The sequence below is a fragment of the Malaclemys terrapin genome, chromosome 4 (genome assembly GCF_027887155.1).
Source record: "Malaclemys terrapin pileata isolate rMalTer1 chromosome 4, rMalTer1.hap1, whole genome shotgun sequence".
NCBI lineage: Eukaryota > Metazoa > Chordata > Testudines > Emydidae > Malaclemys > Malaclemys terrapin.
This window is the reverse complement of record NC_071508.1, coordinates 3,604,322-3,674,422: the sequence shown is the minus strand read 5'-3', so window position 1 is coordinate 3,674,422 and position 70,101 is coordinate 3,604,322. Positions and strand designations below refer to the sequence as shown.

The 70,101-nt window shown below is 48.2% G+C and overlaps 4 protein-coding genes across 5 annotated transcripts; all 4 read right to left on the bottom strand.

Moving 5' to 3' along the window:
* Positions 1–10,271: 10,271 nt before the first annotated feature.
* FUS (FUS RNA binding protein) lies at positions 10,272–23,136 on the bottom strand. The gene is made up of 15 exons (XM_054027565.1): positions 23,072–23,136; positions 21,816–21,840; positions 20,643–20,797; positions 19,549–19,690; positions 18,967–19,163; positions 18,332–18,524; positions 16,688–16,722; positions 15,173–15,205; positions 14,750–14,859; positions 13,662–13,791; positions 12,386–12,487; positions 11,618–11,756; positions 11,437–11,525; positions 11,138–11,291; positions 10,272–10,500 (listed from the first exon to the last, which is right to left on the bottom strand). Exons 1-15 carry the CDS (start codon positions 23,082–23,084, stop codon positions 10,461–10,463), a joined length of 1,557 nt encoding a protein of 518 aa, XP_053883540.1. The 5' UTR covers positions 23,085–23,136; the 3' UTR covers positions 10,272–10,460.
* A 5,732-nt stretch (positions 23,137–28,868) lies between these two features.
* Positions 28,869–39,904, bottom strand: LOC128836492 (sulfotransferase 1C2-like). The gene is made up of 9 exons (XM_054026815.1): positions 39,859–39,904; positions 36,584–36,700; positions 35,094–35,363; positions 33,603–33,728; positions 33,436–33,533; positions 33,067–33,193; positions 32,464–32,558; positions 31,814–31,994; positions 28,869–31,164 (listed from the first exon to the last, which is right to left on the bottom strand). The coding sequence occupies exons 3-9, from the start codon at positions 35,260–35,262 to the stop codon at positions 31,052–31,054; spliced, it is 909 nt and encodes a 302-aa protein (XP_053882790.1). The 5' UTR covers positions 35,263–35,363; positions 36,584–36,700; positions 39,859–39,904; the 3' UTR covers positions 28,869–31,051.
* Positions 39,905–44,364: 4,460 nt separating this feature from the next.
* On the bottom strand, positions 44,365–49,242 carry LOC128835568 (up-regulator of cell proliferation-like). Its single transcript, XM_054025107.1, has 3 exons — positions 46,185–49,242; positions 45,878–45,947; positions 44,365–44,491 (listed from the first exon to the last, which is right to left on the bottom strand). Exons 1-3 carry the CDS (start codon positions 49,240–49,242, stop codon positions 44,365–44,367), a joined length of 3,255 nt encoding a protein of 1,084 aa, XP_053881082.1.
* Positions 49,243–54,058: 4,816 nt separating this feature from the next.
* On the bottom strand, positions 54,059–61,624 carry LOC128835659 (olfactory receptor 1052-like). Of its 2 annotated transcripts, none has more exons than XM_054025247.1 (2): positions 61,609–61,624; positions 54,059–55,015 (listed from the first exon to the last, which is right to left on the bottom strand). In XM_054025247.1, exon 2 carries the CDS (start codon positions 55,011–55,013, stop codon positions 54,075–54,077), a length of 939 nt encoding a protein of 312 aa, XP_053881222.1. In that variant the 5' UTR covers positions 55,014–55,015; positions 61,609–61,624; the 3' UTR covers positions 54,059–54,074. The 2 variants fall into 2 exon arrangements, with proteins under 2 accessions (XP_053881222.1, XP_053881221.1); XM_054025246.1 differs by lacking the exon at positions 61,609–61,624 and adding an exon at positions 59,846–59,857 and having other exon boundaries at positions 54,059–55,004.
* Positions 61,625–70,101: the final 8,477 nt, after the last annotated feature.

Sequence of the window (70,101 nt, the reverse complement as noted above, 5' to 3'; positions counted from 1 at the left end):
AAGCAGGACCAATCCCCAGACAGATTTTTACCCCAGTTCCCTAAATGACCCCTTCAAGGACTGAACTCACAACTTAGCAGACCAATGCTCAAACCACTGAGCTATCCCTATAACATGCCTGCAACCATTGCACTAGGGGCAACCCCATTGCGGTGGCATTTCTCCTCTAGACCTAAACAAGCTGCTAGTGTGATGAGCTGGGTGGGTTTGTCCTAGGCCAGGAAGGGCGTGGTGAGTGTGCTTGTGGTTTTTCCAGGGCGTCCAGTCAATTTGAAAGCCTACAAGGCAAAAGCACAGATTGGTGAGGGGATCTGGGGGAAAGCCAAGGAAATGTGGTGTTAAATGAGCTGTTGAAATCCCCCTCGCCTGAGATGAACACCTTGCAACTCAACTAATTGGACTCAGGGGTGTGTGTGAACTAGATAGGAGCTTTTCACTTTTAGGAAAGCCCTGTATCCTTCCCCACCCCGGCCTCCTGAACCCCGTCAGGGTTGACAAGCCTCCAGGATTGTCCTGACATCACCAGGAATCCAAGGTTAATCTTTCATTAACAATTCCGTCATGTGATGAAACCTCCAGGAATAAATTAGCAACCCTACCTCTGGGTCAGCCAAGCTCTGCACCCTGGGGCTAGATCACAGCCCGTGCTCCCTAGAGGAAAAAAACCCCATCTGCCATTCCCTGTCTTCCTGAACCAGCCAGTCCCCCCAGCCTAGGACTGGATTGGAGCCGGTGCCCCCTGAAGGGGAAAGGTCCCATGTCCCATTTCCCCACCCTGCAAAGCCAGCTGCTGCTGTCTTCCTCCACTCGGGGGCCTTATTGGACCCTGTCCCTAGGTTGAAGTCTCCGTTCTTATCTGCCTCCAAGCATAAAGTCTGGAACAGGTGAATAGGTAACTAGTTAGCGTCATTGGAGCCGGTTTAGCTGCCCTTGATAAGTGAGGCAGGAATGCGCTCAAGTGGCTTTTATCAGCAGTGATCTGTGAAGAATGTGACATTATCTAAGGGGGGGGGCGTGAATAGTTGCCAGGGAATGAGTACACACAGGTTCCTGCTGCACTTCTCACGGACAGGTGACACACAATGGCTGGGCACACACAGGGCCCCAGATCCTGGCCTCTCTCAGTTTCGGTGGCTGGAGTTTATGGGCTGGAAAAAACTGACCACGGATTTGGGGTTGGGGGCTGAAGAGGGCACCCCCGGAAAAACTCGCATGGCCGGGGCAGAGTGGAGTCAGGATGCCTGGGTTCTAGCCCTAGCCTTAGGAGGGAGTGAGGTCTAGTGGGGTGGATCAGGGTGGGGCTGGGAGTCAGGATTATCCCCAGCTCGGGGAGGGGAGCGGAATCTAGTGGGTTAGAGGCGCAGGGCTGGGGTTTCTGGAAGGGGATTGAGGTAGTGCAGGGGGAGCTGGAGGTACAGGACTCCTGGGTTCTTGCCCTGGCCCTAGAAGGGGAGTGGGATCTAGTGGATTAGAGCAGGGGAGGCTGGGAACCAGGACTCCTGGGTTCTACTTCCAGTTCTGTACATTTTATAATCTTCCTGTTACCTCTTATCACTAGTATCGGGGGCAAGGCCCTGCCTTCTCGAGTCATTTCCTTTTTAATTAATCTTTATAGCTTGATTTGTTTATTGGCGTCAGTGCAGAGAGCTGGGAAAGCCAGGGAAGAGAAAGAAAGACACAGCACTGGCATGGCAAGGACATTGCAGCCAGGTAGGGGGCAGTGGTGAATATCAACACAAATATGCCCAGCCAGTGCAGGAGGGGGCAGTGGACCCTCCCCCCCCCACAGCCACTAGGGGGCAGCGGGGACAGATATACACCCCACCACCACCACCTGCCCCAAAAGGAGCAGCTGCCCTATCTCAGCCCTGCTGGGAACTGACACCCACCCCAGCAGGGTAGCAATGTCCCAGTGACACTCTCCCATGACCAATGGCACCCACCCCCTCCCATTGTGTAACTGCTCACCATCACCAGCAGGAGGTGGTGGCAGCACCAGGACTGGCTCCCCAGACACACACCAAGCCAATGTATTGACTCCCACCCCCACCCCAGGGGCAGCCTATGTACAACAGCCCAGAGTGGTGCAGTGAAGGCTGCCGTACAGGGACGGCTCACCCTGTGTAGAGATGCAGCTGCCTCTGGGGAGGGACAGCTGGATAACGGCTGCACTGCAACACCAGGCACTCAGACGCAGCCGCCTGTGGAGCTGGGCAAGCTGACATCTCTCTGCCCCTGCCCTCCTGTCCCATCCATCCCCGCCCCCCAGTCACCTGCACTGCCTCACATCCCCGGGACTCGGCCCTTAGTCACCAGGGGACAGCTAAGGGAGGAGCAGGTGTCCCAGCTGCCAGCGTTGACGTGCGGGCAGGGAACACGTCTCTGCCTGCATCATGCGGCTACATAAACAGCCAGGCTATCGCTGGGTGAGTCCTCGGTCGCTGGGCGTGGATTCCCCAAGAGCAGGAAGTTTGTGATTACCCCAGGGCAGCGCATCCTCGCTGCCAATAATTGAAGGGTTAATGAGGCTGGTGGCTTAAGGGATCAGAAATGCAGTTGCCTCTGGGTGAGACAGCTGGGGGACAGCCGCGCCGCACGGGGATGGCTCACCTGGTGGTGAGCACATTTCAGCTGGGAGCACGTTTAAAATATGGAGTCACCTTAGAATTAGCCGCTTAGACGGGCAAGGCCCTGTGTCCCATTCCCCGCCCCAGAGCCAGCCCGTCCCTGCCCTGGATTTGGATTGGAGCTGGTGCCCTCTAGAGGGGAAAGGCCCCATGTCCCATCCCCTTGAGCCATCCAGCCACACAGCCAAAAAAAATTCATTTCCCCCCTAGGTCAGATTGGCAGAGACTCTGAAGGTTCTCGCCTTCCACTGCTGTTTCAAACTAGTGCAAATGGTGAATTCTTTGTAATTTGAAGTCTTTAAACCATGATTTGAGGACTTCAGAGACTCAGCCAGAGGTTAGGGGTCTATTAAAGAGGGGAGGGGGGATTAGGTTCTGTGGCCTGCAATGTGACTAGATCATGATGAAGAACAGGAGAACTTGTGGCACCTTAGAGACTAGGAGTTCTGGCCTTAAAGTCTACGCGTATGAGACAGCCTAGAAGCACACAGCACCCTCCCTTCCACCCTTTCTGTCATGCTGCCCCCTGCTGGCCTTTGAGTATATTGGTCACTTAAAGTATCTCGCTGGCCTTCTTCATTTATCCTACAAGCAGGTTGCTGTCTGGGTATGGGTAAGTCACAGCCCTGCAGAATCGTGCTCCAGAATCTCAGCTTGCCTTGGTTATAAAATTATGTCTCCCGCCCCCAAAATGGAAAGCGTGACCATTGTAGCAGCGGCTGCCCGAGTCTGCAGAGAGCCTGAGCCAATTACTCTACTGGGTGTGAACCACCCCTGTTCATCTGAATAGCATTGTTAACTCTGAAAACTAACGATGAGCTTTACAGTTTCAAGCTGAATAACACTTTACTCCAAAAGCAGTAGCTCTACTCCTTGTAAGTCAGGGCAGAGAATAAGGCACCAGGTGGTGCTTCCTAAAATAAAATCCAACTCCAAGACCTCTGCTTGCAACTGACACAGCCTGAAACCAACCAGGACTGCAGCTCGGAGGCAGGCGGGTTCAGGGACACGGTAGGCGAGCAGTGTGTGTGTGGAGAGGGGTGAAGCCCAGGTGTATTGGGGCAGCCTGAGCATAAATGTGAAGCCATGAGTGAGAGGAAGCAAATTGTCCCATGTATACAAATGCTGTTAACTCTGAAACCTAATGGTGGTGATTTAAATGTCAGCATTGCCATAAGGGGAAGTTAAGGCAGGGAAGAATGGTGGCAGTGGGGGGAAGGGGTGATCAACGGGGAGATGGGTGACACCCCACCAGGCAGTGCAGCAGAGGGATTTGGGGTTTCCACCTACTCCGCTGCCCTAGCTCCCATTTATGAAGTGCGCCCAACTCCCTGAGCCACTCCTTTGGCTGGCTAGAAGCAGCTGGAGCTATTGATGCCCATCTGGAGCCAGACTCCTCCATCGTGGTAGGCCAAAGGCTCCCATCGGCAGGGGAGTGGAGGGGAGAAAAAACAACGTGGCCCTGGTCTGGGGGGGAGGGGGGGGGAGAGAGAGAGAGAGAGAGAGAGAGAGAGAGAGAGAGAGAGTGTGTGTGTGTGAGAGATGATGACATAGTAACTCAGAAGTAAATGTCAAAACTGACATGGGAGGGGGCTGTCAGTCAAGACTCCTGGGTTCTATCTCCAGCCCTGAATGGGAAGTGCAGTACAGTGGGGTGGAACAGGGGCTTAGCAAGCAACAGCCTACTATCCCAGGCCTCAGCTACCCCCTTCCCCCACAAAATCTGCCAGTTCTCCTCAATCCCAGCCCCCCCATGCTACCCCGTCCTGGGCTCCCCACTCGTAACTCACACAGCCTTTGTCGCTACTCAAACTCCTCCCTCTTCAATCCCTTCATGCACACTCCTCAATTCACAGAACAGCCTATTTGCAACCATCATCCATAAGAACGGCCAGACTGGGTCAGACCAATGGTCCATCTAGCCCAGTATCCTGTTGGCCGACAGTGGCCAGTGCCAGGTGCTCCAGAGGGAGTGAACAGAACAGGGCAATTTAGGGTGTTCCATCCCGTCGTCCAGTCCCAGCTTCTGTCAGTCAGAGATTTAGGCCATGTCTACACTACAAACTTATGTCGACTTAGGCACACTGCCGCCGCACTTAGCTCCTGGTGTCGGCGGTGCGCATACTCACCAGGAGTGCTTGCACGGCCCTTCTCGCTGTCTGCCAGCTCTGACAGAAACCTGGAGCCTGCGCAGCTCTGCACTATTGTCATGAGTGTTGCAAGCACAGGATGCATGAGCCTGGAGTATTTGCAGAGCCACAAGAAGAACTGAACTAGTGGGGAACATGACGATTCCTTGGTAGACAGTTTGCTGTGGGATACAGGGACAACCAATTTAAGGTGGTTGGTGGTGTTCACAGAGCAACTGCAGATGGTGGAGCACCGGTTTTGGGCCCAAGAAACAAACACTGGGTGGTGGGATTGCATCGCAGTGTGGGCTTGGTATGACGAGCAGTGGCTGTAGAAATGTCAGAGGTGCAAGGCCACGTGCCTGGATCCGTGTGCATAGCTGCCCTCCAGCGCAGCAACCCCACAATGAGATCTGTACTGACAGAGGAGAGGTGAGTGGCGATTGAAATGTGGAAATGTGCCGTGCAGGATTGCTACTGGTCGGTCAGGAATCAATCTGGAGTCAGGAAATCCACCGCAGGGGCTGTTGTGGGGCAAGTGTGCAGGGCCATTAATCGCCTCCTTTGGTGGATCCCTGGGGATGCTTCACTGACATCAGTGTGGGCTGGTCAGGAAAGGTGCAGGATGCTCGCATCTTTAAACTCACAGGACTATTCTGAAAGCAGCAAGTAGGGACTTTCATTCCCAATCAGTGGATTACCATTGGGAACGTTGAAACGCCAATTGTGATCCTGGGGGATGCAGCCGACCCCTTGATCCCCTGGCTCATGAAGCTGTACAGGGACCACCTCGACGGCACCAAGGAATGATTCAACTACCAGATCAGCAGGTGCAGAATGACCGTTGAATACGCTTTTGGTTGATTGAAGGGTCGCTGGCATTGTTTACTCACAAGATTGGACCTCAGTAAAAAAAATATCCCAGTGGTTATAACTGCCTGCTGTGTCCCACATAATGTTCAGAAACTTTGGGCCAAGGATTGCAGAGTACCTCCATGGAAGTTCCAGCGAGATCTCTCAGGAGGGTTCCAGGGACCCTGCGTACGTAAACAAACTGCTCGGCTTGCCCTCGCTGCCTAACTCTGGAGAGGAAGGAAAAGTAGATAGTAGCCCTGGACCAGACCACAACCTCTTCTAGCACAAGTAAAATGAATGAAAATGTTGTAGAACGGAAAATCTACACACTTACCCGAGGTTCCTTTCCCTGTGTCAGGCTCGCCTGTGCTCCACTGGCTGGACTGCAGTGGTGTCAAAACCAGGTCCTGGCTGGCTACACCGCTAGATCCCCAGTTGCCCATCTCCCATACTCCTCTTTCTTGTCCACCACATTCTCCTCCTCGCTGTTCATAGCAGGGACTTGTGATTTGGTTCTGCAGAGGTATCTGCCGTGCTGTTAGGGGCAGTAGTGGGATGGCGTGCAGCTCTTTGGAAAAGTGGCAAGTCAGCGGCTCGGCACCAGATCACTTGTTGGCTTCCCTGGCCTTCTGGTAGGCCTGCCACAGCTCCTTGGCTTCACGCAGCACTGCTGCTGGTCCCTGTGGTACCCCTTCTCTTGCATCCCCCGAGCAATCTGCTCATAGACGTCAACATTTCTACAGATGGTTTGGAGCTGTGCCTGCACGGCCGCTTCTCCCCACAGGCCCTGGAAACCCAATACCTCCTGTATGCTCCGGGCAGGAGCACATCTGGCGCACATGTAGCCAGCATGCTCAGCTGGGCAATTGCACTAAACACCAGAGCTGCTAGATGTGCTCGCCAGGCCAGGTAACCAGGAAAGGGAATTTCAAAACTCCCCAGGGCTTTAAAGGGGAAGGCCAGTGGAATTCACCATGGTGACCAGAGCGGTCACGGTGGGGCCTTGTGGGATAGCTGTTTGAGTCAACGTAACTTATGCAGTGTCTACACTAGCACTGTGTCAAACTAAGTACATCGACTACGGCCCTACACCGCTTGGGGAGGTGGTGTCGCTGTGTCTGCATAACGGGGCACTTGCAGAGGTGGGAGACCCATTGCTGGACCTCCAGCGGGAGACGGTAGCCGTGAGCTCCTATGCACGACCACTGCGGAGACCATGGACCTGGCTGCCGAATCCAGGGCTGCCTGCAAGGAGGCCCTGGCTATGGCCTTCCCTTCCTCCATCAGTGAGAACTCCTGCCTGGACTCTTGGGGAAGCCACTCTCTGAACGTCCACATGGAGTGCCACACGTTGAAGTCATATCTGCCCAGCAACACCTGCTAGTTGGCGAGCCTGATATGTAGTCCCCCAGTCGAATAAACCTTTCTACTGAAAAAGGTCCAGTTTCTTGGGATCTTCTGCTTTAGGAGTCAGTTGCTCCTTGTAGGCCCTGCCCCTCCCTTTCATTGGCCGCAGAGACCACCAGGGAGTGGGCAGGAATGAGAATATAGGAACTCAATCCTGGGTGGGCACAAGGTGCTTCCTCTCAGCTCTTTTTGATGTGGGGGAAAGGGAGGTGAGGGTTTGCCACAGGGTTTTCACTGGGTCCATAATGGCCTCATTGAGAGGTAGAGCCACTTTCGATGGGCCCACAATGGCCAGGATGTTAACCAGGCTATGGGAGGATTCTTTCACTACCTCTTTGACTGCAAGCCTAAGTTTGAGGTCACCGTCTTCAGTGGCTCCTAGCAGACCTTAAAGTTGTCTTGAGGAGGCAACACATCCGGCCTGGTCACTGCCTCGTCCAGGGAGGAGGAGGTGAACTGCACCAGCCTCCTCTCCTTCTGCACCAATGGGATCCCACAGATGCAGCTCCTGGAGCCCAGTACTGGGCTCGGTTCCAGAATCCAGGTCGGGCGCTGCCCAGTGGAACAGAGGTTCCCTTCTCTCGGAGGCCACCGAGTAAGAGCATCTCAAATGGGACCCTGGCATCAGGGAGAACCCCCATGGGTTCCACAAGTGCCATTGCATTGGCATAGGCTATTGACCACGAGGCCCAGCACTCAGGGGTCCACGGCGGGGGGTAAGGATGACTGGAAGGATAACGAGGGTGAGTCCTCAGCTGAGAGAAGTACGACCCATCCTCAGAATCAGACGAGCTTTCCTCCAGGGACCATGGCGGTGTGGTTCCTTTCGGTGTCGGGGCAGGGAGGCTTGCACCAGGCCCAGCAAGGATGTCTTCCCTCTAGATGGTACTGCGGGGCCAGAACCGGATGGTAGCTGGGGACTACATGTTCCCTCCTGTCCACCGGCACCACCAACTCTTGTACGGCCAGCAACGGTGCCAAAAGCAGCGCCAGTAGCTCTCTGGCCACAGCAAACATCTCCAGCGTGGACAGCCCTGCTGTGGCACTTGTGCCATGCTGTCCCTCCAGTGCAGATGGCTCATTTGAGACCAGACTCAATAGCATCTGCATATGGGCTGCAGTCACGTGTGCCAGCCTGCAATGCGGAGGCAGAAGAGTGGCCTGATAGAAGTCACACTCTGCTCTACTCCGTGTCTAACCTTCAGAGTTGGGGAGCATCCCCCCTCCTGGCCAATCATGTCTTTCTCTGCACCAGGCATGGTGCAGTGCCAGGACTCCCATAGAGCAGGAGGCGTGCTCCACCCCGACGGTGTGGTATTCAGTGCCAAGTCGGACCATCTGAGCTCAGAGGAAGGTCTGAGCGCTGCCTCTATCAATAGGCACTTTAACCTGGCCTCCCAGTCCTTTGGCATGAGTCTGGAAAGAGACCTTTGTTGATCCTCTCTCCCAAGTGGTTTATGGCAGGTAACACAGCCACAACTGGTGCATTGCAATATTCTCAGCTCACACTCACTCTAGCATGGCTTAGCTGTACCTCAAAGCATTTCAAGCAATGTGTTTCACAATCACTTTTTTGTTTAAAGTGATTGGGGAGACAGATTGGAAGTCTGGGGCAGCTGGGTCTGAACTCTTGCTGCCTGGGACCCACACTTCAACTCCAATTGTACCTGTAAATATTTTTCAAACTGGATTCCACTGAGAACAAGGTGATGATTTCACCCTGTACCACATTTCTGCCAGCAGCACTGACCAGGCTATGAAAAGCTTTTGTAATAGGACCAGACTCACAAAGCAATCAATCATCCTGTTCTTGATTTTGACAGAGCAGCAGCTATGGGTTCCACACAGGTGGAGGTTAGTATAATGAAGTTTAGAGAGATCTCTTGCCTCAAGTTTCATGGTCTCCTTCCTTTAGAACTACACCACTAAAGTTTGTTGAAGCTTTTTACACATTCACGTTAAGGCTTTTCCTTCATACTACCCGTTTGCGGTTGTTTCACACCCGACCTGGATTTTTAAAGTCATGCAACATCTCACTACATCCTACACCTTCCATTTTGCTGTTTCTTATAGCTGAGCACAAGGAACTATCGCCTTGTTTACAAAGGCGTGAAGCTTCTGTGAAATCAAGAAACATTTGAACAGTGATACACATTTATAACCTGTGGTTGTTTTTTATTCAGCATGTTTCAAAGTTATTACATTCATACACACTGCAGTGCCAGCCATAAGATTGACCTGGACAATTTGCTCCCTTGGAATTTTCTACAACAGCACTTTAAGCGAAGTTTACCAGTCCCTGACAGATGTGTCCACCTTTTACCCATGCCCATTTTTGTGTAAGTGGACAACAATGCTGTCTGACCAATCCCTGGATAAGCTTTAACTGCTGGTAATATCCTTGCTTGTGTGGGTTTAAGCTTATGAACTGATTCTAGAAAAACAGGGATGCTTTTTGTTCACCTACTTGTGTAGCTCATCACCATAGCAGACTACTACTCCAAATTCACCCCAGCAAGGAAAAACAAACAACCTCTTGTACCTTAGGCCAAGGGATAAAATTTTGCAAACTAACAATTTTCATCAATTTCACCTGTGCAGCTCTAGTCTGCAATAGGATTGCATAGGTGTGCACATAATTTGCTTATCTACTGGAATTTAATAGTTCTACTAATTATGCATGAACAAAGTTTGTTGTACTTCTACATACCTGTGTTTAACACATTCAAGTTTGTGTAGATTAATGTCCCTGTAGTTTACATGAAGATAAATACACACATCTCATTTGTATTAGATCTTTATAGAATATCACTTTCTAATTCTGCAGCTACCACACTTTCCATGGGGTAGCACAAAAACCCAGAAACATGGTTTTCCATCCATTCCCCGCCCCCCCCAAAAAAACCCCAGCAAGCAAACTTTCTAGGTAGACACTGATAAGAGGCTCACACAATAATAATGTCCCTACTAAGCTGACCACTCCTATTGCTGGACAATGGTGCTTCAGGTAATAAAGATGAGAACTCAAATGTTCATGTACAAGTGTAAATCAAGAATTTCACATTTCAACCACAGATCAAGATGTCTTTCTCTGCTTATGTCTGCTCAATTACATGTTAATACTGTTCATAGCATAATGTATTTACGTATATTAAACACCCATGGCTAGCATTGGGGCATCCCCAGGTTTCTGGTATAAACTGAAGTTGCCTTTATTGAAGCCCTGGCCCCAAAAAAAGCTACACACCGCAACTAAAACAATGAGGGTTTTTTAATGTAGGGGATTCTTCCAGATACAGGGGGGAAAAAAAAAAATGGGTAAAATTGAGAGGGCAATACAAAGTTTTACACAAATGGAACGAGCTTTACACAGTCTGCAGCACGAAGTCTGACATACAAAATAAAAAAGTGTAAGTCACATGGTCTGGGAATTTGTACAGTCTTAATAGGGTCTGTCACGGCGGTCTTGTCTGTGGTCGCCCCTGTGGAGAGAGAGAGGAAGGGTTAGGACAGGTGTGGGACAGAATAAGGGAAGTATTTTAAGCTTCACCCACAAGCAGCTGAGTGATCCTTATAAACATAAACAAGTCAATAACTGTTTTAGATGTTGCGGCATTATCCACATTTTACAAGAGGGGAAGTGACTTGCCCAATTAATCTATGATAAGAAGGGACCATTATGATCCTCTAGTCTTGACCATCCAGTACAACACAGGCCAGAATCTCACCCAGCGATGCCAGCCTCCAGCCCATGATGTGTGGCAGAACTACAGCAGATATTCGAGAAAAGCACCAGGCTTGATTTAAAGACCCAAGTGACAGAGAATCATCACAACCACCCTTGTAAGTTGTGCCAATGGTTACTTTTGCAATTTAAACAAAAAATAACCCTGTGTCTGAATTTGTCTGCCTTCAGTTGCCAGCCCACTGAATTGTGTGCCTGTAGACTGATCAAGCCACCCCCTAACCTTCTCTGGGATCTACTGACTAGGCCGAGATTATCACCAGAGGGCAGGTTTTTCCAGACCTTGAGTCACACTTGCAGCTTTTACAGAACCAGGAGCAAACCCCAAGACAGAGATTATAGCATCATGCCCTTTCTGTGCCAGTCTGCTTTACCTGTTATCCATCTTTCCTGGCCCAAATCCACCGCCCCGATCTCCACCTCGGCCTCCTCGGAAGCCACCCCGATCGCCGCCTCGGCCTCCTCGGAAACCGCCACGGTCATAACCCCCTCTGCCTCCACGGCGCTCTTCCCCAAATCCTCCTCCTCCTGTGGAGGGAAAAACAAGCACAGGGAGTGAAATTGGTGCCAAGAATACCTCCAAGGCAATAGCATTCGGAGCATACACAATCTCACCCACCCATGAGGCCTGCCCCCTACTGGTGGGCAGGAGAAACAGAATGGTGTAAGTTACCCATGTGTGGTCCTCCAGGCCCATCTGGCTTTGGTGCCTTGCACTGGTTGCACTCGTTACGCCACGAGAAATTCATGTTCTCACAGGCTCTGGAAGATGCAATGTTTGAGGAGAGGCATTAGTATCAGGTAAACCCAAGAGTTAACGTTTGATTCCCCCGCTTGCCAGAGCCTCTACTTACGGGTTAGGGCACTTCCAGTCCCCTGCGCGTTGCTGGCCACCGCCTCCACTGGGGAAGCCACCTCGGTTACCTCCGCTGGAGCCACTGTTGCCACTGCCTCCTCCACCTCCACCACCAAATCCAGCACGACCCATGGGCCCTGCATTAAGGAGGGAGGTTGGAAAGGGGTCAGCCTCTCTGGAAGGGACATGGTTGTCTGCATCCACAACCCCCAGAGCGCTGATCCTTCGTGCAGGCCACTCCCCAGCTCAACCACAACAGCACCTGAGAGTTGGATTCAGCATTCATCTCTCTCGTTAGCAGCTTCTGCTTAACTTCCTACAACCAGATCACGACTTATTTCACTCTCAGCCACACCCCCTAACTCTGCTTACCCACTGGCCAGCCAACTCTGGGCAGCAAGGGATCCCACAATGCACTGTCCCATGTGTTGTGTTACATCTGGTCACTCATGCGGAGGCAGATTTTCCCAGCATGCACTGACACAGATAAAATTATGCCACAAATGAAAAGTGGATACAAAAATTATGGCTGACCCACAGGTGTATTGTGTACCTATAAACCCATAGGTAAGCACATGTGATAGGGAGGCACTTAACAGGGATGACCTTTGACTGATCAAATATTTAAAGTCTCTATGGCTGGGCCTTAGCCCATTCTCTGTTAATGGCTTCTAGACTTGGTTGTGTCCAGATCCTGAAAAACAGGCCACTCTCCTGATATGGTGGAGCTCCCATCCCCATCAGGAGCAAACACGTTTCAAAGTACCTCCACGGCCTCTGCCACCCCGTCCATTTCCACCGCCACGGTTGAAGTCCGCCCTCCGGGTAGCAAAGGAGACTTTGATGGCATTGCCGGAAAATTCCTTTCCTGATTGGAAGAAAGAAACCAGACATGTCAATTTCACCTTACACAGAGCTTTATGATTGGTGTTGTGATGGTCCAAAAGGAATATTCCCACCCCACTTTAACCCACAGCTGGTTGATTTTTTTTTTTTTTGTAAATAATTCCTATCCTGGGATAGAAATTTGGAGATTTGATTTTGTCCCACATTGGGATGAAAACTTAGGATCAATTTTTTTTTAAATTGGGAAGTTCTGATTAAAATAACCTGTTTCCATAACTGACCATTTTAAAATCAAGATTGGATGTTTTTCTACATGCTCCAGGAATTATTTTGGGGGGAAGCTCTCTGGCCTGGTGTCACACAGGATATCAGACTATATCACAGTGGTCCCTCTTCTGGCATTAGAATTGATGGAGATGCATCTCCAATGCACAATTCCACAGCTGTGTTTTGTTAGTCTGAGATGCAGTGCTTTCAGGGAGATGTAGTCTAGCCCAAGGATGAGCTCATGAGGCACCTGAACTACAATTCACATGACTGAGATTGTCATATTGATGCAGATGGATGTCCTGCCAACTAAAAATGGCTTTTTCCCTAATGGAAAACAAAATTCCAGCAGAACTGATATTCCCACAGAAAAAAAAACAACCCTCATTTCTAGGCACCGTGTTTTCCACTGAAAGAACACTGGCAGGATTCCTGACCAGCAGCACTTTAACCCCCTGGTCTATGAATCAAAGCAGGGCACTACAGCTAAGGGTTGTCCACACATGGAGCTATTCCGAAACAGCTACAACGTTTAAAATTCACTTCCCACTTTTAATTTGAATTAACTTCCAACTGTAGACGAGCCTTAAGACATGGCATGAAGAATGAATCCTACTCATGCTGATGTCAACTGAAACCCTGCCCTTGACCCGAATGACTGCAGCATCAGGTGCTGAAGTAGCCAAGTATTATGCAAGATGCAAGTATCATCCCCATTTCACAAAGAGAAAAATCGAAGATTCAGAAGGGAAGTAACTGAACAGATCACTACTAAAATTAGAACAACTCCTCCCCTGTTCTAACCCAGTAGAGTAGATCCCACTCCCATCCCTGAACCAGGGACAGAACCCAAGAGTCCTGGCTCCCAGCTCCACCTTTATGCTGCTTCTTCAGGAGCTCCTTGGCCCAGCTGGATGGAAGCAACTTACCATCAAACCAATCGATGGCTGCCTTGGCAGATGGGGGATCATCAAAAGACACAGTGGCTTCCCCCTTTAGCTTCCCGGTCTCACGGTCTGTGTACAGGTTAATCATGGGCTGCCCAGTTTTCTTGTTTGTCTGAAACACAAACAAGGGGTACATCTCATGAGTTTAGCTTCTAGAGATTAACCTATGGCTGAAGGCTACCCTGTACACCTCCCTTGTTGGGTGTACTGAAAAATGGAAGGAAATATTCTATTGCTTTAGACTAGGGACTATTTGAGAAATCAGCATATAAAGGATCTCCGAAAACCATCAACAATAAGCCATGAGTAAGGCTAAAATTGTGTCATGGTTATTTTTAGTAAAAAAGTCACGGACAGGTCACAGGCAATAAACAATTCCCAAAGCGAAAACAGGACACCCCACCCGCTGGTCCTAGGCATCCCCATCCCTCCGTGTGAGGCTGTCGCCCGTCGCTATAACCCTGAAGAGGGCCCCCTCAGGTGGCTGTCGCCTGTTGCTGGACCTTGTAGGGAGCGACATGAGGAGGCTGTCGCCTTTTCGCTGGAACCCTCCCAGGGCCCTGCTGGCTGCCAGCTCCAGTCCCACGGATTCCTGACTTCCATGACATAAACATAGCCTTAGTCACGAGGATTGGCAAGATGGTCACAGCAGGGACTACCTTTGTATCAGTCAGATCCACACTGGCGCTGCACCACAGTCTAAACATAAGGTACCAGTAATATCTGTATATTGCTTACTGAGCACCTTCCATCCAGATCATTCAAAGCTTTGTAACAAACTAAGCCTGGCTCATTAGAAGCGTATATCCCAGTTCTATGACGACAAAACAGGGAGTCCAATGCGGGAGTGCTGAGCTCCCATCTCATCTACCCTATCCCACAATACTTCCCCTTCCCTGAACCAGAAACACAGGACTCCTGACTCTCCGATTCTTAGCTAGTAGACAAACTCCCTCCACAGTAAGAGTGCTTGGATTGTACGTTAAGGGCAGGGGGTACAGGATGACAAAAGTGCCATTTCGCCATGCTGCTCTTGCAAACTCAGACTATTTAGTTCCCTGTGCTGGTACCTTAATGATTCCTATTTGCTTGAAGTAGTCAGCGACCGACTCGATGGTGACATTTTCACCGAGTCCCTGGACGAAAATGGTGTTGTTGTCAGAGTTATCCTGTTCAGAAGCTGCAAAGTAAGCGAGTGTCACTCAATTTCACACCCAAGGATCAAGAAAAAAAAAGTTACCCCACTGTAGATGCTACAGCAATGGCTGCGTAACAGCGTCACAAGACCACACCTTAGTAGGTACACAGGCTACACAAGAATTTCATGCAAACTTTCACAGTTTAAGCTGCTCTAAATTAGCTTTTCTTTTTGTGAAATGGGTATGATGCTTATGTCTTAGATCAACTTCAGATCATCTCCTTAACACAAAACACTCCCACAACATAAGAGATAATTGATGCTGTGAACCCACACTTTGGGAACAGTCACGTACCAGGATCATGGCGTGGTCCTTGGTCCCGGGGCCCTTTTGCACATGAAAATAAGGAGAGATCTAGTTAGTCGGTGGAAACACAGACTCATCTTCCACACATACTAAACATATTAAAGACAGCAGGCCAGTGTTGGTACATGTGCTCTGATGTTGAGCCTACGTTTACTTTACTTTAGCCAAAGGCAAAAATACTGTGAAGTCAGAGAACTTAAGGTACTTTGAAGACAGTGCTGCAAAACCAGTGACAACTCCTTTTTCAGATGTCATACTCTACACGGAAAACGTCTCTTTCCAACTCTACGTGGAGGGTCAACTACAAAAGCCCTCATAACACACGTTTAATTCTGCTTAGTATCACCTTCCGAAGTCTGTTTAAATCGAGACATTTGCGTATACAATTTAAGGAGCTGCTACCCAAAGAAATCTTTGTCCACATGTTTATATACACCTTTGTCATTCACATCTTTCAGTAACATCAGGTTGTAGCATCATACCACTTGCTACCCTGGTTAGCATCACAGTATATAACCACACAGTTAACAGCTTTAAAATTTATGCAGCGATATAGTGGCTTTAGCCCATGCCACACATTTAAAGTGAACTAACCTTGCATAAATATAGCTTTGTTTCACTTAAACCGTTATTTACCTATACAAACCATTTATGTTAGTATTTTTGCTATATTTAGACGTTTCACCCATTATACCTTTAATCACACCCAGATCAGATCAATAATTATCTTAATGAACCTAAAAGCATATGCCCAACACTGGTCTCTTAAAACTAAATTGACCTGGTCAAGAGATCATTCATGCCAAACCCTTTTCAGCAAACCCATGGGAACTCTCCTGGAAGTGTTTAGATATATTTTGTTTGGTATGTTTGAGTGCAAAAATACCTTTTTTCTTCTTAAGATATAAGTTTAAATATAAACCATCTTTCTTAAGGTATAAGCTTACAAAACCATGTATTGTAGTCAAAGGGAAGTTTACACAAGACCAAAAATTCATTCCAGTTTTTGGGGACTTCCCCCATTTTCTTGACCAGTAACCATAAAAAGGTACGTAAACTCTTTGCATCATTATCCTCAGGATTGCATGCAATTCCATTACCATGTTTTAACCCCCAAAATCACCAGCACTTAAAGCTTCTTGTGTGTTTTGTTTTTTAAAAAAAGGAACCACACACAGACCAGACACTTCTAGGAAGTAGCACTTTTGTTTTCTTTCTCCAAAGCACACTTTTGTGTGTGTGTCTTGTTGCAAAACATTCAACCAAGATGTATTGGCACCAAGAACTTTGGTCAAAGTAGAAGCCCAGTGGACGTAGAAATAAGTGACACCATATGTATCTCAAGAACTCATTTGGTATAGAGGGCTGCAGAGGGTGCTCCCATAGGTTATATCTGATAAATGGTGGCTTTTCCTAACGCATAAAGGTTCTGCATATGAAAGACAAGTCTCTGGAAAATATATATACTTTTTTTGGTTCAAGTTTTGAACTCTTTGGACTTACCACCAAACTTATTGAAGCCACCACGCTCACCACCGCTGAGGAGATAAGTTAGAAGATAATGAAGCTTTTTCCATGTCTAAAAGGTTCACTAAAACTACCAGATCTTAAAATCCTGACCAACACTTGTTTTTTCCAGTTCTTCCTGAAAGCCTAAAGAATGCTTCTTTCAACCTTGTTCTGTCCCTCAGCATATTTAGGCTTTTTATTTAAATACACCCTTTTTGTCTTGTAAAAGTGGAATGGACAAATCTAACACGAGTGCAACTTTGGCTTCCAACCTTCTCCTATTACTTCAGCCGTCGTGATGTACACTCGAGACAACGCTGACTCCTCGATGCAGTCCTAGCGTGGGTACGAATCCATGAACCGTATGTTACAACTTATTTGTACAGTGTATTCCCCCCACCCCGGTGTTGATACCACCTAAACATAGATACGTAGGATATTTGCTTTGAAAGCATATAAAAAAGCCAACCCAAGTTCCCTAGCATAGCATAATAAACTGATTGACCACTAAGCCTGGACCTAACATAAGCTCTCTCCCTTCCTCACCCTTAGCTAACATGTGGAAGGTGGAGAATTGATAAAGTTCATTGACTTTCATACCTGTAGCACATAAAACGCAGAGTTTGTTAACAGATAACATGTAGTGTTAACAGCAGATAAGTAACATCAACAATACTTTGATTCCCTCCCCCAATCTAATACTCACCTTTCTAAAAAACGTGATTTAAACTCCCAAACAACAGAGTTCACAATCAATATTATTTACCACCTGTTTCTCAACCTATCATTTCTTTTTAATAGACCACTGAGCAACCCTCTGCTGAGGGAGGATTGTTACACCAGGGCAGTTTAAGACACTGCTTTTCTGTGTGTATAGTGAGATAAACCAAAAGCAAGTCGTATATAAATGTGATCACAGCTGCTGAAGCTGCTAATTGGGTGCCCAAATACATCCTTTAACCCATGGAATATCTCCAGTGCGTGGATTGACCACAGAGTTAACCAAGTTTGCTACACAGGTTGTAAGCAACCAGGTTGGAAAGATGACACAACTTCTCCTCTGACTGAGGAGACTTACATCCCTTGTTTCTTACCAACATGACCCAGGTGCTTTCGTGAACAGATTATTGCACCAGATAAATTGCAAATAAACCCTTGATGTAGAGAGATTTATACGCCCTTTGAATAGCGATATTTATAAACCTTCAGTATATACCTAGACAGGGTAACATGAAAGTTCAGCAAGCACTTGGTATTCACATTGTGCATTCGATATGTGAAGACACATTTGATGTCAGACACACAACTCTGATAGTAACCACCAGTAGGGTAATTTTACCCCCATGCATAAATGGTCTACTGTAGATCTGAACCTACATTGGTTCTTAAGGTAGACAGTAGTGGGAGTCTGCCCCACACATACAAGAAAAGCTTTTATTGCCATTCAATCTCTACCCCCCATAAAACATTGCAACTCCCTTACCACACGCAGTATGAGGATATGGCATTCCACCCATACATACAGGAAGAGCTTCTACATAATGCAACACCCTCCCCAACATGTTAATTTCAGACAGTGCTAGAGACAGTAAAATTTAAACCCACTCCCTCTCCCACCACAAGCGTCTCGACACCTACCCCATGCCTCCACGACCGCCACGGCTGCCTCTTCCGCCACGATCAAAGCCACCCCGGCCATATCCTCCTCTGCCCCTGCCACCACGATCTTGCTGGCCACCTCCGTAGCTGCTCTGATCCTGGCTACCGTAGCCGCCACCGCCACTGCCACCACTACCGCTCATGGATGACTGGTCCTGGCCATAGCCGCTGGCTGGAGAGGAGAAGAACATGTGCTCAAAGTTACAAAAAAAGAGGACAAACTTAGTGGTCAGAGCAGGGGCACTCCTGGGTTTATCTGCAGCTCTGGAAGGGAAGTGGGGTCTAGTGGGTCAGAGCAGCATTGGGAGTTCATATTCCTGGGTTGTATTTTCAGAGCTGCCACCAACTTGCTGCATAACCTTGCAACAGTCTCTCAACAGCCAAGCCTGCAGGCTGGGGAGGAGAGGAAATAAACTCATGGGGTTAAAATTAAGATGTCTGCATGAATGTACCTTAAAAAGAGGGTAACATATCAGCTTTAAGACGTGTAATTCTCCTTTGAGAACTGTAGTGACTACAGTTCACCATCAGGTTGCACAAAGTTGGATTCCCCCTACATCAAGTTTCCCCGGCTTTCAACCCTGACACATGGAGTACAGTTAAGATCAACTCACATCCACTGCTGCCCCCGCCGCCGCCTCCGCTGCTGCTACTGCTGCTGTACTGGCTCTGCTGCCCGTAGCTTTGTGGAGGGTTGTAAGAAGGCTGCTGTCCATAGGAACTCTGTGGCTGGCTGCTATAGCTGGATTGCTGGCCATAGCCTCCACTTGGGGGCTGGCCATAGCTTGTGCTTTGGGAGCTGCTTCCATAACTACGGATTAAAAAAAGATCATTGCCCTTTAAAGACACATCAAGTCTCTTTGCAATCCAGGTATTTGGCTTGTAGGATACCTTGACCACTGAGGTAGCATGGTCTAACGGACAGAGCACCTGACTGATTCTTGGGTTCTATCCCCAGCTCTGGGAGGGGGAGCTGGGACTCCTGGGTTCTACACACAGCTCTGCCACTGACTGTGACCCTGAGCAAGTCCCCTCCCCCACAATCCCTAAAATGAGATTCAAACTTCACAGTAGGTGTTGTGATGCTAAATGCAGAAGTGTCTGCAAAGTGCTTTGAGATCCAGACACAGGATGCTAGAAAGAGAAGGGACACATGTAGGGAGAGCTATGGGAAGATTAGGACTCTTTAGCCGTACCTTCCAGTTGTCGAGCTGGCTGCCGGTGGCTGGGAGTAGCTAGGATAGGATGAGGGTTGCCCATAAGAGGTCTGAGAGGTCTGGCTGCTGCCGTATCCAGTTGTTCCATAAGCTGGGGGTGTTGACTGAGTGCTGTAGCCAGCTAGTAAAAAAACAAAACAAAACAAAGAGCTCCTTAAAACATGGTGAGGCTGGGTCCCTTCTACATCTGAGCTGCACTGAAACAACTGAGAGGCACCAGCATATCACTTCACGTCTCCACAGCTCCTTTGGGAAGGCAGTGTTACTTAGTGCGTCGAGAACTGGACTGCGACTCAGGAGATAAGTTCTATTCCCAACTCTGCCACCAGCCTGCTGGGTGCCCTTGGGCGGTCTCCTTGCTGCCCGGTGCCTCGGTTTCCCCATTTGTAAGACAGGGACAATGGGATAAGATTTACTGATTTAAAGCACTAGGTAAGAAATAAGTATTATCACCCTAAACCTCTACATATGGGGAATCCCTCTATCAGCCCTGAAATGCAGATACCTCTGGGGATGCGATACAGCAGATGGTTAAGAGATGCACAATTCACAGCTTAGGGGAGGAAGCCACACAGTGCAGCAAATTTTAGGCAATTTCTAACCCATACATACACCAGATGACGCAGAGACTCTCTGTCTCACCCATGTAGGATGGAAGGTGATACAGACGAGCCAGATTTTGTATTATGCAGCAGGGGTGAAAAGTGTTAAAGGCACTACTATGATCTATTCAGAAAGCTGGCAACAGAATAACGGTAGCCTTGATATCCAGGACCAAAGAGCATACATATGCTTGAGGCACATACCAGAGAATGGTTATACTGCGTTTATGATAGTTGCTGGGATAGGGACTGAACCAGCAATACAGCTGCATTAACAAATGGGTTCTTTGATGGGATTGGCCATCTGGAGAGCAGATTGAAGGGCAAATACTTGGCTCTATGTCACAGAAGAAATAATGCTTAGCACTGATAAAGTGATGGGACATGCTGGCAGTGAAAACCTGCTTCACTTTAGCCTGAATTGAGAAAATCTCCCACAGTGCACCTGGATCCAGAGACTCTGGCACTTACAGCTTTGATTCTGGCCGTAGGAAGAACTGTAACTGTTTTGTCCATATGTTGAGGTGTCTGCAGACTGGCCATAACCACTGTAGCTCTGTTGGCTGTAGGGCTGGCTGGTTTGCTGAGAATATCCCTGTCCCGGTGGTGCTGGGTAGGCCCCATAGCTGAGGGAGAATGATCAGAGAAATCCGTCAGTTTAGATATTCCGGATAGGAGGCAGCGACTCCACAGTTAAGGCTGCAACAGTTAGAGTTTTTCAAAGGTTCCATACACCTAGGCAGACGCATCTGGAAATTGCCATGACATCATGGCACCATGTTTGTTGCAATTTGGGAGCAACCACAGCATGTTAGGAGCCATGAATGCCGGGAGCAGCCACAAATCAATAGATTTGAACAGCAGGGACTGATCGGGTTTGTCAATTGATCTACAGGTCAGTAAGTAGAGAAGAGCTTTTTGCCATGTTCAAATAGTAACTGATTAATCCTCAAAACCCAAAATGAGACAAGTTAGAGCCTAAGACATGTGACTGAGCTGGATATTCCTAAGGATAATAAAAATATCCAGAGTTTAAGAGTACCCAGGAGTGCTGCAAGGGACATAAAAGTTTCCAGTCCTGCCAACTAGCAGTCAGTCATGAACCTTTGCAATATTGTACTAGGTAGAGTCTCCACCCCAAAAAGCTCACAAATCAAGGGGGTTAATTCTAGGAGGCGGCTCCCTTTATGGTCAGGTTATTGCTTAACTCTCTGAGGTAGTGGGCAACTTTTCTCTAAACCCGCTAATGTTGGCCACTGTTGGAAAACAGGAGCTGGGGTAGATAGGTGTGCTGATCCATCCAGGCCACAGGGAGTGAGAATGAATACCAGGCTAGATGGGCCCATAGGTCTAAATCCAGGGCAGCAGGGAGGGGTTGGGCTATGCAGGCCCACGGCTCTGATCCAGGGCAGGATACTGGGCTAGATAGTCCCACTGATCTAAGACACCAATGGAAGTGGGATGAAGGGAAAAGATTCCCAGGATGAATCCTCCCAATGTGCCAGTGATGAGCCAGCACTGCCCTCCTTTTGCAGAGCCGACTGACAGCTGGGCAGGAGTATCTAACACTCCCGTACTTCGCACCAGATACCAACACAAATCTATACCACGCCACTTCAGTAACAGAGAAGTGGGGACATTTACCTCTGGGTGGCCGGCTGGCTGTAATCTGCAAGAGACAACAGGAAGAGAAACAAATTAGACCCCAAACCAATGCCCAGCTCCTGAGAGGGGACACTAGATATGGAGGGGGGATTGCTACAGCCATCAGTCCCAGGTCCGTGTGCGCGCGCCCGCGCGGGGCAGTGGCATGGCTCCCCAGGGGCAATTCACCCTGGTACGGGTAGCACAGCCGTGGGGAGTGGGGGACATACCCTGTGCCCATGGCCACTGGGGGAGGGGTAGTTCCCCCTAGAGGAGCGCTAAGGCGGCATTAACCCCGTGGGGGGGGGGGGGGCACGACGGTCCAGGGGGGCTATTTGGTGCGCCACACACGGCGCTGGGCGGCCCCTTTAAAGGCAAAGGGGGGAGCGAGGGGGGCGACGGGTGGTTGGGCGGTTAGGGGCCAATGAGCCCGCGCCGCGCGCCAAACGCGATCAGGAGGGGCGGAGCGAGACGTACAATACCCGGATGGAAGACTGCGGCAAAAAAAAGGAACAGCACGCATGCGCCAACTCGCGCACGCGTACCCAGGGCGGCATCCCACCCCCCCCCGTCCCTGCGGCGCATGCGCACCTTCCGCTTTCCTAGCGGCGCGCAGACGCCTCTTCGCCAGACCGAGCATGCGTTACTCTGCGCAACGCCCTTCCTTTTCTCCCCCACCCCGCGCTCCCTGACCAGCCACCCGGCGCGCGCCCTCCCTGCTCTGGCGCGCAGGCGCAGTTGGCTCACGCGCGCCGGAGGGAAGCGGTCCCCCCCAACCACAAAATGGCGGCCAAGGGCCTTAGTGGCGCAGTTTAAAAAAAAAGGGGCCGACCCCCAAAGCGTAGAGGACGGGCCCGCTACAAAATGGCAGCCACGAGGGGCACAGCAGGGGACCCACGGCTGCCCCCACCCCTTTCCCACAATGCACCGGGCCCCCTACCCCCCTCCGGGAGTACGGCGATGCCCCCCAGGACTCCGCAGCCGGGGGGGGGTCACGCCCTGAGGGCGGGAGCGTCCCTCGCCCTCCGCAGCCCAGACCCACGTGCGGGGGGGGGGGGGGAGATGAGACTCGCCCCGCCCGGGGGCTGTTACCACGGGGCAATTTACCCCCATTTCCGGGGGGGGGGGGGGGCAGCACGGCACCCTCAGCCCCGCCCCCCAGGGGTCTGATCCCGCCCCGAGCCCCCAATGCACCGGCCCTTGCAGCGCTTCTCCCCCCGCCCAGCGGGCTCTGTAACCGCCCCCCCGCGCCTCACCGTTGGACGCCATCGCTGCTGCTGCCCCGAGTCCCCTCCACGCGCTGCTGCCGCTGGACTGAGCGTCCCGCCCCCACCCGGGCGCTACATATACTCTCCCCTCCCCCACCCCCTGCCGCCGGCCTGTACCAACTCACCGGCAGCAGGGGAGGATTGAGCGTGCCCGGTGCCGCTGCTGCTGCTGCTGGAGCCCCCCGAGGCCCCCCGCCGCCGGGCGCGTTGGTCTCCATGGGGCGGGGGCGGGCGGCTTTGCTCTGTGCACAAAAAGCCCCTGTTCGCCCCCCCCCCCCCGGGCAGGGGAATGGTACCGGCCACCCGGGGGCGGAGGAATGAGGTCATGGGGCAGGGTGGAAGGAACCAAAGTGGCTGAGGATCGGGGGGGGGGGCGGTTTTCGTGTGTTTTCTGTGTGGGCTTTTTTGGGGGGTGTCTCTTTTTGTGTGGCTGGATGCGTGTGAGGGGGAGGTTTGTGAGGTTTGTGTGCAGGGTCTGTGCTTAGGGCAGTGTGTGCATGTGGGGTCTGTGTGTGTGAGAGAGACAGAGCTCTTTGTGCGGGGGGATCATTGTGGGTCTGTGTGCAGGTGTGTGTATGTGTGAGAGAGAGAGAGATTTGTGGGTCTGTGCCCAGAGTGTGTGTGTGTGTGTGTGTGTGAGAGAGAGAGAGATTTGTGGGTCTGTGTCCAGGGGTGTGTGTGTGTGTGTGAGAGAGAGAGAGAGATGTTTGTGGGTCTGTGTGCAGAGGTGTGTGTGTGTGTGTGTGTGTGTGAGAGAGAGGTTTGTGTGTGTGTGTATGAGAGAGAGATGTTTGTAGGTCTGTGTGCAGAGGTGTGTGGGTGTGTGTGTGTGAGAGAGAGGTTTGTGTGTGTGTGTATGAGAGAGAGATGTTTGTAGGTCTGTGTGCAGGCAACACTTTTCTAGCTTGTTATACCAATAAGAGCTCATTGAATCGGTTGAAGAAGGTGGATTTGTCCAGTTGTTATGCTTTTAGGGCAGTGTGGAGTAGTGGCTAAAGCACTGGACCAATACTCAGGACTCCTGGGTTCTAGACCACTGGCCTGCTGCGTTATCTTGGGCAAGTCACTTCCCCGTGGTGTGCCTCAGTTTCCCTAACTAAACCAGTTAACTTCTTTGTAAAGCACTTGGAGATAGACAGACAAAAAGCACTAGATAAGAGCTAGGATATGTGTGTGTATATATGTGGGACTGAGTACAGAGGTTTATATAGATGGATAGGTACGTGTTTGTGTCTAAATGTGTGTGTGGATCCATGTTTGTCCAGGATCTGAATCATCCTGTCCATTTGTTTACGGTATTTCCAAAATCTGATTTAATCGGAATAATCCTGTGTTGACATGCAGTGTGTTCACGTCTCCAGTCTTGCTCTTGATTCGAGAAGGTAGACCAGTTCAATTGCTTAATAAAGCTTAGTGGGAACCCTGGCTGACCTTTATTCCCTTGCTTGCAAAGTTCACGTATCTAAATATTTATAACAACAGTTCAGCTGTTTACATTTCAGTTATTCTTAAAATTAAAAAGTTTCTATAAGCTTAAACACTTTTTTTTATTTGCTTATATATGGCGTGAATAAATACAGATCCTATAGCTTGCAAATGTATCGTCTTATATGACAGGGATAAATCATGCATGCAAATCGTGCATCAAAGTCGTGAAATGGGCTACATATGCAATAAAAAATAAGGTATTAAAAAGTTTAACAGATGGGGGAGGGAGAGGGCAAAGACACTCCTTGCCTGAGGCGACATTTGGTGCAGAGCCCCTAGACGCTATGATACCACAAATAATAATAATTATGTTGTACCCATCACCGGAGTATCTGATTCACAACTGGCACTGTAAAAACAACAAGGAGTCTGGTGGCAGCTTAAAGACTAACAAATTTATTTGGGCATAAGCTTTCGTGAGTAAAAACCTGCATCCGAAGAAGTGAGGTTTTTACTCACGAAAGCTTATGCCCAAATAAATCTGTTAGTCTTTAAGGTGCCACCAGACTCCTTGTTGTTTTTGTAGATACAGACTAACACGGCTACCCCCTGATAACTGGCACTGTAGGGGTTTTTTTAAAGAGCAGCATTTCTTTTAAAACCCCTCCGGATCACGGTCCATTCAGTGGCATAGAATTATTGCCGGGTGCAGAGTTTCTCTTCCTCGTGACAAAAAATGAATGCACGTTTAAGTTGACTGATTAAAAAAAAAAAAAAAATAAGCGTGAGAGGTGAGCCGAATTTGCAATTGAAAAAAAAGCCCATTAACAAAATGTAGGCCTGGATTCTGTGTCTTGGATTGGCTGTGCCAGGCGGTCAGATACTGCAGTGATGAGTGTGGTATAAGAACCTATATAGACCAGAAAAGGTTGGTCGGTGTCTTGGATCAGGATTCAGGAAGAAACTCGATTCTCCTCTCTGCCATCCCCCTCGTCTCTGCAGAATGGTTTCTTCCCCAATACAAGGCTTTCCTGTCTGTGTCCCTGAAACCGGTTCAATCCGGCTCAGAGGCCCATGAGCCATTTATGAATGGCCTTGCTGGGCGTTGGCAAGGCAACGTGGAAAGTAGGTCACTGGCTCAGTGCACGACAGGTTCACACGGATCCCTACCACAGAGTGCAGGCGTGTGCAGAGCCCTAGAGATCCACACACACAGAGATCCGCGCAGACCCACATATGGGTCAGCAGAAACATCCAATCCCACGCCAGTTCACACAGGCCCACACACAAGAATAATAATACCCAGCTCTCCTGTAGAGCGTCTCATCAGTCGCTCCCCAAAAGAGCTTTGCAAAGGAGATAAGTAGCATTGTACAGATGGGGAAACTGAGGCACGGGGAGGGGAAATGTCTTGCCTGGGGGCACCCAGCAGCTGAGATAGAAACAGAACCCAGGAGTCCTGGGTCTCACTCCAGTGCTCTGTCCGTTAGGCCAGCAAAAACAGCCAGCCCTAAATATTCCCCCTCACACATGGTCATACAGATACATGCGCGCGCACCTAGAATGAGAAACATCCAGCCCAAAGACAGATCACCAGGCCAACACACAGAGCCATACACGGCTCACCTGTACACACACACACAATGGGAAATTGAAAACCTTGCTGTTTTCCTCTGAGCTGTCACCTAGGGCAACCCTGTTTTAGCGCTACCTTTTCTTATTACAGGACCCAATTCCATTTCACTCTCGCTCTATTTTTTTTTTAAAGGGACAGCCTCACTTTTATATTTCATCAACGAAAAGCAGTCTCAGATCCAACAACTGCATACATCTCTCTCAGTATATTGAAAAAAAAGTCCAGTAACAAAATTTAAGCCTGGATTCTGTGTCTTGGATTGTCTGTGGCAGGGGGTCAGATACTGCAGTACTGTATATGGCGTTTCTCTTTAAGCCCCAGTTGCCCAAAGTTTAAGCCTAGAAGAGTCCATTAGATCATCTAATATGTATAGCACCGGCCATTCAATTACACCCAAATAAATACCCCTGTATTGAGCCCAATGACTTTAGTGAGACTTAGGGTAGGTCTTCACTACCGACGTTAAAGCGCTGCTGTGGTAGCATTTTAACGTGGCTGTGTGGCCAGGGAGCTCTCCCAGCGCTGTAAAAAAACACCCGCACGAGGGGCGTAGCTCCCAGCGCTGGGGCACTGTTTACCCTGGCACTTCACAGCGCTGAAACTTGCAGCGCTCAGGGGGGTGTTTTTTCAGCGCTGTGAAGTGGCTGTGTAGACGAGGCCTAGCATTCCAGTCATCAGAAGATTAACTGTTGTGTGCCCCAGGCAGAAAACAAGAGACACCGACATCCACTAGGCCACACTACCAAGGATATGATTTAAATGGCAGCACAAGGTGCAAGGCGGCAGAGAATCAGGGCCGGAGTAACTTGATTATCACAAAGTAGATAGACTGTCAGCTGGTGTAAATCATTGTCGCTCCACTGAAGGCAAGGGAGCTGGGAATCTGTGGAGGGGCCATTTAACCTCTCTGCACCGCATTGGTCACCCAGATGCTGGGTCCCAGTTCTGGTGGACACATTTTAAAAAGGAGGTTGAAAAACTGGACAGGGTGTAGAGAAGAGCTAAAAAAAATGATTGGCGGGCTGGAGAAAATGCCTGAGAGTGAAAGACTCGGTCTGTTTAGTTGATCAAAAAGATGGAGAGGTGACTTGATGCTCGTGTACAAGGACCTTTGTGGGACGAATATCCCAAGTATCCACAGACTCTTTAAACTAGTGGAGAAAGGTGGTAGGAGAACCAAGGGCTGGAAGTTAGAGCCAGATGAAATTCCAGTCAGAAATAAGGCACCAATTTTCAACAGTGAAGGTGATTAACCACAGGAACACCCCCCCCCAGGGCCATGGTGGATTCGCCATCTCTAGAAATTTTCAAAAACAGCCTGGATGCCTTTTTGAAAGACTCTTTGGTCTAACACAAGGTATTGGGCTCAAGACAGGAATGACTTCTGGGTGAAACTGTATTCCACCGGAATATGATCTAATCGACTGGTCCCTTCTGGCAACAAACTCTATGAATTTGGCCCTGTGTTTCTAGCCTGGTTACTTAATAGCCAGGTTTCTGAATGCCGCAGCACCGGGTCAGCTGGTCCTTTCCTAGCCTCCTTTCTTTAATGAAAGGATTTCTAGCAAGACTTTGTATTTGAAGATGCATAAAACACACCCACAGGCAAATTCACAAGCAGAGCCCTGTCTCCTTAAAGTAGACTCTAATAAGGCCCTTGAACAGCATAGCCATTGTTAACGATCTCATCCCTCAAGCCCTCTTTAGCATGGGAGCCAGGACTCCTGGGGTTTATTACCAGCTCTGGGAGGGGAGTGGGGGTTAATGGTTAGAGCAGGGGCTGGGCCTCAGGACTTCTGGGTTCTATCCCTGCCTCTGGAAGGGCAGTGGAGTCTAGTGGTTAGGGGAGGGGGGTGCTGAGAGTTGGGACTCCTGGGTTCCATTCCCAGCACAGAGATGATGCTGACAGTGTGGCACATAGCAGAGGTGGATTAGGAGTTTGTGGGGTCCTGGGCCAGAGCAAGTGCCCTCCCCCCAGCACTTCTGCCAGGGGAAATGGGGTCAGGGTGCAGGGACTTGCCCTGCCCCCCTGCACAGCACTCCTTCTGGGGAGCTGGTGTGGGGGCTTCCCCTGTCTGCCTGTTGTGCCTGCTGGGGAGTGGGGTTGGGGCATGGGCGTCCCCCTTTTTCCAGGGGTCCCCCAATTAGCCAGGGCTCCTGGGCACAGGCCCCATTGGCCCAGTGGTTAATCCGCCACTGCACACACAGAAAGAGATGGCATGGGGACATGCTAAGAATGCAAATGTCCTTAGCAATGAAAATGCTGGCAGTATAATGAGACGCACAGAGCAGCATTGTGGTCCTGTAGGTAAAGGAAGGGGAGGCTGGGAGCCAAGACTCCTGGCTTCCATTCCCAGCTCTAGGAGGGGGAGCAGGGTCTAGCTGGTTACAGCGGGGGTCTGGGAGCCCTGACTCCTAGATTTTATCCCCTAAGAGCTCGGATGCCCCACACCAGAGGTGGCTGCATCTCAGCCTGGGGCAAGCCATCCCTGTGCCGTGTTTCTGTGAGGCTTTTACCTACCTACCTTCCCCACCCCACTGTCAGATGCACCTCAGCACCGAATGAGTCAGTCATTAGTATACTGCCTGTGCAGGTGATCCCGAAGGATTCCAAGAACACCGTGTAGGGAGAAGGGAGGTGGTTTTAATCTGAAAACCATCTGTTTTTACCTAGGATTTGTCCAACAGCAGATCGGGAGCATAAACAGAACTAGAATGAGATTAAAGTAAGACCATTCGTATTTTATTAATTTCACACTTGATAGCAAAAAATAAATCACTTGCACTCAGATCACTTATTGTCACCACTAGTCCACCCAGTGTCAGTTACTTGTCTTGTGTGAGACACAGAGACTAACCGAGAGGAGAAGGTCAGGTTTTTAGGTTGATCAGCTGATATTTACCCAGACCTTCAAGGATTCTGGACCCAACTCACTTACTGGAAGAAGCGTGACTCGGTACCTCTTTATAAATTTTATTAAAGCCACTTCAACCCCCTCCCACCAAAGTTAAGCTTTTATTACTAACATAAAATCAAACTACAAATAAAAGCAATACAACTGGAGCTGGCTGGAAAACAGGATTTTCCATGGGAAGGTCCAACATTTTGACACTGAATTTTGTTGCAAATCCAGATAAGCAGTTACAGCTTTTCTGGAAAGGATATTTCAGAAGAAAATGCTTGATTCAGAAGCCTGCACACAACCTGATCAGAATGTTTTGATAACTCAATGATAAAGTTAGTACAACAATTAATATTTCACAATATAAGTTGACACGAAACAAGCAAGTCAAAACGAAATGCTCCATTTTGATTCAGAATTGTGTTGAGATTTTTTTCTGTCAAAAGCTTAGCTGATAACAAAACCTTTCAATTTGGATCAATACACCTTTGATGGAAAACTCTTCCATCAAGATTTTTTTGTGGAGGGGGCCAGCGTTAATTACAACTGCCAAATCAAAGTCAGATCAACAAATTAATCTCAACAGCTGATCATCAAAAAGAATTCTGGAGATAAAAAATTCTTTATCAATTCTAAAAGAGGATTCTAAAAGACATCAGCTGGCTGCAGGGTTAGAAACCCCAATGACAGAGTTCTGCCAGCTCACATGTATGATTTAGACCTGGGTAAGTGCTTAATACCAAATTATCCAATGTCTGACCCCAGCCATCCTTTGATCAGTCTCTTTCTGTTCCCTAAGAAAGCAGATCACCCTTAACTGCACTCCCAGCTCCTGTTCCATTACAGTCAACTGGATCAGACTTGTCAGCTGAGGTTAATGAAAGGGCAAGCGGCAGTTTTAAAAAAAGCAATCACTTTGTTCTGCACGGTTCAGTGGTGAGGAGAAATCTGGCCCCGTTTCCCCAGCCCAGCTGCGTGGGAGCCCACAGGGGAAGTAACAGTTGTTTCAGGAATTAACTGAGAAGTACATTTATGTTACTCCTTCGACCTTGGCAACTGAGATTACCTAAAAGGGGATTTAGAGCAGAGATGACGGGAGCAACAGTGGGCGAATGATGACAGCTGGCTTCAGCAGTGTTACTGAGCATGCTCAGTACAAGCCAAACAGCAAATTGGGGGGGGGGGGGGGCATGTGATCCTGCATGTACCCCCCCACGCATCACCTTGCTTTAGAGACATGAAATAGAGAGTATAGTGACTTAATTTCCCCTCTTTCCAATGGAGATCACAGTTAGGGAAAGTGGCTTGTCTAGGCTCAAACAGTGAGTTGGTGGAAGAGCTGAGGATAGAACCCAGGTGTCCTGACTCCCAGCCCACCACTGCACTAACCCAATAGACCCCACTCCCCTCCCCTCCCAGACCTAGGGATAGAACCTAGGAATCTGGACTCTCAGGCTACCTAACCAGCCTACATATCCCATGATGCACCATGGCCCAGAGTCCCATGATGCACTCAAGAAGAGCGGAGGACTATGGTCTATCATGGGAGATGTAGTCCAGCCAGGAAGTCTGACTCATATAGGAGAATGGGAGCATGAGGTACCCAAACCACAACTCCCATAAGGAAGCATTTCTAAATTAAAATTTTGTGGAATTCAGGTCCCCCCCTCCCCAGCCCAAATTGGCATTTTCCATGGGAGGAAATAGCTCCCATTTTCCAGACAGTTGTAAAGATGGGCCATGGTGGGTCAGGAGGAGGGAAGGAGTAGTAGGTGATAATGGGAAGGGAAGAAGAGGTAAAAATGGGACAGAGAGGGCAGAGTTATACAGTGGAAGAACTCTCAATGCCGCCCCACAGAAAAGCACTGGGGCTTGGCTGAGCCTGGGAGTGGTCCATGGCAGAAGGTCCGTCACCTTGGAAGAGACTGGTAGAGATTCAGGGGCCTGTAGGGGTGGCTGTGGCAGGCTGGGTGGATCCTGCCAGGCTCAGAGGCAGGGTCCTCAGAGCTGCATGCAGAAGGTCAGATTGGTCCCAGCCATCTTCTCCTCATAGTCCTCATCAAAGCGCTCATTCTGCGCCACGGTGAAGTGGTTCTTCCAGTCCCCGACAGTCCCTGCAGACAACAGAGACGCAGAGACAGGAGTCGCCATGAGCGGGGAAGAGCTTGGACTTTAGACACAGCCAGCATCTGCATCGGGCCTATCACAGCTGCCAAGGCACTGCTCTGGGGAAGCTCAGAGCTCTCAAGGCCTTGCTGAGCACTGCTGTGAGCCAAGCAAGGCAAGGCCCCAAACCTCTACAGACATTTAAATGCCCTTCTGAAGTGAGTTGGTGGAAGAGCTGAGGATAGAACCCAGGAGTTGGGACTAGGATCCCACTCCCCTCCCAGCCCTAGGGATAGAACCCAGGAATCCGGACTCTCAGGCTACCTATCCGGACTACATGTCCCATGATGCACCATGGCCCAGAATCCAATGATGCACTCAAGAAGAGGGGAGGACTGTGATCTATCATGGGAGATGTAGTCCAGCCAGGAAGCCTGACCCATATAGGAGAATGGGAGCATGAGGTACCCAAACCACAACTCCCCTTTTTAAATGCCCTTCTGAAGCTTAACAGCCAACCCAGGACCAGACAGGAACAGGGTGTGTACAGCCTGTCTCAGAAGTGTGTTACTTTTGGGGGGGGGGGGGTCACACACCAATCACCAGCAGGGGGCGCCCTGGAGCCCATCCCAGGGGCAGGTCTCAGGACTGTGTTACCTTTGCGCATGAACGGGGAGATGGACTGGTCCATGATGGACAGGGGGACGCCGGAGCGGTTAGCCATGGGATTGTCCTTCATGACGTCGAATGACGTGTGATAGACGATCTTCTCCAGAAGCTCCTGGTCCAGGTTCTTCCCCAGGAACCGGGCCACCTTCTGGATCTCACGCTTCAGGTCCTGTGGGGAAGGCACTGCTCTGAGGAAGCTCACAGCGCTACAACCCCTGCTAGGCAGTGTCAGAGCACTGCTCTGAGGAAGCTCACAGTACTAGGGTCCCTACTAGGCACTGACAGGACAGTGCTCTGAGGAAGCTCACAGCACTAGAGGCCCTGCCAGTCCATGGCAATACTGTCTGGAAGTTAATTGAGCTTGAATCAGGACACAGCTGTGGGGAAGCTCATAGCCCTGGAATCTAGAGCAGGGCACTGCTTGCAGGGAAGTTCGCAGCGCTGTGCTTCCCAGTAGGGCACTGCTGCAGGGAAGCTCACAGCATTGGAGTCCCATCTCCTGTTCTCTTTAAAGACACAAGCTGGGAAGGGTTCATTTCTCCCCCCCTCCCATGCAGAGTCCCCTATGCTGCCATTTCAAAGCTCCTATGGGGCTTGCACCTCAGCCCACCCGACTCCCCCCCCACAGAGCCACTCACCTTCTTCATGTCCTCGTAGAAGAGGAAGAGCACGCAGTGCGTGTCCTTCGCCTTCCACCAGCCCTTCACATGGTCGTGCCATGGACCCCAGCCCACTGCAGCAGAGAGAGCAGGGAGACAGCACCGTGAGCACAAGTGGGGGTGCGGAGCAGTGGGGGGGGTCTCCCCAGCAGGGGTCACTCTCCGAGACCACAAGGGCACTAGGGAGATCTCAGAGCTGAGAGCGCAGGGGTGTGGTCTCCCCACCAGGGGACAATGTCCCCAGGATTGGGGTCGCTGGGGGGGATCCCAGGGCTGAGACCGTGTGGGGGTGTCTCCCCAGCAGGTGGCACTCTCCTTGGGGGAGGGACTCCAGGGCTTAGGGAACAGGGATGGGGTGTCTCCCCAGCAGGGTGTGCTCTCCCTGGGATGGGAGGCTCAAAGGGGGATCCAAGGGCTGAGAGCACATGGCTGGGGACATCTCCCCAGCAGCGGGTGGGATACTCTAGAGAGGATCCCAGGGCTGAGGGGATGGGGTGACTCCCAGCAGGGGCGCTCACCCCAGGACGGACAACAGGAAGAGGAATTTCTGGATGTCAAGCCAAGGAGCTGGGCTGAACTCACCTTTGCCCGTCATGAACATCTCAAAATACTCGTGCCAGGGGCCCGGGTCAGGCACCACCTTGCTCATTCTCTGGAAGTGGTAGTAGGAGACCATGCAATCCTTGGCATTACGAGCCACGTACAGGAACTGGGTGAATGGGGCAGGAATGACAGAGGGAGAGAGGTTTGCTATGGGTCACTGCTGCAGGACGAGGGGGTCTCTCAGCTCAAGCTTGGGAGGGGGGTTACCTTACACCTCTGTTCCCAGCTGTTGAATACCCACACAGCAGCCCTGCCCAGGGATCACTCACCTAGCTCTGAAATGCAGCCACCTCTGGGGTGGGGCACAGTGGCTTCCATTGCGGGCGTGGCACTTAGAGGAAGGATTACCTTACACTGCTGTTCCCAGAAGGATGGAGGCAGCAGTTTGACGGGGAGGTGGGTTTTCAGGGTCCGTGGCGGGGGCATGGCTTCGGCCTGTTCCACACCTGCAAGCGGGAGTGAGGTTCAGCTGTTGTGCATGAAGAACCAGCCCCACCCACCCCAGCAGCACCTACCTGAGGGTTGGGGCGGACGAGCCCACTCGATGAAGGGGTGCCGGCGGTGGACGGGGGCGCGCTTGCACTTCTCCAAGTCCCCATCCTGCTGGATCATGTCTACTATCTCCTGGATCCATGTTGTGCCTTCCCACCGGGAAAGGAGGGGAGGGGAGTGTTTATTCCAGCCAAACCCGCTGTGCCCATATAGTTATGGAGATTGGGTTTACTGGCTGCCTTGAGACACCAAGGCCTAGTGGATAAAACACCAGACTTGGGAGACCTGGGTTCTAGTCCCGGCTCTGACCCTGGCCAGCTGGGGGACTTTGGAGAAATCACCTTCCCTCTCTGTGCCTCAGTTTCCCCATCTTTAAAGTAGGATACTGATGCCAACCTCCTATGCAAAGTGTTTTGAGATGTGCTGACAGAAAATGCTATATAAGAACTAGGGATATTCCATTCAGACTGAATGACGGAGCAACTAAATGCTCTTTTGCTTAGTGATAGCCGAAACAAAGGAAAAAGCCACCCTGGGGACAGATAACGAAAGCCACTGCTCAAAGACTAGACTGACTGCAAATACAGGAGGCTGGGGATCGACTCACTTGATTGCAGTTGTGTGTCTATGGCTACGTCCTCACTACGGGGGGGGGGGAGGGGGTGTCGATTTAAGATATGCAAATTCAGCTACGCGAATAGCGTAGCTGAATTCAACGTATCCGAGCCGACTTACCCCGCTGTGAGGACGGCGGCAAATCAACCTCCGCAGCTACCCTGTCGACGGCGCTTACTCCTACCTGCGCTGGTGGAGTACAAGCGTCGATTCGGGGATCGATTGTCGCGTCCCGATGAAACGCGATAATTCGATCCCCGAGAGATCGATTTCTACCCGCCGATTCAGGTGGGTAGTGAAGATGTAGCCTAAGAGAAGCCAGCAGCAACGAAGCCCCAGAGACAGCCAAAAAAGCCCTGATAACATGACCCTGAGACAAAGCTAAGCGAGAGAGAGCTTTTGGGCAGAGGGTTGGTGGAAAAGAGTCTTGGAACTGTAAGCAAAGAACCGGTCCCCTGTGGTTTGATCCCTGCTGTGCTCAGGTCAGAGGACTGTCTATATTCCTTGTAAATAAACAGAATTGCATCAAAGAAATACCAATTCCAATGTTAGTTTCTCCTTCTAACCAAAAGAACCCTAAAAATTCACTATCCCCTCAGGTCAAAAAGGAGTAACAATGTATTCTCCATGTATAGGGTGACCAGACAGCAAGTGTGAAAAATTGGGAGAGGGGGTGGGGGGTTATAGGAGCCTATATAAGAAAAAGACCCAAAAATCGGGACTGTCCCTATAAAATCGGGACATCTGGTCACCCTATCCAGGTATCTTCTCCAAGACATCATCTCCCTCAGCACAGGGGAAGAAGCCCTTTAACGATGCTCCCGGCCACAGGAATGGGTGTACATTGAGTCTCAGTGCTCGTAACTTTCTCTATAGCCTTCCCCCCAGCAAACACCCACCTGCTTTGGGGTAGGTGCAGATGAGCAGATCGTCGGGCCTGGCTTGGAAACTCTGGATCCGCTGCCATTCATTACAGGTGGCCTGGGAGAGCAGAATCCCCTCCACTTCGCCCAGTTCTGGACGTCCCTCTTTTTCCGGCATGAGCGCTTTAGTCTGTTCTTTGGACATAGTGTATCGCAGACTAGATGATCACCCAGCACTGAAATGCAGCCACCTCTGGGGTGAGGCACAGCAGCTATTAAACACCCACTAGTGTCCTGGCTGAGATGCTGAAAAAGTAACAATAGAGTAATTGTCTTCCATTTAAACAGTGCCTAGATACCAACCCTGTAAACCGAGCTGGGGATCAGAGAGATAAGAAGGGTTCTCTCCTTCTCCCATCAGCAGTAATAGGCCTTCAGTCTGAACTGAGTTAAGAAAAAAGAACAACGTGTGTGCGATGCAGGAGTCAGATTCGAGTCTGGCTCAGATCTTGACTCCACCAAGCTAACAGAGTAAAACCGCTGTTAAAGCAGCAAGACAGGACTCTGATACGCACACACAGAGAGCAAAACAGTTGAGCAAAAAGCTGGCATTTGAAAATAACAGTTATTTCATTTGGACATTTCAAGTAAGTGTTGAGCATGGGTGGATCCGTGGGTAGGGCAGCAGCCTTTGCCTCAGAAGACCTCATTCAATTGCCAGATTTCCTGTGTCATCTTGGGCAAATCGCTTAGTCTGTCTGGGTACATCTACCCAGCAGAAAAACACACACAGCAGTGAGTCTCAGAGCCTGGGCCTACAGACTTGGGCCTGTGAAACCTAGTGAAGGGGTGAAACTCAGAGCCGGAGAAGGAATGCCTGTGTGGCTGTTTTTAGCCCTGTAGCATTAGCCTGTGTATATAGAGCCAGACTTGGAGACTTGCTCCTGTGGGTTTATTTTGCAATGTAGCTGTACCCTCTGTGCCTCAGTTTCCCATCTGTAAAATGGGTATAATAGCCTTGCCCTGCCCCACAGAGGTGTCTGAGTGTGAATACATTAAAGACTGTGAAGTGCTCGGCTACTGTGACAATTGGGGCATATAAACACCATAGATACGGTGTATAATTTCATTAATAAGCCTCTGATTTGCAGATGAGGGTGTGAAGGCCCAGAGACGTCCAACTCCATTTGATCCAGCCCAGCCAGGGGAGAAATTCACAAACAGAATTTGCACAGCAAGTCAGTGCCAAAGAGAGACCCCAGGTGTCCTGACTCTGACAGACTCGCTCATTTCTCAGGTTACACTCATGCCTTAAACTGTCTTTTCTTTTGCTCATTTGATGGATCCCAGCTGAACTGTAGTAACCAGAGAACTCTGGGAGTGATCAGTTCATCTCTTGCAATAACTCCTTTAAAACGAAGCCCCCGGTTAGGCCGTAAAGTTAGAGAACTTAAGTATGGATTTTACTATTGGCTTTTTAGTGGATCTGAGCCAAGACTCCCACCTACAGCTCCTCAGCTTTTTACCTTCCGCCTGTTGTCTTGACAAAGCTGATCCAGCCTCCTTCACACCTCCGATGGGTGACCGAGATGGTCAGATGGGGTCTATAAAGCTGCTTAATCTGGATACTGAACTTTCTCCTGCTGGGGAGGAAAGTTTCCTTCTTGATCAGCTAGGCAAAGCCAGGGTGCTGCTCTTAGCGGGTAGCATTGTTAATGTGTCACATGACTCAGCAGTTTCTGTTCCTCACCCCATCTGCGGCAGAGTCCGGGAACTGTTCTTTGAAACCATGGCATGGCCCCTCCACCCGCAGGAAGCGCTCATGTGAATTTAATGGGCATTCTCGAAGCCGGGAAGAGTCAAAGAGCACAGATCGGATCGAACAGAGGCAGTGTGGTTTATTTAGCTAAAGCAGGGGAGTGGGGTCTAGTGGATCAGAGCAGGGGTTGGAAATCAGGACTCCTGTGGTCTGTTCTCAATTCTGGGAGTAACTGTGACTCCAATCCCGCTGTGAGCTAGGGCAAGTCCCCAGATATCCTGAACGCCCAGCCTCCCCACGCAGCTTTAACCCACTAGACCTCACTCCCTTCCCAGAGCTGGGGATAGAACCCAGGAGTCCTGGCTCCCAGCATCCCCCACTCTAACACACTAGACCCCACTCCCCTCCAAGAGTTGGGGATAGAACCCAGGAGTCCTGGCTAGCCCCCACCCTCCAGCTTTAACCCACTAGACCTCACTCCCTTCCCAGAGCTGGGGATAGAACCCAGGAGTCCTGGCTCCCAGCATCCCCCGCTCCAACCCACTAGACCCCACTCCCCTCCAAGAACTGGGGATAGGTCCCGGTTGTTCCCAGCCCCCCTGCTCTGAACCCTAGATGGCATTTCCTAAAGGAATGCAGGAAGTTCCTGATGGGACACAGGACACCAGTGCTTGTTTTATGATGACACCAAAACCAAAGAGAAATGAGTGAGATGAAAGAGTCAGGGCCAACTTTTCTCCTGGCTAGCTAGAGAAGCTAGGCTGCTGCTAGAGCAAGGTTGGGGGTAGCTTCCCCTTCCTACATCTTTTCCAGATGCTTCTTCCTTCCAACTTAGAGCCCTTTCTCACACAGTAAGCAAATGCTTACTGAAGTAAGCGGGGAGGGATCCTGATGGAACCAATAGGTGGCGCTGTTTGCAACCCAATTCTACTGGGATTTCCACCTAAACAGTGTGAACCCGACACATCCATTCCATTCAGACCAGGTAACTGCGTGTATCATGTTTTCGGGACTGCTGTCTACAGATCTAGAAGAAAACACCGGCTCCATTGAGACCACACACCCAGTAGGCAGCTTGATGAGACTTGATGAGCCATGCCCATTGATACCAGCTGGGGAGCTGGCTCTAATTATCTCATTATTACTCACAACAGTTCTGGATAGAGTGCTGGGCGTTTATAGGCTATGTCTACACTGCACACTAAGCCCGGGCTCTGACTCAGGTTTGAGCCCAAGCCCCTACTTCTGTCCACACACAAATCAGTGTGACACAGGTCAGCAAGCACCCCGGACGTGGGTCTAGGATGCTGCTAGAGGGTGGGTCAGAGCCTGAGTCCCCCTGTGATTCGGGTCCAAGCCCTGTCCTTCTGCAGTGTGGACGCAGGTCAAGCCACAGACCTGAGTCAGAGCAGTATGGACGTGTTAGCATGGCTGCGAGACCCGAGTCCAGCAAATGAAAACCCAAATTTACTGTGCAGTGCGGACACTCAAATGCAGGCTTGGAAACACCGAGTCCACAAGTGCGGGTCTCACAGACCCAGGTTTACAATGCAATGTGGACATACCTGTAGAGCTTAAGACAAGAAGGGACCGTCCATCAGATAGGAACATGGGTCATGAAGTCCAGTCTCTGCTCTCCCAGGCAACTCTGGCATATAATCCTGGTCATTAATTGGTCATCTCCAGCCTGAATTGACTCCTGGCCAGTTTATCCCCGTGTTGTTCTTGCACCAACACTGCCCTTTAGTTCAATAGCTCTTTTCTCTCTCTGCTGGTTTGCCCCTCAAGGTATTTATAGAGTGCAAACAGATCCCCTCTTGGCCTTCATCTACCTGGGCTAAACAACCCAAGCTCCTCCAGCCTTCATGAGATTGGCTGTCCATTCCCCTGACCATCCTAGTAGCCCTTCTCTGCACCTGTCCATCTACTCTGATCTACTGTGTGGCACGGGCCAGAGAATGTAATCCAGTTCCCTCTGTAGTGAGCCCAATAACTTGTGTTTGCCTGGAACTTCTTCCAGAAAGGCGACCGCTCTGGAACTGAAGAAGCCACCATTTCCCCTGGAAGTTTGTTCCAATGGTTAGTAATATCTTTGTGCTGTGCTGGAGGAAGATTCCGTGGCTTTGCCGTGAGCAGTGGAGGGAGGTCTAAAACAGGCATGGCTCATAGCAGGTCTAGATGATGTGACAGTGAAAGCGCTGAGGAGTGCTAGCACCTGGTCTACTTTGCAGGGAAAAGCTGGTGTAGATACATCCTCTGAGTGTTACCGTCTCATGAAAACCTGACATGTAGGTGTCCCTGTGATATTTATAAGGTGCCTGACATCTTGGTATCACAGCGGTAACAGCACACAGGAGGCTAAGCTAGTTGAGTGGGCTAGTGGTTAGAACACAGGGGAATGGACATTAGACTCCCGGTTCTAGCCCCAGCTCTGGGAGGAGACTGATGTCTAGGGGTTACATCAGGGGGGATGAGAGTCAAGACTTGTGGGTTTTATCCCTGGTTCTGGGAGGGTAGTGGGGCCCATGGAGTTGGGGCTGGGAGCTAGGACTCCTGGGTTCTATCCCTGGCTCTGGGAAGGAAGTGGAGTCTAGTGGGTTAGGGACGGAGGAGGGCTAGGATACAGGACTCCTGGGTTCTATTCCCAGCTCTTAGGGGGACTGTGGTTTAATGGTTACGGTGGAAGATTAAGATCCGGGACCCCGGATCTTCTTTCGACTTCGGCTGAGAAGAAAGCTTCTGTGTTCCATTCCCTGATCCCCTAAACCGGCCAGTCCCCTGTCCTGGGGCTGGATCGGAGCCAACACCCCCTAGAGGGGAAAAGCTCCCTATCCTATTCTCTGAGCCAGCCAGTCATGCAGCATTTAGGGTTATAACTACAGCACTGTATTCCACAATGCACGGCTTGCCAGTCAGTTTGCTGAAGCCGTTGATGTACCGCTCAGGGGGCCCAGTGGGATACAAAGCCAGCCACCGCCGCCCCAAGATAAGGGCCGGGCTCCCAGAGAACGTAGGAGAAAAGGCTGAGGCACAATTACGTACCTAGACTCCGAGCAGCAGGGCAGTCGAGCTGTGCCATGAATGGCGAGCCAGCAGGGAGCGGCCTTATCGAGGGCTCCTTCTTGTTCAAATACCCTGCTGCTGGCGTGATTGATGGCCCCCGAGGCCAACCGGCTACTGCCCACCCCGCACCCACTTCCTGACCCAGAGCACGTGTGTTTGAATCATCTAATCAGGGCGGCGGTAGCATGCCCTACGCAAGGAACCGTAGGGACGCATTGGCTAGGCTGAGCCCGCCAACAGGGCTCTGTCAGAACCATTCTCCTGAGCCAAACGGGGTTGGGCTGGCCAGGGTCAAGCGGGAAAGGGAGCTGATAGCGCAGTTCCTTGGAGTCAGGTGCTAGGGGGCGCTGTGCTGCAGGGAGCAGGGTGCAGGCACTTCCCCCTCACACTCAGTACAGACCCCAATGCCCACGTGATGATAAGGGGCGCTCTCCTGAGGCAGACAGTGCTGACTCCAGTGGGGCACTAGGGGGCGCTGTGCTGCAGGGAGCGGATGGAGGGCTCAGTAGGGGGCGCTCTCCCCTGGCAGTCAGAGCAGACCTCAGCGTGGTGATAAGGGTTGCGTGATGCAGAGTGCCAGATGGGGGGCTCAGTAGGGGATGCTCTCCCCTGGCAGTCAATGCTGACCTCCGTGCTGCGCTACAGGGTGCTACAAGCGATTCATAGTCTGTCCCCCCTGCCCTTCCAGTACAGAATTGTTCCCTACAATCAGCTTTCCAAAGCTTTGCTCAATTTTAAATTTTAAATGGCACCGGGTCCCAGCCCTGGTCTTGGGAGGCGATTACTGACTCTGATGCATCGCACAAGGGGTTTTCCCGATACTCAGTCCAAATCCCCCATCCCGGAATTTGATGCTGATCGCTACCTGTGCCGGGATGCACCTGGGCCTTCGTCGCCCCCTGCTGGAAAAGCCCCGGTCCTACTACACCCTGCCCCACACAAGCAGCGGCAGAGGAAGGTCCTCTAGGTCTGCCTAGAGAGGCTGCACGGATGCAGCCAGTCAGAGCCCAGCAGGCTCAGATAAAAGGTACTTCAGGGGCTTAGCAGGTCCTGACCTGGACCCAGAGCTGGGCCTGATGAGGGCAGACTGTTTTGCTACCCTGGAAGGGATTCATTTTGACTGTGTGACAGTCAGAGGGCTGAGCCCCTGAAGACCTGCCAAGTGAGGTTGGCAACACACCGACGTGGTGCCAAGAATGGGAAAGGCCTGCAGTACCACATGTGACAGCAGGAGGTGCTCCAGAGGCGACTGCCCCGGTTACACTACCCTAAAGAACAACTCCTGTGTCTGGATTTCACTACCCTTGAGAGCTGTAGATGGTTTCGTTTCCCCTCTCGCTATTTCTACGGTCTAGGGGTTTAATAGCTAAGCAAGCCCCTAGCTTGAAGCTCAGAGAGAGGAGACACGCTAAACAAGAGCCCTGACTGGCTTCCTTCGGAGCAGTTCCAGAGCATCGGTCCTGTGAGTCCGGGACAGACCCCCATGACTGGCCCGGGGCAGCTGACTTGGGCTCGCAGCGCTCAGGCTAACAAGCTCTGTTCTATGCTGTGGTCCTGTCGACTAATAAACCTTCTGTTTTACATGCTGGCTGAGAGTCCCGGCTGATTGCGGAGTTGGGGTGCAGGGCCCCTTTGGCTTCCCCCGGGGTCCCATCCAGGTGGACTTGCTGCGGGAAGTGCACAGTGAGAACAGAGGTGCCGAATGCTCCAGGTCAGTCCCTTGAAGGCTGAAGCAGTGTAGGCTTCTTGCCCTGGTGACAATGGACTGTCTCTGTCACCCTCCCACCCCCGCTGCCCACCACCTTCCTTTGTCTCTTTCCCCGGCAAATAGGTGACCTGGCCTGCACCTCTCCATTCTCCAACACCTCCGGCTGTCACACCTGCCTTCTGTGGAACTCTGCAACGATTACACACCCGTGTCCCACCACTGAGATACTTAAGTAATACATAAGGGAAACTGAGGTACACACAGTATTCACGCAAAACATTAAGACTCGTATACAACATAATAAGGGAAAAACTCTACTTCGTCACAGGGTCTTATTGCAGTGTAGACGTATCTGGTGTTTCCTAGTCTGCACTTGAGCATCCACACTGCATTGTAAACCCGGGTTTAGGGTTTGTAATGTAGGCTACATTTCATCCATTTCAAGAAGTAGGGGCCAGTGTTGCAGAACCATTAGACATTTGTGGCAGCAAAGATGTATCGTTTAGTAGTTCTCTGAACCTCAGCCCTTCCCCTAGCCAAGCAGAAATGTTCCCTATAGGTCTTATCACCATTAGCATCAGTCGGGTCGCTCTGGATTTACATCGGGATCACTGACTCCATTGACATCAGTGGGGTCACTCTGGATTTATGCCACGGTCACTGAGATCGGAATGTGGCTCCGGATTTGCAGCAGGCAGTGCCTCACAGAGGCATGGGGTATCTGGCCTACCATTCCCATGAAGCTCTGCAGCACCCGAGTCAGAGGCGGTTTAATGTCGAACTGGCTCAAAGCGAACCAGTTTGCCGTTTCAGAATGGAAATGTTTTCAGAATTTTTCATTCTGTGAATAAAATGCAGAACTTTGACTTTTATCCTGAATCCGTATGATAAAACGAATGTCAAAATGATCAGAATCTCTCATGGCATAGAATGTATTATTTTCAACCATATTGATCGCCCATATCACCATAACTTATGAGCACTTAACTATATATTTTAAATAGAACTAAAAATATTAACATGGCAGCTTTACATCCAACACAAACTCAGCTAACATCTTGATGCTGACAACTCACGGATCTAACTCTCTACTCCAGACCAGTCTCCTTCTGTACAAGCTAAAGTCTTGGCCTGTCTCTCTGACATCCCCTCGGGGATGTTTATCCATCAGCTTAAGCACAGCATGGTTAAACCAGAGCTCTTAATCTTTCTCCCACAGGCCCTCCCCACTAGGGCCTACCTCCTATCTCAATCACGGTGGACAACACCATCCTACTGGACTCAGCCTGGATGTGAGGACCTAGCATAGGCACCAACTCCGTGGGTGCTCTGGGGCTGGAGCACCCACGGGGAAAAAATGGTGGGTGCTGAGCACCCACCGGCAGCCCCCCAATGTGCCGGGGGGTGCTCAACCCCAGGCCCTGCCTCCACTCCCCCTTCCCCCCAGTGCCTCCTGCGTTCTGGCAGACCCTGCCAATCAGTACCTCCACCTCCCTCCCCATGCCTCCCACTCGTTGCGATCTGCTGTTTTGCGGCATGCAGGAGGCTCTGGGGCAGACCGAGGAGGAGTGAGGATGCGGTGCGCTCGGGAGAGAAGGCAGAACGGGGCAGGAAGAGGCGGGGTGGGGCACTGGGGGGAAGGGGTGGAGTGGAGGCAGGGCCTGGGTCGAGCACCCCTTGGCACATTGGAAAGTCGGCACCTGTGGGACCTAGGGAGAGGTCCATGTCTAAATCTTGCTGATTTGTTCTTTAGAACGTCTGTAAGATACGGCCTTTCCTATCCAACGACACAGCTAAAACCGGTGTCCAGGCTCTCCTCATCTCCGCTCTCAGTTACTGAAGCATCCTTCTCTCTGACCTTGACTAATGCAATGTTGTCTTGCATGTAGCCATTCCAAACATGGCCCATCCCTTTGGCCACATTACCTTTCTCTGCATCCCTCCCCTAGCTTTCCCTTTAATAAGAATATGGGACTATACCTATTTCACAGAACTGGAAGGGACCTTGTAAGGTCATCGAGTCCAGTCCCCTGCCTTCACAGCAGGACCAAGTATAGTCCCTCACAGATTATTTTTGCCCCAGATCCCTAACTCACAACCCTGGGTTTAGCAGGCCAATGCTCAAACCACTGAGCTATCCCTCCCCCCTTTGCCATCATGTCACAGGTCAGCTGCTTGTCCTCCCTTTCAAGGCCCTTCATGGCTAATCCCCACCCAACCTATCATCTTCCTTTCACTATAAAGGTCAGCTCAGGATGGAACCTGAGACCTAACCCTTCCCCGCCCCGGAATTAGGCACCTAAGTACCTTTTGAGGATCTGGGCTTAAGGGCTTTGCTGAATCAGGACCAAACTGCACACAAAATAAATCATCCCCTTGGGTCTTTCTGCGTTTTAGTTTTTTAGATGCAAAATTATTCTGGTCTTACATGGGATTAAAAAAAAAATCTGTATTTTTTTTATTTTGTTGTAAGGAAGTATATACAGTTTCTTTAAAGGAATACAGACAGGATGGGGTTTACAGTCTAAAACCCAGTTTCCCATAATCAAAATAGAAACATAGATCACATGGCTCTTGATTTGGCTGGCAAAGCATCGTTGAACCAGCACCATATTCCAGTGTGTTACAGGCCTGCTCCAAAGTCCGGCGATGTTCAAATGTCCATGCCTTTGGATCAGGCCCTATAAACACAACCCCGTAGTACAGAGCCAGTCCACCACAGGCAAAGGATCTTGGCATATTCTGCTGCAGGAAACCACAATGGTCGATGGGATTCCCTATTCCATCCCTTGAGAGGGTGCTACATACTTTCCACTGCCCTGCTGATCAGCTTTGGCCAGCCATAGCTCCACCTTGTCCTTGAGTAGCTGCAGCAGGGAGTCATTCTTACCTCTCCACTTGCTACTGTGGAAAAGCGGAATACCCTGTATTTCGTTGCATCATCCATTTACAAGTCCCCTTTACTGTAGTATCTGAGCCCCTCACAATTCTCCATGCATTTGTTCCCATATCCCCCCCCCAGTGAGGCAGAGCAGAGCTATTCTCTCCATTGTACAGATGGGGAAACTGAGGCACAGAGCGGCTAAGTGACTGTCCCAAGGTCACACAACAAGGCTGTGGCAGAGCAGGGAATTGAACCCAAGTCTTTCAAGTTAGCACCTTAACAACTGGGTCACCCTTTTTTATAATAGCTTTTAATGCTAATGCCCAGCTGAAGAGAGATTTTTCTCAATGTGTGAATTAAATATTTTAAGTTCTGCGGCACAGGGACCACCTTTTTATTCTATTTGTACAGCGCCTGGTACATCACGATTAGGGCTTCTAGGTGCTACAGCAATCCCTATAAATAATAATAATAATTAAATATATCAGTATTTAAAAAAGAAAACTGGGAAATCCAATTCTATCATATGCAACCATAATACTCCTCCCATAGGTAATAAGTGGGGTTTCACCCACAAACCTCCCATTTCCCAGCATGCACTTCTACCACTCAAGCTATGGAAGTAATTATTCCTAGAGCTTTCTTTTCAACGTAAGATGTTGTCCAGACATTCTCCTCAACTGGTCAGTGTAATCCATTGTTTCCCAACCTTGACTAGCACGTGTTGGGTCACCAGTGAGGACTGAACCCAGGACTGCTGGATCTCAAAACCTGAGGCTAGGTCTATACTACCCGCCTGAATCGGCGGGTAGAAATCGACCTCTTGGGGATCGATTTATCGCGTCCCGTAGGGACGCGACAATCGATCCCCGAATCGGCGCTCTTACTCCACCAGCGGAGGTGGTAGTAAGAGCCGCCGATGGGAAGCCGCAGAAGTCGATTTTGCCACCGTCCTCACAACAGGGTAAGTCGGCTGCGATACGCCGAATTCAGCTACGCTATTCACGTAGCTGAATTTGCGTATCTTAAATCGACTCCCCCGTGTAGTGTAGATGTAGCCTGAGTCTATACTGCCTGAGGCAAAAGACCGGCTCCAGTAACTTAACGGCAGTAGCAGATTCATACATGTCTACATCTACTCCAACCACTAGAGGGGGACAATGAGCCAATGATTTAGTGTGAGGTAGACGCAGCAGCAGCATTCCAGATGCCAGCTCTGCTGTGGAAGATTTAGTATATTTAATACGTTTCATGGAAACACCTTAGGTTTCTTTTGTACAACCTGGAGCCAGTTTTGACCTGGCACTGAGATTGCCCCTTTAAAAGCTTCCTCTAAACTTTTCAGTGCCTGCTCTTGGGTTACATTACCCCAGTCCCCAGGCAGATCGGCTGGTTTAGTACCGTACTCTCTAGCAAACTGTTGGTTGAACGCCTTGAAAACAAACTTCCAATAGTTGGAAGTTTTGTAGCTGGAATCTGCTGGAGAACGACAGGGCAAGACACTGTTATCTTCACAAAAACAATGGCGGTAACCTATGTGGACGTGGGAATCCCTGATAAGCCACCCAGAATAGCACGGAGAATAGTCAAGTTTTGGGCCATGTGCCAAACAGGGTAAAAAGACTCTCTTGGGTTTCATTAGCCCTTGAGGCCGGTGGACTGAGGCAAAATGAATTTTGTGATCGGTGCCTTCCGCTTCACAGGGGACCTTACAGAATGGACAGCACTTCCCACAGCCAAACACGTGCTTAAAGATCTCCTCCTGGGGCTTCAGAGACAGGATGGAGAACTTAGACTCAACATCCAAGTCTTTAAACTGGGATAAGATTGCTTGCTCGAGTGCAGGCAGAAAGTCTTGAACAGCAATGGGAAACAGGTTTGGATTTGTTGTATTAATAAGCTGGATTCTGGCTAACCTGTCCCTGGATATTACAAGATCCCTTTGCAAATATTTGAAAAAGCTGCCTAAAAAGTCAGTCTGAGTCTTGGAGTTCTCCAGAGCATCCCTGATTTTCTTTATTCCTGTGGCCAGAAGCTCTCTCTCCAAATCTTCCACGCCCCTAGTCTCTTTGTAGTGATCTAACAGGTGTGTCCATATCCAAGTTTTGGCAAACTCTTCGTAGTTATTAATATATTTCACATAGCCATCAAAGTTCATCTCCTCCAAGAGTCTGCTCAGCATCCAAAATTGGAAGAAGCTCCGATTGCCATATCCAATCCCCTGTGCACTCTTGCGAAAATTGTCCACTATTTTTATACCAAGCATCCTATTAACATAATCCACCAGGGCAGGCCTCAGACACGCCTCACAGAATATCCTGATCCCCTTTGGAAAGGTGGAAAGGTTTCTTTTCCTGCAGTGTCCCAACAGACCGTCCGCTTTCCCTTTCATTGTTTTCATGTTCACGGCTTGGATCTGATGGTTCAATCTCTCAGGGCTGCTTTGGTTGTCAAGTGCTTCTTCACACTTTCTGAGCCAATACCGTCCGAGTTCTTTCGTCAGGCCATTGGTGCTCCTGATGAAATCTTCCCTGTACTGCCCTGTCAGAAGCACATTTGCAGCTCCGCTTCCAATGTAGTTTTGCAAACAATCCAAGACCCTCCGTTCTTCTTGCTGCAGTTTCTGCCAAGTTTCATGGTTTAACCTGCTTAAAGCCACATGGTCTACTTCAGCTTGAGGCTGATTCTGGATAAAAGTTTCTTGCTCCGACACCCAGAGATGCATCTCCTTGCGGAAATCCCATTCCCATTCAGAATACTTTGTAAACAGCTGGTTATACGTGTGAGCCACAAAGCTATTTCTCAAGCTGAAGGTAGAATTTGAATGTTTTATAGCATTCCACAAGCTCCTTACCCATTCACTAAACTGGGGGATGTCCTTAAGGGGTCTACTAGATGAGTATCGTCTCATGAATTCAATCAGGTATTTCTTTAGCTCAAACACACTCTCACTGTATCCCATGTTCACTGGAGCCATGGGAGGGACTCCATGCCACAAGCCAGGGATGTACCAATTGTGTTTCTCTGCATCATTATGTATAATACCAGGAAATTTCGTTTTCCTGATTCCTTTTTCTGTACAAGCTGCGGCAATGGTCATTTCATCCAGCGGCTCCAGGAGCTGATACCCGTCTCCCGTGTTTTGTTCATGTGCGGACACATCACTGATGTTCTGATGCACAAATTGGCAGTTTGGATGTTGCCTGATTTTCTTCATTTTCAGAAGTGTATCTAGCGTAATTTGCAGAACACCCTTCATTTCAGTGGCGTTCTCCATGGCCATGTTAACGATGGTTATGTCACTCAGTCCAATCACCAGTGTGGCCAGCTCATTGTCATGTTGATAACTGTCCTCCAACTTGGCCAGTTTGGGGGCTTTCAAGCCTTCTGTGTCTATCACCAGGATGAAATCACAGCCCAGCTCCTGTTGAAAGTTCTCTGCCACTTTAATGAGTGACATGAAGGCTCCTCGTGTACATCGGCCACTGCTCACTGCAAACTGCAGACCGAACATGGTGTTGAGGAGGGTGGATTTCCCAGTGCTCTGCCCTCCCAGCACTGTTAGAACCAGCATTCTGGACCTTCCCCCCAGCTTGGCATGGAGCTGGGTCAGAACATCTGTCACCCACTGCAGTGGGATGTTGGATACATCTCCATCGATCAGTTCTAGAGGAAACCCTTCCAGCATCAGGTCAGCTGCTATGCCTGGGAGATGGATGAGTTGCCTTTGGGTTTTTAGCTTTTTTACTTCCTTCACCATTGCACATTCAGCTTCATAAAACTGCCCCAACCCACGCATGAAATGCTCAACCCCTAAGGAACTGGAGGAAATTGGTTCATGCAGTTTTGCTCTATGTTGGGGATCATCTCCTCTAACATGACATTTCTCCTTATAGTCAGCCTGCAGGCTGGAGAGATTGCCCTGAGCAATACGACCCAGATGGTATTTCATCCACTTTAGGAAGTAGTGTGTTTCCACTTGAGAGAGTTTTCCTAGCCCAGTAATAAACTTGACCATCCCATCAGTAAGCTCACATTTATCCGGCTGGGTATATAAGTCCAACCGTTCCTCTCTTTGCTGAGATGCATGGAGCCCAGTGGCTGCATCCCCTTGCCGTTGCATTCGGAACAGCTCTTTCTCCGCCTTGGCCAACTTTTTGCACAGACCCCCTGGGAGTCTCAACATTTCCCTCTTGTACTTTGCCACGTCCTTTATTTCCGCTGTGATTCCTGCCACCCGTTTGCTCGCACTTTGGCATTCCTCACAGTCCTCGTCCACCCGGATACCTAATTCTCGTGCTATCGCAGCCATGTCTGCTACGGAGGCTCTCTTGAGAGAGGACTCCATGAGGCTTCCAATGGTGAGCTGCAGCTTCTCCACAAACTGAGCATGATTTAGGGTGTTCTCTCTCATCAGCACACTTAGTTTGTCTAGTTTCAGCACCGACTCTAATTTATAAAGGAATTGCAGGGTCTCCTCGGGTTTCTCAATCTTGCAGTTAAAGATGAAGTAGTATTTAGTGGCTGATCCCTGCAGAGATGATAACAGCGCGTATTGTCTCTCGTTGATACTCTCAGTAACAATGAACACTGCTGAGGAGACCTCTGTTAAAAAGCTGAACTGCAGCCAGTGGGACTCAATGTCTCCACGCAGGTTTGTAACTGCGAAGGGGTCTGGGAAAAGATCCAAATTCTCCCTCCCAGCAGGGAAATACCAGGAAATCTCGACCAGCCCATCCGCGATTTCCCGAGGGAGGTTCCCAGACTCCATGTCCCTACACACGGTGACATTTGAATATTCATACTGGATATGCTCTGGTTAGTCCAGGGAAGTTTTGTCTGAATCATCGATCACTTAAATCCACTTCTTGTGCTCCTAGGAATACTGCTTATGATTTTTCCATATATGTACAAAATGGAATGACGCTATAGTGCCATAACATAAAAGGACTATTTTCCTTTCAACACTTTAATACCGGTACAGGATTGGAAACCCCATCGTGCAATCAACCACTGCCCATGAGCAAATACACATTTTCAATGAGCAGTTAGACATCCAGTTCCCTGGACAACTCCCTGGAATGGGAGTTTGGTGCCTTTATATCCCCACTTAAACTCCTGCAGTCTGAACCAATATTGACTGAAGTCAATCGGAGTCTTTTTTTGTTTTGTCTTCCAAAAAGCAGGATCAGACTTCAACAACAGCAGCATTAATAACAGTTCCAGACCATCTCAACTAACTAAAAAGTGAGAGAGCCATGCAGTAGGCATGAGCACAACATAACCCCGGAAAAAGCTAGAGAGAGCTTCTGTCACTGCGGCTACATAAGCTGGGGGTGGTAAAGTAAAAAATTGGTCCTTTCTTTCTTAGGCCCTGCTGAGTTCAGGGAAACAGGAGACTGCATTAAAACAAAATACCAGAGCCCATCAGTTTCTACTTCCCACTGGAACATCCCCAGGGCCCTGAAATGTAGCTAGCTGCTTGGCCCATGTATTCCGTTACCATTAATACCGCAATCCATAACACTCATTGACTGGATACAGCCGCGTGCTCAGTTACAGTCGGTGTAAGAATATTATAGAACGTTGACATATTTTTCTAATAAAATGATATGGAAATTTTCCATAAGGAATTGGCTTCAGGTTTGAATACGGTATAAAACCTCTACTAGTGGAGGCTGGGGGAGATGCTTGTTTATTCACTGAGTGGATTATTTTAGTTTGGAACCAAAGATTAAAGCTGGGCAGGAAATGGTTTTCCTGTCCCATGAAAATTTGGGAGATTTTAAAAATGTCCCATCCCCAAAGCTGATATTTTCCTTTTTTCCACAAACCAAAAAGCTGGGGGAAAGTTGATTTTGATCAATCAAAATATTTTGTTCCAATAGTTCAAATTATATGAACATTAAACAAAATAATTAGCTAATTAGCATTTTGAAACATTAATTTTGAACTAAAAAAAGGCAACTTTTCGTTTTGAAAATGTCAAAAATGAACATTTAGACAATTTTAAGCTTCTTTTTTCTTTCAATTTTTTTTAAATGAGTAATTCATTGAAACTGGAATTTTCCCACAAGAATATTTCATTTTTGATGAATCAGTATTTTCCAGTGCAAAAAGCATTGGGCTTAAATTGCAGCAAGGGCGGTTTAGGTTGGACATTAGGAAAAGTTTCCTAACTGTCCGGGTGGTTAACCACTGGAATAAATTGCCTAAGGAGGTTGTGGAATCTCCATCATTGGAGATTTTTCAGAGCAGGTTAGACAAACACCTGTCAGGGTTGTTCTAGATGGTGCTTTGTCCTGCTATGAGTGCAGGGGACTGGAATTATGACCTCTTGAGGTCCCTTCCAATCCTATGATTCTATGATTGATCCAATATTGCGCTCTAATATTTTTCATTGAAACTTTATTAATGCAAGATAAAAAGAACCCCCGTGAATGGGGTTGGGTAGCGGGTCAACTCTTGAATCCCGGAGGAAGTTGCATCTGAGTGTGCTTCAGTGGATTTATGTCCTTTCACCATTAATCACAATGGGCTAAACTCTATTATCCCTTGGCTCAAGTCTACCTAGCAGAGTTTAAGTGTAAGGCATTTCCATGGGGTAGAAAGTATCCTAACTACAGCTGGCCAAAATTCTTTGGCTGAAACTTTTTTTCAGAGAAAAATGCACATTCAGCTACACCAGAATGTTTGCCCAATTGTATTGGGTTCTTCGGGATGGAAAAACGTCAAATAAATTCATTTCCCCACTGCTAAACCTTGCTGTTTGGTGTCCCACCTCTGCATGGAGGGGTGAAAGTAAAGCTCTAAATCAGTGTTGGTGAGAACAGGGGCTTGTTTGCATTGGGAAGCTATTCCTGAGCAAGGTAATATGTGAATTTAAGGCACTAGGGCTATTCCTGAATAGCTCCTGGTATGGACACTCTTAATTTACTGGATTAAACTAAACCGGAAAATGGCATTCTTCTATGCGGCCATGTAGGGAGTTACATTAGCTAGCTGTAGAGTCCGGTTCCTAACGCAATAGAATTGTGTCAGTGGTGAGAATAGGGCTAATCAGTGTATAGCAATGATGAGAAAAAAAATTGTATGATCAAAAGAGCTCTGTGAATAGCTGATTTCTTGGGTTGCTGGCTAGTCTGAAACATAAATGAAAAATTTAGTTTCTGGTTGATCCAAATTGATTTTTTTTTTTTTTAATTTCAATTTTTTTGGCTGACTGACAAGTTGAATGAAATGTTTTGTTTGATCAGTTGCTGTATTTGCAAATGTTATTTTTTTAAATAAAATTGAAGTAAATTTTGAAACAAAAAGTCTTTTAAATGGGAAACTTAAAATATTTAGACCTTTTAGCTTTTTCTGAGGTTTTAGATCAAAGCAAAACAATTAATTTCATTTGACACAGATTCATAAAATATTTCAGTTAACCCAAATCTGCGTTGCTCAGAAAAAAAGTATTTTGGTCCAACTCCCCTCTCCCCCCAGTTCTAATGAACAATATATCGTGTTGCTCAGAGTAAAACTATCCCAATTCAAATTAGTCATGAGGCTCACATTTTCAACAGTGAGGGTGGTTAATGGCTGGAATGAACTACCATGGGAAGTGATGGTTTATCCAGCTACAGCTGCTGTGAAATCAAGACCCGATGGCTCTCTGGAAGATACACTTAATAAAACACCAGTTAATGGGCTTAATACAGAGGGTAACTCTACAGAATTGTGACCTGAGTTATACAGTCAGACTAAACAATGTCATTGTCCTTTCTAGCCCTTAAAATATATGATCAATTTATAGCATTGCTGTAAGTAAACCTATAAAATCACTATATGGCATTGACAACAAGGAGTCCTGTGGCACCTTAAAGACTAACAAATGTATTTGGGCATGAGCTATCGTGGGCTGGAACCTTCTGGGTTCTCTTTGCTGAAACAGACTAACACGACTACCCCTCTGAAATATATGGCATTGGTGGGAGTAACATTACATGACCATTATTATTGATACTACTTCATTAATTCATTAGTATTGGGCTTAATCCCAACCCCATTCTGTTAGGTGCTGTACCAACATATTACAAAAAAACAACCTCTGGCCAAAGGAGCTTGTAATGTAAGCTGAAAATAAGAGACAATGGTACAGATGACAAACAGATGGGGAGCAACACAAGGTGACAACAAGATGATTGAGAATAAAGCTGAATAACAAGTTGCTAGAGCCTTGTCAGAATTTGATTTTTAAGTTTTTTAGAATTTGAATTGATAATATCAATGTTTTATTTTTAAGCCTTTTTTATTTTAAATGTTTAAATCTTTACAATTGCGGGAAATTATGGGGGATCAGACAATGGGAGGTCAGACATAGTTTTGTTAATGACAGTCGACACTGAGATTCAAAAAGTTAAAGCTTTATAACTGTTAAAACACAAATTGTCAACATCACATGTCAAAATATACAAAATAAATATCCTTAAATCAAACTCTAATACATTCTCAAGCTGCAGTTTTTCTTATTCTGCCTATCTGTAAATTTCAATTATTGTTGGCAATAATTTTTTCATTGGTTTGTGTGCATATGGTGAAATCAATAATGACCAACATTTATTGAGAAAAATCTATTCCTTCCAAGCCTAAGTATATACGATAACACTGGTTAAGAATAGATGGATATAGCACTAGTATGAATATAGATGTGATCAATATAAAGACAACTGCATAGTACTTCACTCTAGAAGGAAAAATCAAATGCATAAATACAATGTGGGGAATAACTGGCTAGGAGAAGTGCTGCTGAGATGGATCTGGGAGTTCAAGTGGGTCACAAGTTGAGTATGAGCCAACAATGAGCTGCAGTTGTGAAAAGGGCTGTCTGGGGTGTATTACCAGGTGTGTTGTGTGTAAGACCAAGGCAGTGATTGTATGGCTCTGCTTGGCACTGGTGAGGCCTCAGTTGAAGTTCTGTGTCTAGGTTTGGGAGCCACGCTTTAGAAAGGACGTGGGCAAATAGGAGAGAGTCCAGAGGGGAAAAACAAAAATGACAAAAAGGGTTTACAAAACCTGATCTATTTGGAAAGTTTTAAAAAAATTGGGCATGTTTTGTTTTGAGACAAGACGACCGAGGAGGGACCTGATAACAGTCTTCAACTAGGTTAAGGGCTGCTATAAAGGGGATAGAGATCAAATGTGGCAGCCCGTATGAGGCCCAGACACTAAAGAGAGCAAAAGCGTTGAGTTCTCATAGTGCAAGTTACATACTGAGCATTAATTAAAGCATCACATTAAGAAATTAAACCTAGAAGCAAGTTTATTTTATTTTTCATCTCAGATAACCTTGCAGGGCACCATTTCAAATAGATTAATGGTCAAGAAACAAGGAAAGGTGTCTATATTCCAACAGCCACATAATGACAGGACATTAGGTAACATTGTTCCTCTCAAGCAATTGTAAAACATAATTTCCACATGCTACATCAGTTCTTTGAGTTTCATTTAATTCTTGTACAACATTTGTGATACACAAATCAAGGCAGTAACACATAGAGCATACTCCTACCCTTCTTCCAATTGTTCTTCTCAATTGACTGGAATTGTCATGGTGACAAATTAGCTGGGAATGTTTTTCCAGTCCATCACCCTCTTAAGAGCATCCTTAACCTCCTTGTTCCTCAGGCTGTAGATCAAGGGGTTCAACATGGGGACCACCAGGGTATAAAACACAGCAGAGATTTTCTCCTGTTCCAGTGAGTAGCTGGAACTGGGTTGTATGTGGCTTAAGCTCACAGGTCCATAGAACATGGTGACAGCTGTCAGATGAGAGGCACAGGTGGAGAAGGCTTTGCGCCTGCCCTTGGCGGAGCAGATCCTCAGGATAGAGAAGAGGATGTTCAGATAAGAGATCATGACAAACAGGAGGGTGGACATGGCAATAACTCCAGAGAATGTTACAAGCAAAATCTCATTGATGTGGTTATCAGAGCAGACAAGCTTCAGCAATGGGTTAGTGTCACAGAAGTAATGATTGATGATGTTGGGCCCACAGAACGACAACCTCAGCAAGCCACATGTGTGGGTCAGTGAGTTCACGAGCCCCCCTACGTATGAGCTGGCCACTAGATGAATACAGACTCTCTTAGACATAACAGCGGAGTAGAGCAGAGGGTTACAAATGGCTACATAGCGGTCGTATGCCATCACAGCCAGCAGGAACCCTTCTGTGGTCACAAACACGACAAAAGAGAAGTGTTGGGCAATACAGGCAGAGTAAGAAATGCTTTTACTCCCCACTAAGAAATTCACCAGCATCCTTGGAGTGAAGACTGAGGAGTAGCAGAGGTCAACAACGGACAGGTTACTGAGGAAGAAGTACATGGGGGAATGGAGTCGGGGATCAACCCTGATCAACACAATCATCCCAAGATTCCCAACCAGCGTAAGAACGTAGATCACCAGGAACGCCGCGAAGAGGGGTATCTGCAGCTCCTGACGATCCGTCAGCCCCAGGAGGATGAACTGGGTCACTATGCTGTGATTGCCCTCAGCCATTTATACAGGGGTGCATGAAACCATACCTGCCGGGATAACAAGAGTGAGCAGCATGGAAGAAGGAAATTTCATGGCATGAATTAAATCTGAATGACACCGCCGGGCTTGAATGTGGGTAGTGAATATCTTACAGGAAACCAGCCGCCGTGATGTCTGGGAAGAGTTGGGATGGACCTTTAGATTTACACTCACTTTTTAACAGGGCTGAGATTTTCAAGGCTGTCTAGGAGATTTAGACATCCAAGTCTCCATAAAATGGACTGGAATTAGGCATCAAGTTCCCCATAGGGAGTTTCCAGATTCATGTCCATTATCACAAATGTTCTCCAATGAAATATACCTGGCATGTGTTTGAGTTTGAGCTTGGTACTTTATATTGTCTGCTCACTGAGGGTAAGTTAGAAAGCACTCATACTTTAAATCCTTCCGGATTAGGGTGACCAGACAGTAAATGTGAAAAATCGGGACGGGGGTGGGGGTAATAGGAACCTATAGAAGAAAAAGACCCAGAAATCGGAACTGTCCCTATAAAATCGGGACATCCGGTCACCCTACTCCAGATAATCCTTTTAGATGACTACAATGTCTGTTATGTCCCAGTCACTTGGTTACTACTGCTTTGTAAAACATCCCCTGGCAGTGTTGCTAATCTCAAGCATTTGAAAACCATGACTCAGGCTTCCAAACATCATGCAATTGGCTTAAAATCTTGAGATCTTTAAAAAATAACACACACGGGGTTTAGAGATGGGGCAGGGAAGGATAATTCTGTTTTGTGCAAGATTTTTATTTTTCAGAATTTGGTTTAGGAACAAACCCACAGTTTTTGAAAAGTTTCTGAAAAAGGGAACGGATCCCTGGAGTCATGGACACTGACAATTTTGGATGTTCCCAGCCCCCAGAGCAATCGGCATGTGTGTCTGCTCCAAGGCCATGGACTCTGGAAGCTCTGAGGTTGCTAGCAGGCCACTGGGCAGGTTGCAAAGGAGCTGGGCAGGTGAACTAGCAGAAACCAGGCAGGATTCGGATGCAGGCAGAGTTTCCTCAATTCCATGGTGCTGCAGTGAAATTGGCCCTTCTTCACGAAATGTCCCAATTTCACTCAGTCAGCAAATTGCAATGGAACAATGTTTCTGGGCCCTGGAGAGAGTCACGTTTTCAAGCTTTTCTTAGCAACCCTTAGGGCTAGAAACATACTTAAAAAAGATCGGAGATTCCTAACTGATCACATGACTGAAGGACCTGGGGCTTTAAGAGAAGCACCAAATATCATGAGAATTGGCAACTGTGCCTTCAATCTATGCTATCCTTGCTCTAGGAGATTTCTGGCCACTTGACTCCAGTCCCAATTTCTTATGCCTACTAGTGGTACACACTGCCAGGTCCTTCATCTCTCTAGGTCATTCGCCGTGACACAGGAATATGATACAGGTGGGAAATGGTGAAGAAATAATTTTGGCACAGAAGCGACAATGGAAAGCAATGTGCAAGGCAAGGATCTGAAGGAGCGGGAGGGAGGATGCTTGAAGAGGGAGCATAGGGGGGTTGCATGAAGCCACAGGTGAGAGAATGAGATAAAAGGAGAAATTGCTGTATAGAAGAGGAGTGTGAGGAGAGTGGAGAGAGAAAGAAGGAAGAAATAAGGCTGAAGAGACATGAAGGCAAAACTATGTAATGCCTCAAAAGTGAGACTTTCTCCATTTGTTTCCTTCTTCTGGCTTCCCCCTTTCCCCATTTTATCAAACACAACCAGCTTGTTTTCAATCCAAGGCCCTTCACAGGCTATCAACACCGTGAGGCGCATCTGCTATTGCAGTGTCATCTACCACCTCCGCCCTTCCAATGCTACCCATTGGTTACATTTTTCAAACAAACACGGGCATGACTGGGGCTGCCGCAGTGCAAATAATTATTGTTATTTCCCCCTTATGGTTCGAGATCGGCCACACCAGAACCCACCGGATCCCAGTCTCCGTCTTCCCCCCTCCCCCACTCACACGCACACACAACACTGGATAATGGTCAGACTGGCACTAGGGGCACGATTCTGAGATCGGCCTTTAATTCCTGGCTCTGCTACAGGCTTCCTATGTGATTCTGGACAAAGCAAAGATTTCCTCTTTGCCTCAATTCCCTCTTTGTAAAATTTGGGTAATAATCCTTCCTTTCGCCCACCCTCTTCTGTCTTGTTTAATAGACTGTAAGCTCTTGAGGGGGGGAACTCTCTCTTACTATGTGTTTCCAGAGAACCTAGTACAGTGGGGCATTGACCTCTAATTGATAACACAACAACAATAAATTACAGCCCTGACTTATCTCTATAATTGGCTGTAGCCAGAATCTGAAAATCCTCAAAGGTTGCAGAAATCGGATCTGAATCTGATTCCAGATCTGAAGTGTGTAACTCATATTCATCTCTATGTCTAATACCAGATTCTTACCTAATATCCATCTGGACCTTTCAGGGTCTTCCATGAACCATATCCATTGCCCCTGTAATTTATCCCGAGACAGAAAAATGAACAATGTCTGTCTCAAGTTGCAAAAATGTTGCAAAAACAGCACATTTCCAAGTAAATGGAGAAAATGGAAAGTTATGTCCAGGAATCAGAACTGAAGGAAAATAGCTATCCCACCTCCACTGAAGGAAAGAAGTATTGTATCATAGCTACTGGTGGCAGAGAGAGTTCAATCACTCTTCATCCCTAAGGGATCATGTTAGGGCACCAAATACCTTTATATATACATCTCTGTGTCATTTAGAGATCAAGTCTCTGAAGTCACACCTCCAATTACAGTCTCAAGCCAGGCACAGAGGGGCTCATTACAATGCCCTCCTTGGTGCCCTAACATGCTCCGTAGATTTGTTTATTTGCCTTTGCTTAGTTTTACGGAAAGCTCTCGCTGTTTTGCGAAGCCCCAGGAAGAAGTCTCAAGAGCAGTGTAACTGCAAAGGAATGGCTCAGTCTCTTTCCGTAGGGAGCACTCAGTGAATTCAGCGTCAACGTTAGGCTTAAAAGAAATCCAGACATGTTAAACTATGGAAAAAGCGCAGTTACAGCAAACAAACAACTGTAACTTTGTTCTGTGTAGATGCCAAGCAATCACCCTACCCTTACAATTAGTGCCTAATAGTGCCTTACAATTTACCGCCCCTGATTGGGTCAAACTGATTTTTCATACAGTTTAAGGCCAGAAGAGGTCAATGTGATCATCTAATCTGACCTCCTGCATAACAAAACCTTGCCCAATAATTTATGTATCAAGCCCATAATTATTATTTTTTTTTAGCTCTCACACATCTTTTAGCTAGATATCCAGTTGGAAAGACTTCAAGTGACAGACAATCCACCATTAGCAGGAGTGTTGTAAGCAAGACAGGAGAAGTAATTCTTCCAGTCTACACAGCTGCAATAAGGCCTCAACTGCAGTATTGTGTCCAGTTCTGGGTGCCACATTTCAGGAAACATGGGAACAAATTGGAGAGAGTCCAGAGAAGAGCAACAAAAATGATTAAAGGTCTAGAAAACATGACCTATGAGGGAAGATTGAAAGAATTAGGTTTGTTTAGTGTGGAAAAGAAAAGACTGAGAGGAGACATAACAGTTTTCAAATACCTAACAGGTTGTTACAAGGAGGAGGGAGAAAAATTATTCTCCTTAACCTCTGATGATAGGACAAGAAGCAATGGGCTTAAATTGCAGCAAGGGAGGTTTAGGTTGGACATTAGGAAAAAATCCTAATCGTCAGGGTGGTTAGGCACTGGAATAAATTGCCTGGGGAGGTTGTGGAATCTCCATCATTGGAGATTGTTCAGAGCAGGTTAGAGAAACACCTGTCAGGGATGTTCTTGATGGTGCTTGGTCCTGCCATGAGTGCAGGGGCCTGCACTTGATGACATCTCGAGGTCCCTTCCAGTCCTATGATTCTGTCATGGGTTAAGTGATGCTTTTTGTTAAGATGGCTGGTGCTAGTAGCTGGGTATGGCTCTGTTTTTTGCCCCCTTCCTCTGCCTGCACAGTTCTCAGCTCTAGGACACTGCTGCTTCTGTAGGCCACGCAGCAGGCTCCCCAGCCTTTAGAATTGCTTTTCCCCCTGCCCTGGGTCTGAGCTGTGTTGGGGGCAGGGGAGTGAGATGAAAACTCCACGGTGTTTGGGTGAGGGCAGAAAGGGAGTGGCAGCAGTAGGAGGCAGAAGGGAGCAAATTGCATGGAAAAGAGGGGAAATGTTTGACTGGGCGTCATGGGTCTGAAAGGCAGCGGGCCTAGGGTTTAGGCTGTGATACCTCAGACCACTTCAATCTCTCCATTCCTGAGGAGAGCCCTGTTGGGTCATACATATAAAATCAAAGGATCCTAGAAGGAGCCTGGCTTGTGGTTGAAACTTGCCCGTAGCTCAATGTTATTAGTTTTACAGTAGCGACTGGAGGTGCAAACTGAGACCAGAGCCCCAGAGTCCTTGATTTCAATGGGGCTTCTTACAGTCTAAAGCATGTTAAGCATGTGCTTATGTTTCCTTGGATTGGGGTTAGCGAGCTCAGTACCTTGCTGGTCTGAGCTCTTATTCTGGGTGAGCTGAGAAATTGGGAAATGTCTGTAGACCCTAGGAGAGCTGTTAAAGCAGAACTGCAAAGAAACTGGAGGGATTTGACAGCTTTATATGGCATAGTGTATGGATGCAGTAGCTTAAGGGATACTAAACATCACACTTCAGGGCTTAAACCAATCTCTAATTATTAGAGATCATGGCAGGATGTGGGGAAGGGCTGATTATTCCACATCTGCCTATTGAAGGTTATTAAACCTTCTTTTGAAACCTCTGATACTAGCCACTATCAAAGACATGATACTGCACTAGATGGAGCTCAGGTCTGATCCAATCTGGCAATTTCTATGTGTTTATCCAGGATTTCATAAAAAGACCGGTGAATCCAAATGCTTCTGCAGACCAAATTCCTTCTAAAGAGAGAATCTGAACCAGTGGGTGCTGCCCCATTCCAAACGGAGTGACCATAGGCACTTATCGGCCAGAGAGGGGGTGCTCGTGACAGGCGGGTGTCGAGGCCGTTACACTGAAAACTGAAATCTGAAGTCAGATTTGATTCAGGTCTCTCTTAAACAGCTATAAACAGATGCAAATCAAGAGGAACTGCATTGAAATCCCCTGGAGTTCCATCTATGTAAAACCTGTGCAAACCAGATCATAATCATCATCATAATAATAAAAACCTCAACCACAACAATATACTCCACTGGACAGAGCTTTCTCCATGGGGTACTCCTGGGGGAATTCTGCAACAAAACAATATTTTTAAATTCTGCGTATTTAATTTGTCACAATAACACTATATAATCACACCGGTTTCAATTATTTTGGTAATTTTTCAAAACACCTGCCAGCCACAGGGCCCCCCTGGCCCAGACACCTGCACCCCCTCCCACCCCCCAGAGCCCAGCTGCAGCCTTCCAAGCCCAGACACTCACACCCCTCCCTTTCCAAAGTCCAGGGAGCCAGAGGGAGAAACAACCTGATGCTGGGCCCTGTGCTTGTATGGAGTTTCCTGCATGTCACCTCCTCCTTTCAGGGTGTGCCAGGAGCCCTTCATCTCCATTTCCCTACCCTGGCAGCATCTCCTATGTGCAAGCTGGGAGCTGGACTCTGCTGGGTCCAGCGGCCCCTAGTGGCAGCCAGCAGCTCTGCAATGCCAAATCTGGGGGAAAGGGAGGAAATTCTGCACAGAATATTAATGTGGTGTGAATTCTGCACTGTGCAATGGTACAGAATTCCCCCAGGAACAATGGGGAGAAGAAGTGAGAACAAATGATCATGTCACTTAATACACTGCTGGTCGGTGCTCAGATATGATGGTGATGTAAGACTATATAGACTAGAATCAGAAATTGGAGCTTTATTTTGGGCCTCCTTCCACCCAAATGTGGAAGATCAATGATCCTTGTGCAAGAAAACGGGAATAGAAATAGTGGGCATGTGAGTAAAAATCTCTTCTCGCACCCCCGCTCCCAACAAAACAATAGATCTGAGGGCAATTAGTCTGTACCCAAAATGTCTGGCTGCAACGTGAGTCTTAGTTACTTAATTGTGCGATTCTGTCATCAAGAGATCTGAAAACTCCCGGGAATCTGTCTTGGCTTTATAAAATAGCAATAAACACTTCACCTTAAAACTCCGTCCTTTTACTAATGTAAATCCTTCAAAGTCTTTCAGTAAATGCCAGCTTTCATCAGCAGGTAGGGTTAGATTTGAATCAAGCTGCGATAAATTATTAGAGTTCAGGTAGTTTGAAGTCAATTGAAGTTTTGCCACTTGTCTTTAATAAGATCAGGATTTAGTGCAAAATATAGTCATATATTGATACTTTTCATGTCAGTTGCATATATTTCTAACCGGTAAAGCAGAACTAAATGACAAACTCACTTTTCTTCAACACTAAAAAATAATGTCCATGTGGCTCTAAGTTAGTGGTTCTCAGACTTTTGTACTGGTGACCCCTTTCACACAGCAAGTCTCTGAGTGCGTCATACATTAAAAACACTTGTATATATTTAATACCGTTATAAATGCTGGAGGCAAAGCGGGGTTTGGGATGGTGGTTGACAGCTTGCGACCCCCATGTAATAACCTCGCGACCCCCTGAGGGGTCCCGACCCCCAGTTTGAGAACCCCTGCTGTAAGTACAATGTATGTACTGTATAGCAGGGAGGTAGTGCCACAGATAAGGCTGAGTTTGCTTCCACTTAAGCAGAGATTCACTGTGGTGTGCTGAGGTCACTGCCTTCCATGCTGATCATATTAACTCCTTGTTTCCTTGTACTCCCCTATTAATCTGTCTGTGTCCCGCTGTTCCCTCTTGACATATTTAAGCCATGTCCTCCTCATATTTACAGCACTACGCCCTGACTAAAGAATGAATTTTCTGAGAATTTGCTAGTGAATCTGTTAATTAATTTCTGAGTTAAAATTAATTTTAGAAATATGTCCTTTAAAAATTTAACAGAGTGTCAATCCATTTATTTCTCCCTAAATAACCCAACCCAGGTCCTCCCTATTTCAATGGAAATGACCAAAGAACTAAGTCTTGGGTGGATCTGGGGCAGTGGGTGGTTTTTGAGAAGAACTTTTTAGGTCTTTTTCCCTGTTATTTTACTTAACTGAAAATGTCCCCTTCACAGCAAGATGTATTAACAACCCACTATTGATAGTGTCATAGTCTTTGAAACAATTCACATAGTAATTTATTTCGAAATCACTGTGCATGCAAGCTCGTTTTCATTAGTACTGTCTAAAGGGTCACCACTTTTCCCAAGGGCAGGACACACAGCCTCAAATGCTCTGGGACTGGCTGGTGGAGCTCCAGCACCCCCTGTGTCCCGTTGTGAGCTCCTATACCAACTCCACCTTAGTTCAGACTCCGGGGGAGATTTTACCTTCCTATGGGGTGATGCAACCCAGCAAGTGTTTACAGTGACCCGGGGCAGCCTTTTCAAAGCAAGGTAGCATTTCATAGTCACCTGGAGTTTTGCATGAGCAAGTCCCAAGGCTAGCAGAGGAAAACCAAGCTTAAGAGAAAGTGAAGTGTAATAATAAAATCCGGCAGGCCATAAAAGGATTTGAAGAGCAATTAGCAAAAGACACAAAAACAGAAAGTTGTTTTTAAGTACCTCAGCAGCAGGAAGCCTGTTAAACAACCAATGGACAATTGAGGTGCTACAGGATCACTCAAGGAAGATAAGGTCATTGTGAAGAATCTCAATGAACTTTTTGCATTGGTCTTTACTGCAGGACCAGATGGTATTCACGCACAAATTCTGAAGGAACTCAAATATGAAATTTGCACAGCTACTAACTGTGGTATGTAACCTATCCCTGAAATCAGCCTCTGAACCAGATGACTGCAGGAAAATTAATATAACCCTGATTTCAAAAAATGATAGAGATGATCCTGGCAATTACAACAGTAAGTTTAATTTCATTACCAGGCAAATTGGTTGAAACTATAGCAAAGAACAGAATTATCAGATACATAGATAAATATGATTTGTGAGGGAAGAGTCAACATGGTTTTTATAAAGGGAAATCATGCCTCACCAATCTATTAGGATTCTTGGAGCGAGGTCAACAAACATATAGACAAGGGTGATCCGATGGATATAGTGTACCCGGACTTTCCAAAAACCTTTGACCAAGCCCATCACCAAAGGCTCTTAAGCGAACTAAGCAGTCATGGGATAAGAGGGAAGGTTCTGTCATGGATCAGTAGCTGGTTAAAAGACAGGAAACAAAGGGTAGGAATAAATGGTCAGCTTTCACAATGGTGAGAGGTAAACAACGGGGCTCCATAAAGAACTGTATTAAACATATTCATAAATTATCTGGGAAAAGGGGTAAAGAGGGATGTTTCAAAGCTCGCAGATGATACAAAACTACTCAAGATAGTTAAGTCCAACCCTGATTGCAAAGAGTTAAAGAGGGACCTCACAAAACTGGATGATCAGCCAAGGAAATGACAGATGAAATTCAGTGTTGATAATGCAAAGTAATGCACATTAGAAAACATAATCCTAACTAGACATACAAAATGATGGGTCTAAATTAGCTGTTACCACTCAAGAAAGAGATCTTGGGAGTCAGTGTGGACAGTTCTCTGAAAACTAAGTGACGTGGTGGTTCAAAAAGCCAACTTAATGTTAGGAACCATTAGGAAAGGGATAAATAATAAGAAAGAAAAGATCATATTGCCTGTATATAAATACATTGTATCCTCAGTCCCTGAATACTTTGTGCAGTTCTGGTTGCCCTATCTAAAAAAAAAAGATATATTAGAATTGAAAAAATCCAGAGAAGCGAAATAAAAATGTCCAGCATTCAAGCTTTATTTTTTTTTTTTGAGAAAAAGCTGAAATTTTCTGCTAAAATGGTTAATGCATAAGAATTTCTGTGTATGTGTGTAAAAACTCCATAGGCAAGGGGAACATGTTCCGAAAGTTTTAATGGTGAATCGTTCTTCTTCAGAGAATTGCAGCCTTTCAAAATGGCCACCAGCTCTCATAATTGTTGACAGGAATGAGGCTAAAGCTGCCTTTAAGGAAAGACATCCTCTTTCAATATGAACACCTCTGCCATTATTTCCAAAGCAGTAAAGTCAAGCTGCCCTCATAGAAGCTGGTAGTCCATGTCCGCACAGAGAGCCATCCTTGAGAATAGAAGATGCAAGCTGTTTTGAAAGAGGGCAGTTCCTCTTGGTATCTTCTGAAGAAGAATTTTACTCTGGAAATATTTTGATTCAAATTGAGGGCTAGGGACAGAGCATCTTTTGGGGAGAGAGAGTCACCAGCTTTCAAACTCACTTCTACTTTGGTCCACAATCCCTTGGATGTGTTAACATTCTGGGAATGTGGTCAAGCACATCTTCTTTCCCAGGCTAGATTTGGGAAGATGTGTGGATGAGCTGATGCCTCCAGCATGTCTTTGGTTGAAGCTTGTAGGTTACTTTTATAGTTACAAAAGACAATTATCTAACCTAGGACTTGTTTTTCAGATCTTCAGTTTTGACGTACCTGTTTCAAATTAGGAAGAGCACCTACAGCCTGTGATACAACCCCCACCTTTTCATGTTCTCTGTATGTATATATATCTCCTTACTATATGTTCCATTCTATGCATCCGATGAAGTGGGCTGTAGTTCACGAAAGCTTATGCTCAAATAAATTTGTTAGTCTCTAAGGTGCCACAAGTACTCCTGTTCTTTTATTTAAAAAATCAGCTCCTCGCTAGAAGCTGATGCTGCATCACTGACCACCAAGTTCAATGAATGAGAACTGCATGGGACAAAAAAAGCTCGAGGGTTTAACACTCGGATCAGTGTCTGCACTCCTCTCTTCTTTCCTCTCATGTTGGCACCATTATCGTAGACCTGACTTCTCATGTCAGCTATCGCAATTCCCATATCTTCCAGCTTTTTAAGAAGCATATTTGCCATTCCAGCTCCTGTAGTATCATCAGTGTCAATACATTCTAGAAAATGCTCTCTGACAGCCACCATTGCAGGGACATTTTCACTAGGTTCTGTTGTTGTTACAACACGCACCATTAAAGTCAAAAAGAAGAACAGGAGTACTTGTGGCACCTTAGAGACTAACAAATTTATTAGAGCATAAGCTTTCGTGGACTACAGCCCACTTCTTCAGATTCATTTGTTCCGTACGGCTGATGTCGGTGTGCAGTCCAGAATAACAGAGTTATATCTTGCTGACTTCAGATCTGCCACAATCTTCTCTTTGACTTTTGTTGCCAGTAATTGTATGACCTCATTTTGAATTATTTTTCCAAGGTCGTGGGGTGTGTCCATTTCTTGGGTGGTGACTCTTCTTAGATGCTCCTGGAGTACAGCATCAAACTCAGCCATCAGCTCCACAATTTTAAGGAAGTTTCCATTGTTTGGCACATACAGCTGATCTGAAGTGCCACGCAGGGCTAGGTTTTGGGTAGCAAGCATTCTCACAATGGCAATGAGCCTTTTCAGAACATTTTGCCAGTAAAGAGACTCTGATGCAATCTTCTCTTGATGCTGATCATCTATGGTGGCCTTTAACCTTAGTCTCATCTCAAGTTCTTTCCACCTATGGAATGCTCTCGCTTGATTTGCTGCCTTCTCATGGCATGCCAGATTTCTAGCCAGATTTTTCCAGTCCTTTGCTCCTGTAGAACCCAATGTGGCTGGAACATTAAACTGGAAGAGTTTGCAACAAAAACAGTATGCAGCATTCTGGGTTTTTGAGTACATAAGCCATGGCCTCTCCACTTTGCCACCATTGGGGATTTCACACAAGTAACGTGTTGGAAGGAAACTTCTATTTTCATTGTCTTTGGGGAACATGATGTTTTTCACCTGCTGTGGCCCATGCAGTACAAGGAAGTCCCTCAGGCTACTGCTCAAGTGGGTCCACCGTCCTGGATCATCTAGATTTAAGGAACTAAACTCAGCAGCAGCTATTTCTTGCACCTCCACCGCACTCTTCTCTGATCTACACTTTTCTTCAGGAATGTGCCTGGTTACATCCATTGGAGATGGAGATATGGATGCTGCAGTAGCTGCCAGGTCACCTGCACTCTGACTAACTGGACGATCAGGCATCTCCTCACCACTCACATCCTCACTGGGGCCGGAAGGCTCACCGGGAACATTTGTGTCTATGTATCTCAGGAGAGCTCCTTCCTGCTTAGATAGAAAAGCTTCCTTTGCTTTCTTTCTTTTTCTGAATGCTGCCCCAGAGGACAAATAAGCAGGCTGGTAGCAGGACCTGAGTGAGGGAAGATATCAGCGTTTTAAGGGCCTAACTGGCTCCTACTACCTCAATTCACTGCCTGTTCTCCTCAAGTGGGTTCAGGGAAGCAGCAGGAAACAGGAAGCTCCCTGAGAAGCTGGTGTGACTCAATCCAGGCTCCTGAGGGTGCTAGAGAGGTACATAAGAGGCTCCTCCTCCTCTATCTTCCTGCAGCTCCTGTTGCTTTCTGTTATTCCATCTCACCTTTTCTCCTGCCTGCCTGTTATATCTCTTGTGCCCTCCTTCCTCCAGCCCAGCATGCCACCATCTCTGTGCGTCTAGAGCAGAGAGGATACATATGCACCAGCAGCAGACACAATTTTCTACACTCTGGGTCCTAGTGGTGCCCTCCACAGTCTGTCACCTGAGGCAGCCGCCTCAGTTCGCCTCATGGTAAGGCCAGCCCTGTCCTGTGGGCACGGAGAACCTAACTCTCACTGAGGTCATCCAGGGAGGCTAGATGTGGACTTTACAGGAAATAGACAGTCAGGACAGCATAATCCACTGAAAAAATGGCGTATTGCTAATTGCAACCCAGGCTCTCATTGTGTGGCTCTTTGTCCTGCCTCTGCTGTCTAGAGTGTGAGCAGAGCTTGATGAGACAGCTGCTGCGGCTGTGGCCCCCATCGAAGCGCGTTTCCCGTCGTCTCTCTTCTGGCTGTGGATGCTCGACTGCAGCAGCTCTGCAGAGGTCCCAGCCTCGCTCTCTAATGTCCATTCTCCCCGTGCTCGCATGGTGATTCATGGACCATTGAGTAGCCTCGTGAAAACATCCCAGTTATAGACACAGGAACCAGAACTGATTCCCCAAGCCAAAGTCCCCTTCGCAATCCAGGGAAACAGCCTGGGTTGTCTGGAGCGCAGGGTTTGGCCCATGGTGACTGCAGACATTGCACCTGCCACACAGCGACTCCTGGGACCCCTCTAGCCCATCAGCACTCGGCTCTCCTGCATTCTGCTGAGCGGCTGAGATCTAGGGGAACAGAAACCCTTTGTTAGAGACGGAAAATCTCCTCCCAGGAACACTCTGTCAATGGCTGCCAGAGGCCTTCCCTGTGAAACCCCAAATGTGCAGCCCCTCGGATTCCCACAGGGGAGATCTCAGCTCATTCTCTTGTCACCCATGGCTGCAGTCTCTGACAGGGGGAATGAAGAGGGGTTTTTGCCAATGGTCCCTTCTACAACGCCCATAATGGGAGGCGGTTTGGCCTGGTGATGTAAGGCCCGGGTCTGAGAATCAGGGCTCCTGGGTTCTGTGACAATGGACAAGGATGTAATCTAGTGGGTGGAGCTGGATTGGTTGACACTGAGTGAGAGGGGCTTGTGCTGAAGGACCCTGGTTCAATCCCCACCAATTCCTGTGATGTCTACACATGGCCATGATTTTACTTACCTATCAGTGTAGGTTGTTTAGCCTATTCCTGGACACATGTGTTACATCTGCTGCTGGCCATCCCTGAGATGTAGGTCCTTCATCCACACAAGGACATGGCACATCAAGGTCAATCCAGCAGCACCCATCCGGTCTTCACTTCCACAATGCACGGTGAGTCTGAGCTTGACCAGAGAAAGACAGGGTGGTGTTCTTCAGGGGAATCTGCTGGAGCGCCCGTCTCCCCTGCTCCACCTCACACCCCGGCACCCTAAGTGTTTTCCAAAGATACCACTAATCTCGGATAAACAAAGCAGCTGAGATGAGGTCAGTGTGAGTGGATTTACTGAGCAGTCTCATTCTAATGGAAGAACAGATTTCTCCCCTGCTCTAGGGAGATTCCCATAGGAAAAAGTCTCTGATGGTGGAGGCAATGCAAACCCTCAGCCCCTTGAATTGTAGGAAATCGGGACTCGGGGAGTTAAGGGGTGTCTCTGTCCTGCTGGAGGGCGCAGATCTGGATAGCAGAAAGAGCACTAGTGGCATTGTAGGAAAGACAGTGACTTCTACCTGTGAAGGTGGCTGAAGCTTCTTGCAGACATTAGAGTCCAGGATCCTTACATCTCCGTTGGGGATCCTTTCCCTAGGAATAAAATAAGGACATCACACAGAGAATGACGTCTGTAGCCCAGGTCTGGGATCCATGATCTCAGCCAGGCTACATACCAGGAACCTGATTTTTGTCCCAAGAGCCACAATTACCCAGATGAGCTTTTCTTCTCCATTTGCTTTCAGGTTATTTACTCATAGTAGTCATTTGTTTGCTTTGCCGTGTTTCCACTCTCCGCATCTGTTCATTGGTTTCAGTAACATTCTTTCAGTTTTTGCTTCTGTTTCCTCTTATTACAGTGTAGCATCTGCTTAGCACTTTTTAAACAAATCAATTAGAAATAAAATCCTGATCCTCCATTGAAGAGGAAGGTTTCTGCGAATTTGGCTGCAGAACTTTAGTGTCTGCATATTTCATTCACTATTATTTATTCAAGTGCAGGTCTGATGCAATCTGCCCACCCAAGAATGCCCATATGAAGCACGGGGTGCCCTTAGAATACCTGTTAAAAGAGAAGAAGAGAGTAGATTAAAAGGTGGGGAAATCAACCAATGCATCAGCACTTGTCTGCATCATTGAAGCACCAGTCATGGGAGCCAAACAGGTTAAAAATCCCCATAGTTTTTCCCCACTAGACAGTCATCCAAAAAGAAAAAAAGGCCTTCAGCCAATTATTTCCTCACACTCTGAAGAGGTGAAATTCAGGCCTGTGCAGACAGCCAGGGCAAGGTCTGTGCATCACAGCGGGTTTAAGTGGCACTTCACTGCACAGGGGCTGTGAGATTTCAGTGGCAGAGTTTTCCCCCTGGATTGGAACAGCCGGCTGCAATCCTGCGAGGTACAGAGCAGAGAGAGGTTTGGGCCACAACGTTCACCTCAGAGGCTGAGCTTCTGCAGACATTTGGGATGTTCCCATCTGAGGAGGATGCTTTTGGCCACCCCCAGTTCAGAGCTTTCAGTCACCTCAACCGGTGATTCTCTGGCACAACTCATCTAAAGTAGCTGAACTTTTCAGGCCTTGCCCCCATCTCCGACACCCCTTGTACCTCACCATTGCCCTCTTACAGCCCCTGTCCCTTCTCTTGATCCCTGCCAAGCCCAAATACAGAGCCTAGCTCACCCTCCTCCTCTCTTAGACCCTCCCCTCACACGATCCTCCCCTACCTCTGACAGACTGCTCACTGTGCCCTTCCCCAGCTCCTGGAGGAATCCTGGCTCCTCAGAACAACCTGGGAATGGGCGGTTCCTACCTCTGTGTGGGGTGCGTGGTTTTCCGTCTAGCATCACTGAGAGCCAGCACGTCTCGATTTCACAGGATGAGGTCATGGCTCCCCAAGCTGGGCCAGCTGCAGGCTGCATTGCTGGGGACAGATCCCAGACATTGGAAGACAGAGGGGGAGGAAGCCCCTGCTCATTCCCGGTTCAGAGATCCCCATCGAAGACGGGCCAAGAGGGGAGGAGAGAACGAAGGGCAGAAAGTGAAGCTGCCTCTGTGGGGAGGGCACTCCTGTAAAACCCAGTCCAGTTCCCAGATCTCCTCCACATTTCCAGGTGTGACTTTGGAGAGGTCATTTCATCACCTTCATTCCCTGTCTGTAAAATGGGGGTAGTAGTCCCCCCCACAAGGAGGAGAAGGTAGGACAGTCCCATTGTCTGTGAGGGGCTCGGTCCCTCTGGGCACGGATTGTGCCAGAGTGAGGGAAGGGACCCAGAGTTTGCTCCCTAGAGCCAGGGGAGGAGGATGGGATCAGAAGGTCATCCAAG

What these genes read in the sequence shown, in the direction of transcription:
- FUS (XM_054027565.1), bottom strand. An exon ending in AGCAAATAGGAATCATTAAG is followed by an intron (nt 13,792 to 14,749) that starts GTACCAGCACAG and finishes TTTGTGTTTCAG; the next exon opens with ACAAACAAGAAAACTGGGCA. An exon ending in AGCCATCGATTGGTTTGATG is followed by an intron (nt 12,488 to 13,661) that starts GTAAGTTGCTTC and finishes TCTTCCAATCAG; the next exon opens with GAAAGGAATTTTCCGGCAAT.
- LOC128836492 (XM_054026815.1), bottom strand. Translation starts at nt 35,262, where the DNA reads ATGTCCAAAGAACAGACTAAAGCGCTCATGCCGGAAAAAGAGGGACGT. An exon ending in TCGTCCGCCCCAACCCTCAG is followed by an intron (nt 33,534 to 33,602) that starts GTAGGTGCTGCT and finishes TCCCGCTTGCAG; the next exon opens with GTGTGGAACAGGCCGAAGCC. An exon ending in TCTACGAGGACATGAAGAAG is followed by an intron (nt 31,995 to 32,463) that starts GTGAGTGGCTCT and finishes CCTTCCCCACAG; the next exon opens with GACCTGAAGCGTGAGATCCA.
- LOC128835568 (XM_054025107.1), bottom strand. Translation starts at nt 49,242, where the DNA reads ATGGAGTCTGGGAACCTCCCTCGGGAAATCGCGGATGGGCTGGTCGAG. An exon ending in TGGGAAGTGCTGTCCATTCT is followed by an intron (nt 45,948 to 46,184) that starts GTAAGGTCCCCT and finishes GTTCTCCAGCAG; the next exon opens with ATTCCAGCTACAAAACTTCC. An exon ending in AACCAACAGTTTGCTAGAGA is followed by an intron (nt 44,492 to 45,877) that starts GTACGGTACTAA and finishes GCTTTTCCACAG; the next exon opens with TAGCAAGTGGAGAGGTAAGA.